Source organism: Chlorocebus sabaeus, chromosome 11 (genome assembly GCF_047675955.1).
Source record: "Chlorocebus sabaeus isolate Y175 chromosome 11, mChlSab1.0.hap1, whole genome shotgun sequence".
In the NCBI taxonomy this organism is placed as follows: Eukaryota; Metazoa; Chordata; class Mammalia; order Primates; family Cercopithecidae; genus Chlorocebus; species Chlorocebus sabaeus.
Genome location: NC_132914.1, coordinates 7,761,761 through 7,833,849, shown reverse-complemented (window position 1 = coordinate 7,833,849; position 72,089 = coordinate 7,761,761). Strand labels below are relative to the sequence as shown.

Here is a 72,089-nt window from a genome sequence, read left to right as displayed (position 1 = left end):
GGGCCAGAATTCAAACTCATGTTCATAGAGATTTCTTTTAATTTTCAGCAAAGAGCATTGGGTAAATCAATACATTCTTTCTTGTTTTTCACTGTTCCTTGAAACTATATACAGGTGTGCTGTGATTATGGAGGACTGAAATCAGCACAGGATGTAGGAACTCTTGTTGGTCTGCACTGCTGTTTTTCTCTGTTTGCTTTTCTGATGGTAGGTTATGTTAAAGTTATCTTTCTTGTCTTTAATTTCTGAGTTGACACAAAGTGAACAATCTGACATTCCTTTAAGAAACTTACTATTCCTCTTTCTGAAAACACTGACATTTGACTTTGATTTTAGGATAACTTTTACTGTGTCTGCTTTTGGGAACTGCAGTGAATGGTTAAGAGTACCAGAAGAATTTGTCATCTATAGCATTCCTGTTAGAATATTTCACAGGGACTAGAAATCTTCTCAGACAGTAAAGTGGAACAGAAAGAATGGGAAGTAGCTCTTTCTTGGCAGGGTTGCAGTATACTGTTTTCTGGAATTAATAAGAATGATGAACTGTTACACAATGATGGGGAAGTTGTGAGTGGGTGACCCAGAGAGACATCATAGCTAAATTTCACTGGGATCCTGTTTCTCATTCTGCTTTCCTCCTTTGGCTGTGACCACTGCTGGATAAAACAACGCAGCTCAGCAGATAGAACACACTTTAAATCACTCTCCCTATCCTCACCTGGGCCCTCAGTTCTGTCATTCAGCTCACTCTATCACAATCTGTACTACATCATTTATTCATATTTCACAAAAAGGAAAAATAGCTTCACTGAAACTCTTCTCACCAAGTTCATTATTGACCTGCACTCTACAAATCCAAAAGAGTCTTTTCAATCTTTATTTTATCTGATGTGTTAATATGATTTGATACATGGACAATTGTCTCTGTTTTGAATATTTCTTTTTTTTGGCTATGGGGTCTCACCTCCTCCTGGATTTTCTTACATAGATCTGGCCATTCCTTCTATGTTTCTTTTGAAAAGAAAGATCCTGGTAGGTGATCTCTTTGACATCTTTGATTTTCAACTGCCATTGAAGACCAGCTGTTGTGATTTTCCTCGAATTTTTGTTCCAGAAGAGGTTGCAGTGGGTGTTTACAGTGTGTCTTTCATGGGACACTTTTTTATCCTGGAAGGCAACTCATTGCCTAAATGTCTGCCCCTTCACCATGTGTTCCTCTCATAGGAAACTTTTTTAAGCTAGCAGATATTCTTGCACACTTCTCTCACCTGTGTCCAGTTTGTTCCTACCAGGATAGCCACTCTCTAAGAGAGCCCTGCCTGGGAGGAGTGTTCAGTTCAGGTATATTGGTCAGGTAAGAAACAGAGGAGCCGACACAACAAAACAAATGAAATAACAGAAGCAGTGTATTACTTACAGATCCCAGAGAGAAGAGAGCAGCAAGAAAAATTTTGAGGTCAAATGTTCATTATTTGAACTCTCTCAAGAAACAAAACAAAACAGACAACAAGCAAACTCTACAACTATGGAGCAAACATGTAAAACTTTCTAAGTTTTGTGTCTATCTCTACTTTTTTTCCTGCCTACTTTGAATCTGATAACTCTTCTATTGGTGTTGAGATAAAATGGATGGCTTACCGCGCTCCAGCCAAGACTTTTTAAAAAGTCTTAAAAAGCTTTCAACTTAATGGCTCTACAAATTACAACAGCTTCATTATAACTAACAACCTAAACACCTTTTGAAAATGTAAATATTTAGTTAGCCTTGTATGACCAATCTATGACAGGGTGATGGAACAGTTAGTTGAATAATTAATACTCTAAAAAAAAAAAGAACCAGACAAATGTTTACAAAAAGTTAGGCTCTCAGATTAAACAGATCAAAATCTTGAGCTCAGAGAAATAATGTAAACTGTATCCGTCTGCTACAAAAATTGCTTCGTCTGCCACACAGGGACCAACAGATAAAGCAAAACAAACAAACAGACAAACAAACATAACTTTTAAAGCGCTTCTCTATCTGTATTGACTAGTCAACCAAACATAAAGTACCTCCTTGCATATGATTTGCAGGATGGCTCACTGCCTTTTGGTCTTTTTCTTTCTCCCCTTGAAAAGGTGTTTGTTTTGATTAGCTGGGGTAATAAGTCTCCCCTCAACTTTTTTGTCAGTTCCTGCAACTATTTTTTTCCAGTTCTAACTCTGCTATTATGGACTGATGCTAAAATGTTTGTCTTTATATGAGCACTCATTTACCTAAGACAATCTGAGTAAAATTTCTTAAGATATTTCTGGCTGACTATATCAGATTTTACCATGTAAACACAATATATGACACAATACATGTACACATGGATAAACACACCTAAACACACATACATTCACGCAAATATATTACAGCTTTTATTTTAGAATTTTAGTCACAAGACAGTAAAACAAACTTACTGGTTTACGAAAGGCAGTTGGATAAAAAAACTGGATATAGGATATAGTGGCTCATGCTTGTAGTAGTCGGAAGCTGAGATGAGCGTCTCCCTTGAGCCCAGTAGTTTGAGTTGTCTGGCCAACATAGTGAGATCCTTTAAAAAAAAAAAAAAAGAAAGAAAAGAAAAGAAAAAAGAAAAGCAGTTGGATCCAAATTATATTTTTGACAAAATGGGGCCTGTTCACGTGGAAAACATCACTTGTCCTAATTAAGTTAATGGGCCAAAATTTGGGGTAAAGCAGATTCATAGCTGTTTGATTTTTAGCAGCCTATTTTTATGCTTTTTTTCAATTTTAAATAACTGTAGGGTTACATTTTTAATGTTTACATTTTAGCTAGAACTGGCTGAATTGTATAAAAAAGCCAAAATCTCAAAGTTTTTCCCCAATTTGATTCAGTACTAGTGGTTTTTTAAAAAAATGTTTAAATTTTTCCATGTATCCAGGATACTTCCCGTACTGTGCTGAAAATCCATGTATTCCCCTGCTCAAGAAAATAGTTTCCTTGTTTACATTCCTCTATAATACATGGTACACTCATAGCTTTGGACATCATTATTCCCACATCTGATTAAAATCAAGTGTCTTCTTTATCAGATTCAACCTCAAGGATATCTAAATGGGCTTCCCATAAGGAGAAGCAATCACAGTGAAGGAGTTTTTGTTTTAGTTTTTCAAATTCTTTTTTATTTTTTTTTAAACTTTTTTGGTAACCAGCCTAATAAAAAAAAAAAAATTACATTTTATCAGGATAATTTTCCAATGTCATCTTTATCAGTTTTTTAAATTAGAAAAACAGAACTTTGAGAGGTTTAAGGTTTTTTAAATGCATGTAACTTTCTTTAATGCTTTCGAAGTCTTTATTGTCACTATGGTTCAGTAAATGACTACTATTTCATAGTGACCTATTATTCTGTTTTGATCAAGTGTTCTGAAACTTTTGATATCTTTGGCAGTCTTTTCAAGGACCAGAATTCTAAATTAAGTCTTTTTGAACTAAAATTAACTTTGAAATTTTCAAGTTGAACCCCTAGAGAAACTCAAAGAACACATCTGTCATCCCGCAGATTTTAAATGATTAGGCTTATTTGGTAAATGATATAAAAAGCATAGTCAAATGATAAGTGATACTAGATCTTTTAGTTGTACTTATGGATAAATTATTGAGATGAATATTTCAAAAATTATATAAATTTATAAAAATCTAATATGTTAGTCATAATTTTGGTTATTAGGTTAAATCTTCTTTTAAGTTATATTTTTATGGATATGTTATTGGTCTAAGTATTCTAAAGATTAAGTGAAATTTATGAAAGTCTGGTGGACCTGTTATGGGCTCACAGTCATGATTCTGGTTGTTATCTTAAAATGTTGTAAAGAAATGACAAGAATACTAAATTTTCTTTTCAACTGTGAACTTTCGTCATATTTTAATCATAGCTATTCTAAGTCTTTGTCATTCATAGTTATTATTTTTATTTTTCTCTATAATTATTTATAATTGGCTATAGTCCAAAATTGCTTTTCATAAAAAAGACTCTAAAAAGTACTCTTAAACTCATATTTCTAATAATTTTAAAATTAATAGACTAAATAAAATTTTCCAGAATTCTGATGAAGAAACTGATGGGCTCAGGAAACTGCTAATCAAGGTCAAGCAAACAAAATTTTAATTACGAGAGATTTAACAATTGATGAAAATATTACTTTTATGACTTTTATGTAAAACATTATGAGACGGAGAAAGCAAGGGAAGAGAACGAGAGTCTCTGCCTAGTAATTTAGATAATTCTCACAGATCTGGTCCAATACCATCCATGTGACACATCTACAGGTTTGCAAGAAAACCACAGTATTACTGGGCTTGAGGTGCTCCCTAAAGCAAATACAGCTTAGATCACAACACCCAAGCCCTGTGGAATATCTGGAAAGCCTTCTCAAGAAGGATGGGTACAAAGAAGCCAAGACAGTGAAGACTACAGTAAATGCCTAACCTTCCATGCCCACAGACCAAAGAATGTCTATGAGTATCAACACCATCCATTAAAACATGACTTCACAAAGTGAACTAAATAAGACACAAGGGACAAATCCTGGAGAAACAGAGATATATGACCTTTCATATGGAGAATTCAAAATACTTGTGTTGAGAAAGCTCGAAGAAATTCAAGATAACACTGAGAAGGAATTCAGATTTCTGTCAGATAAATTTAACAAAGAAATTGAAACTATTAAAAAGAATCAAGCAGAAATTCTGGAGGAAAAAATTGCAGTTGTCATACTGAAGAACACAACATAATCTTTTAATAGCATAATTGATCAAACAGAAGAAAGAATTAGTGTTGGCCAGACACAGTGGCTCATGCCTGTAATCCCAGCACTTTGGGAGGCCAAGGTGGGTGGGTCACCTGAGGTCAGGAGTTCGAGACCAGACTGACTAACATGGAGAAACCCTGTCTATACTAAAAATACAAAATTAGCTGGACACGGTGGTGCATGCCTGTAATTCCAGCTACTCAGGAGGCTGAGGCAGGAGAATCGCTTGAACCTGAGAGGCAGAGGTTGCAGTGAGCCAAGATCATGCCATTGCACTCCAGTTTGGGCAACAAGAACGAAACTCCATCTAAACAAACAAACAAACAAACAAAAACAGTGAAGCACACCTACAGAATCTAGAAAATAGACTCAAAAGGGTAATTCTAAGAGTTATTGACCTTAAAGAGGAAGGAGAGAAAAACATAGGAATAGAAAGTTTATTTAAGGGCTAATAACAGAGAACTTCCTTATTGGAAGGGATAAGAACAGAGAACTTCTCTTCAGAACCTAGAGGAAGGTATCAATATTTGAGTTCAAGAAGGTTATACAACAAACAGATTTAACCCAAAGAAGACTACCTCAGGCATTTAATAATCAAACTTCCAAAGTTCAAGAATGAAGAAAAGATCTTAAAAGCAGCAAGAGAAAAGAAGCAAGTAACAAACAAGGGAGCTCCAGTACATCTGGCAGCAGACTTTTCAGTGGAAACCTTACAGGCCAAGAGAGAGTGGCATTACATATTTAAAGTGCTGAAGGAAACAACAACAACAACAACAACTTTTACTCTAGAATAGTATATCTGGTGAAAATATCCTTCAAACACAAAGGAGGAATAAACACTTTCCCAAACAAACAAAACTTGAGAGACTTTATCAACGATATACTTGTCTTATAAGAAATGCTAAAGACAGTACTTCAGTCAGAAAGAAAAAAAACGTAATGAGAAATAAGTAATCATATGAAGGTATAAAACTCACTGGTAATAGTAAATACACAGAAAAACACAGAATATTGTAACACTGCAGGTGTATTTTGTAAACTACTCTTATCCTAATTAGAAATACTAAACAATGAACCAATCAAAAATAATAACTATGACAACTTTTCCAGACATAGTCAAGACAAAAAGCTATTAATAGAAACAAGAAAAAGTTAAGTTGGGGGATGAAGTTAAGGCATAGAATTTTTTTTTTCTTTTTGCTTGTTTGTTTATGCAAACAGTAGTAAGTTATTATCAGGTTAAAATGATGGGTTATAAGAGAGTATTTGCAAGCCTCATGGTAACTTCAAACAAGAAAACACACAAGTAATACCAAAAAAAAAAAAAGAAAAAGAAAAAAAAAAGGAAAAGCAAGAGACTAAATCCTATCACCAGAGAAAATTATCTTCACTAAAGGAAAGAAAGAAGAAATAAGAAGAAAGAAAAGACCATAAATAACCAGAAAAAAACAAAATGGCAGGAGTAAGTTCTCACTTATTAATAATACCATTGAATGTAAATAGACTAAACTCTCCAATTGAAAGACATAGACTGGCTGAATAGATGAAAAAACAAGACCTATTGATCTGTTGTCTACAAGAAATGCACTTCACCTGTAAAGACACCAGAGGACTGAAAATAAAGAAATGGAAAATGATATTTCACGCCACTGGAAACCGGAAAGGAGCAGGAGTAGCTATACTTATATCAGACAAAATAGATTTCAAGGCAAAAACTGTATGAAGAGAAAAAGAAGGTCACTATATGATGACAAAGTGGTCAATTCAGCAAGAGGATGTAAAAATTTTAAATATATATGCACCCAACATGGGAGTAGTCAGATATATAAAGCAAATATTATTAGCACTAAAAGGAGAGATAAGCTCCAATACAATCATAGCTGGAGACCAAAAATCTCACTTTCAGCATTGGACAGATCGTCCAGACAGAAAATCAGCAAAGAAATGTCAGACTTAATCTGCACCATAGACCAAATGGATCTAAAATATATTTACAGAACTTTTCTTCCAACATAAGAATTTAAAAATTTTTTAAAAATTGAATTAATACCAAGCATCTTCACTGACAACAAAGGAATAAAACCAGAAATCAATAATGAAGAATTTTGGAAACTATATAAATACATGGAAATTAAGCCACATGTTCCTTAATGACTAGTGGGTCAATGGAAAAATTAAGAAAATGTAAAATTTTCTTGAAACATATGATAATGGAAACACAACACACCAAAACCTATGGGATACAGCAAAAGAAGTACTATGAGGGAAGTTTATAAGTGCCTACATTAAAAAACGAGAGGAAACTTCAGATAGACAATCTAATGGTCCACCATATAGAACTAGAAAAGCAAGGGCAAACCAACCTCAAAATTAGTAGAAAAAAGGTAATAAAAGGGGATGGAGCAAAGATGGCCAAATAAAGACATATCTGCTCTAAAGCTCCCACTGAGAAGGATGGTATATTAGTCTGTTTTCATGCTGCTGATAAAGACATACCCAAGACTGGAAAGAAAAAGAAGTTTAATTGGACTTACAGTACCACATGACTGGGGAGACCTCAGAATCATGGCAGGAGGGAAAACGTACTTCTTACACAGCAGTGTTAAGAGAAAACTGAGGAAAAAGCAAAAGCAGAAACCCCTGATAAACCCTTCATATCTAATGAAACTTACTCACTATCACGAGAATAGCACAGGAAAGACTGGCCTCCATGATACAATTACCTCTCCCTGGGTTCCTCCCACAACATGTGGGAATTCTGGGAGATACAATTTGAGTTGAGATTTATGTGGGGACACAGCCAAATCATATCTTCCCACCCCTGACCCTTCCAAATCTCATGTCATCATGTTTAAAAACCAATCATGTCTACCCAACAGTCCCCCAAAGTCTTAACTCATTTCAGCATTAACCCAAAAGTCCCCAGTTCAAAGTCTCATCTGAGACAAGGCAAGTCCCTTTTGCTGATAAGCCTGCAAAATCAAAAGGAAGCTAGTTACTTCCTAGATACCATGCAGATACAGGTATTGGGTAAATACAGCAATTCCAAATGGGGGAAATTGGCTGAAACAAAGGGGTTATAGGGCCCACACAAGTCCAAAATCCAGTGGGGGAGTCAACTTTTAAAGCTCCAAAATAATCTCCGTTGACTCCGGGTCTCATATCCAGGTCATGCTGATGCGAGAGGTGGATTCCCTTGGTCTTGGGCAGCTCTGCTCCTTTGGCTTTGCAGGTATAGCTTCCCTCCTGGCTGCTTTCATGGGCTGGGGTTGAGTGTCTGTGGATTTTTCAGGTGTACGGTGCAAGCTGTCAGTGGATCTACTATTCTGGGGTCTGGAGGATGGTGGCTCTCTTCTCACCATTTTACCAGGTGGTACCCTGTAGGATGGTACTATAGGACTATGTGTGGGAGTTCCAACCCCACATTTCCCTTCCACACTGTCCTAGCAGACATTCTCCATGAGGGCCCCACCCCTGCACCAAACTTTTACCTAGGCATCCAGGCATTTACACACATCTTCTGAAATCTAGGCAGAGCTTCCCAAACCTCAATTCTTGACTTCTCTGCACCCACTGGCTCAATACCACATGAAAAATGCCAAGGCTTGGGGCTTGCATCCTCTGAAGCCACAGCCTGGGCTCTACGTTGTCCCCTTTCAGCCATGGCTAGAGTGGCTGGGACATAGGGCACCAAGTCCCTAGGCTGCACACAGCATGGAGACCCTGTGCTTGACCCACAAAACCACTTTTTCCTCCTGGGCTTCCAGGCCTGTGATGGAGGGTCTATCATGAAGGCCTCTGACATGGCCTTGAGACATTTTCCCCAAGGTCTTCAGGATTAATATTAGGCTCCATGCTACTTATGCAAATTTCTGCAGCTGGCTTGAATATCTTCTCAAAAAATTGTTTTTTTCTGCAAATTTTTCAAACTTTTATGCTCTGCTTTCTTTATAAAACTGAATGCCTTTAACAGTACCCAGGTAACTTCTTGAATGCTTTGCTGCTTAGAATTTTTTTTTTTTATTATTGTACTTTAAGTTCTAGGGTACATATGCACAAAATGCAGATTTGTTAGATATGTATGCATGTGTCATGTAGGTGTGCTGCACCCATTAACTTGTCATTTACATTAAGTATATCTCCTAATGCTATCCATACCCCTCCCCCCAACTGACAGGCCCCAGTGTGTGATGTTCTCCACCCCATGTCCAAGTGTTCTCATTGTTCAATTCTCACCTACGAGTGAGAACATGCAGTGTTTGGTTTTCTGTCCTTGCAATAGTTTGCTCAGAATGATGGTTTCCAGCTTCATCCATGTCCCTACAAAGGACAGGAACTCATCCTTTTTTATGGCTGCATAGTGTTCCATGGTGTATATATGCCACATTTTCTTACTCCAGTCTATCATTGATGGACATTTGGATTGGTTCCAAGTCTTTGCTATTGTGAATAGTGCCACAATAAACATATCTGTGCATGTGTCTTTATAGCAGCATGATTTATAATCCTTTGGGTATATACCCAGTAATGGGATGGCTGGGTCAAATGGTATTTCTAGTTCTAGATCCTTGAGGAATCACCACACTGTTTTCCACAATGGTTGAACTAGTTTACAGTCCCATCAACAGTGTAAAAGTGTCCCTATTTCTCCACATCTGGTCCAGCACCTGTTGTTTCCTGACTTTTCAATGATCGTCATTCTAACTGGTGTGAGATGGTACCTCATTGTGGTTTTGATTTGCATTTCTGTGATGGCCAGTGATGATGAGCATTTTTTCATGTGTCTGTTGGCTGCATAAATGTCTTCTTTTGAGAAGTGTCTGTTCATATCCTTTGCCCACTTTTTGACGGGGTTGTTTGATTTTTTCTTGTAAATTTGTTTAAGTTGTTTATAGATTCTGAATATTAGTTCTTTGTCAGATGGGTAGATTGTAAAAATTTTCTCCCATTCTATAGGTTGCCTGTTCACTCTGATGGTAGTTTCTTTTGCTGTGCAGAAGCTCTTTAATTAGATCCCATTTGTCAATTTTGGCTTTTGTTGCTATTGCTTTTGGTGTTTTAGTCATGAAGTCCTTGTCCATGTCTATGTCCTGAATGATATTGCCTAGGTTTTCTTCTAGGATTTTTACGGTTTTAGGTCTAACATTTAAGTCTGTAATCCATCTTGAATTAACTTTTGTATAAGGTATAAGGAAGGGATCCAGTTTCAGCTTTCTATTTATGGATAGCCAGTTTTCCCAGCACGATTTATTAAATACGGGATTCTTTCCCCATTTCTTGTTTTTGTCAGGTTTGTCAAAGGTCAGATGGTTGTAGATGTGTGGTATTATTTCTGAGGGCTCTGCTCTGTTCCATTTGTCTGTATCTCTGTTTTGGTACCAGTACCATGCTGTTTTGGTTACAGTAGTTTTGTAGTATAGTTTGAAGTCAGGTAGTGTGATGCCTCCAGCTTTGTTCTTTTGGCTTAGGATTTTCTTGGCAATGTGGGCTGTTTTTGGTTCCATATGAACTTCAAAGTAGTTTTTTCCAATTCTGTGAAGAAAGTCATTGGTAGCTTAATGGGAATGGCATTGAATCTATAAATTACCTTGGGCAGTATGGCCATTTTCACAATATTGATTCTTCCTATCCATGAACATGGAATGTTCTTCCATTTGTTTTTGTCCTCTTTTATTTCATTGAGCAGTGTTTTGTAGTTCTCCTTGAAGAGGTCGTTCACATCCCTTGTAAGTTGGATTCCTAGGTATTTTATTCTCTTTGAAGCAATTGTGAATGGGAGTTCACTCATGATTTGGCTCTCTGCTTGTCTGTTACTGGTGTTTAAGAATGTTTGTGATTTTTACACGTTGATTTTTTATTCTGAGACTTTGCTGAAGTTGCTTATGAGCTTAAGGAGATTTTGGGCTGAGACAATGGGGTTTTTCTAAATATAAAATCATGTCACCTGCAAACAGGGACAATTTGACTTCCTCTTTTCCTAATTGAATGCCTTTTATTTCTTTCTCCTGCCTGATTGTCCTGCCCTGACCAGAACTTCCAACACTATGTTGAATAGGAGTGGTGAGAGAGGGCACCCTTTTCTTGTGCCAGTTTTCAAAGGGAATGCTTCCTGTTTTTGCCCATTCAGTGTGATATTGGCTGTGGGTTTGTCATAAAGAGCTCTTATTATTTTGAGATATGTTCCATCAATACCTAGTTTATTGAGAGTTTTTAGCATGAAGGGCTGTTGAATTTTGTCAAAGGCCTTTCCTGCATCTATTGAGACAATCATGTGGTGTTTGTCTTTGGTTCTGTTTATATGATGGATTACGTTTATTGATTTGCATATGTTGAACCAGCCTTGCATCCCAGAGATGAAGCCAACTTGATCATGGTGGATAAATTTTTTGATGGGCTGCTGGATTCGGTTTGCCAGTATTTTATTGGGGATTTTTGCATCGATGTCATCAGAGATGTTGCTTTAAAATTCTCTCTTTTTGTGTGTGTCTCTGCCAGGCTTTTGTATCAGGATGATACTGGCCTCATAAAATGAGTTAGGAAGAATTCCCTCTTTTTCTATTGATTGAAATAGTTTCAGAAGGAATGGTACCAGCTCCTCTTTGTACCTCTGGTAGAATTCCACTGTGAATCCGTCTAGTCCTGGACTTCTTTTGGTTGGTAGGCTATTAATTATTGCCTCTATTTCAGAGCCTGTTATTGGTCTATTCAGGGATTCACCTTCTTCCTGGTTTAGTTTTGGGAGGGTGTATGTGTCCAGGAATTTATCCATTTCTTCTAGATTTTCTAGTTTATTTGTGTAGAGGTGTTTATAGTATTCTCTGATGGCAGTTTGTATTTCTGTGGGATCTGTGGTGATAGCCCCTTTATCATTTTTTATCGCATCTATTTGATTCTTCTCTCTTTTCTTCTTTATAAGTATTTCCTAGCGGTCTGTCACTTTGTTGATCTTTTCAAAAATCCAGCTCCTGAATTCATTGATTTTTTGAAGGGTTTTTTTGTGTCTCTGTCTCCTTCAGTTCTGCTCTGATCTTAGTTATTTTTTGCCTTCTTCTAGCTTTTGAATGTGTTTGCTCTTGCTTCTCTAGTTCTTTTGATTGTGATGTTAGGGTGTCAAATTTCGATCTTTCCTGCTTTCTCTTGTGGGCATTTAGTGCTATAAATTTCCCTCTACACACTGCTTTAAATGTGTCCCAGAAATTCTGGTATGTTGTGTCTTTGTTCTCATTGGTTTCAAAGAACATCTTTATTTCTGCCTTCATTTTGTTATGCACCCAGTAGTCATTCACGAGCAGGTTGTTCAGTTTCCATGTAGTTGAGTGGTTTTGAGTGAGTTTCTTAATCCTGAGTTCTAATTTGATTGCACTGTGGTCTAAGACACAGTGTGTTATAATTTCTGTTCTTTTACATTTGCTGAGGAGTGCTTTACTTCCAAGTATGTGGTCAATTTTGGAATAAGTTCGATGTGGTGCAGAGAAGAATGTATATTCTGTTGATTTGGGGTGGAGAGTTCTGTTGGTGTCTATTAAGTTTGCTTGGTGCAGAGCTGAGTTCAATTCCTGGATATCCTTGTTAACTTTCTGTCTCATTGATCTGTCTAATGTTGACAGTAGGGTGTTAAAGTCTCCCATTATTATTGTGTGGCAGTCTAAGTCTCTTTGTAGGTCTCTAGGGACTTGTTTTATGAATCTGGGTACTCCTGTATTGGGTACATATATTTAGGATGGTTAGTGCTTCTTGTTGAATTGATCCCTTTACCATTATCAATGGCCTTCTTTTTCTCTTTTGATCTTTGTTGGTTTAATGTCTGTTTAATCAGAGACTAGGATTGCAACACCCTGTTTTTTGTTTTTTGTTTTGTTTTGTTTTGTTTTTTGCTTTTGATTTGCTTGGTAGATCTTCCTCTATCACTTTATTTTGAGCCTATGTGTGTCTCTGCACATGAGATGTGTCACCTGAATACAGCACACTGATGGGTCTTGACTCTTTGTCCAAGTTGCCAGTCTGTGTCTTTTAATTGGAGCATTTAGCCCATTTACATTTAAGGTTAATATTGTTATGTGTGAGTTTGATCCTGTTATTATGATGTTAGCTGGTTATTTTGCTCATTAGTTGATTCAGTTTCTTCCTAGCATTGATGGTCTTTACAATTTGGCATGTTTTTGCAGTGGCTGGTACTGGTTGTTCTTTTCCTTGTTTAGTGTTTCCTTCAGGAGCACTTGTAAAGCAAGCCTGGTGGTGACAAAATCTCTCTGCATTTGCTTGTCTGTAAAGGATTTTATTTCTCCTTCACTTTTGAAGCTTAATTTGGCTGGATATGAAATCCTGGGTTGAAAATTCTTTTCTTTAAGAATGTTGAAGGCCGGGCGCGGTGGCTCAAGCCTGTAATCCCAGCACTTTGGGAGGCCGAGACGGGTGGATCATGAGGTCAGGAGATCGAGACCATCCTGGCTAACACGGTGAAACCCTGTCTCTACTAAAAACACAAAAAACTAGCCGGGCGAGGTGGCGGGCGCCTGTAGTCCTCGCTACTCGGGAGGCTGAGGCAGGAGAATGGCGTAAACCCGGGAGGCGGAGCTTCCAGTGAGCTGAGATCTGGCCACTGCACTCCAGCCCGGGCGACAGAGCAAGACTCCGTCTCAAAAAAAAAAAAAAAAAAAAAAAAGAATGTTGAATATTGTCCCCCACTCTCTTCTGACTTGTAGAGTTTTGGCTGAGAAATCCACTCTTAGCCTGATGGGCTTCTCTTTGTTGGTAATCTGAGCTTTCTCTCTGGCTGCCCTTAACATTTTTTCCTTCATTTCAACTTTGGTGAGTCTGACAATTATGTGTCTTGGAGTTGCTCTTCTTGAGGAGTATCTTTGTGGCATTCTCTGTATTTCCTGAATTTGAATGTTGGCCTGCCTTGCTAGGTTGGGTATGTTCTCCTGGATAAAATCTTGAAGAGTGTTTTCCAACTTGGTTCCATTCTGCCCGTCACTTTCAGGTACACCAATCAGATGTAGATTTGGTCTTTTTACATAGTCCCATGTTTCCTGGAGGCTTTGTTCATTTCTTTTTACTCTTTTTTCTCTAAACTTCTCTTCTCACTTCATTTCATTCATTTGATCTTCAATTACTGATAGTCTTTCTTCAATTTGATTGAATTGGCTACTAAAACTTGTGCATGTATCACGTAGTCTTCATGCCATAATTTTTGGCTCTGTCAGGTCATTTGTCTTCTCTACACTGTTTATTATAGGTAGCCATTCGACTAATCTTTTTTCAAAGTTTTTAGCTTCTTTGCGATGGTTTCAAACATCCTCCTTTAGCTCAGAGAAGTTTCTTATTACCGATCATCTGAAGCCTTCTTCTCTCAACTTGTCAAAGTCATTCTCCATCCAGCTTTGTTCTATTGCTGGTGAGGAGCTGTGTTCCTTTGGAGGAGAAGAGGCGCTCTGATTTTTAGAATTTTCAGCTTTTCTCCTTGGTTTTTCCCCATCTTTGTGGTTTTATCTACCTTTGGTCTTTGATGATGGTGACATACAGATGGGGTTTTGTTGTGCATGTCCTTGCTGTTTGTTAATTTTCCTTCTAACCATCAGGACCCTCAGTTACAGGTCTGTTGGAGTTTGCTGAGGTCCACTCCAGACTCTGTTTGCCTGAGTATCACCAGTGGAGGCTGCAGAACAGCAAATATTGCAGAACGGTAGATGTTGCTGCCTCAACCTTCTTCTGGGAGCTTCATCTCAGAGGCACACCCAGCTGTATGAGGTGTCAGTCGGCCCCTACTGGGAGGTGTCTCCCAGTTAGGCTACTTGGGAGTCAGGGACCCACTTGAGGAGGCAGTCTGTCCGTTCTCAGATCTCAAACTCCATGCTGGGAGAACCACTACTCTTTTCAAAGCTGTCAGACAGGGACGTTTAAGTCTGCAGAAGTTTCTGCTGCCTTTTGTTCAGCTATGCCCTGCCCCTAGAGGTGGAGTCTACAGAGGCAGGCAGGCCTCCTTGAACTGCGGTGGGCTCCACCCAGTTCAAGCTTCCCAGCTGCTTTGTTTACGTACTCAAGCCTCAGCAATGGTGGGTGCCCCTCCCCCATCCTCACTGCCACCTTGCAGTTTGATCTCAGAGTGCTATGCTATCAGTGAGTGAGGCTCTGTGGACATTGGACCCTCCGAGCCAGGTGCGGGATGTTATCTCCTGGTGTGCCATTTGCTAAGACCGTTGGAAAAGTGCAGTATTGTGGGGGAGTATCCCTATTTTCCAGGTACCATCTGTCTTGTCTTCCCTTGGCTAGGAAAGGGAATTCCCTGACCCCTTGCACTTCCCAGGAGAGGGGATGCCCCACCCTGCTTTGGCTCACAATCCGTGGGCTGCACCCACTGTCCGACAAGCCCCAGTGAGATGAACCCCCTACCTCAGTTGGAAATGGAGAATTCACCCATCTTCTGTATCACTTACGCTGGGAGCTGTATACTGGAGCTATTCCTATTCAGCCATCTTGGAACTGGAACCCTGCTGCTTAGAAATTTCTTTCACAAGATACCCTAAATCATCTCTTAAGTTCAAAGTCCCACAAATCTCTAGGACAGGGGCAAAATGCCTCCAGTTTCTTTGCTAAAACATAACAAGAATCACCTTTACTCTAGTTTCCAACAAGTTCCTCATCTCCATCTGAGACCTCGGCCTAGACCTTATTGTCCATATTGCTATTGGCATTTTGGGAAAAACCATTCAAAAAGTCTCTAGGAGGTTCCAAACTTTCCCACATTTTTCTATCTTCTTCTGAGCCCTCCAAACATTTCCAACCTCTGCTGTTACCCGGTTCCAAACTCACTTCCACGCTTTTTGGTATCTTCTCAGCAATGCCACACTCCACCAGCAGAAATTTATTGTATTTGTCTGTTTTCATGCTACTGTTAAAGATACACCTGAGACTGGGAAGAAAAAGAGGTTTAATTGGACTTACAGTTCCACATGGCTAGGGAGGCCTCAGAATCATGGTGGGAGACAAAAGGCACTTCTTACATGGCAGTGGCAAAAGAAAAATGGGAAAAAGCAAAAGCAGAACCCCCTGATAAACCCATCAGATCTCATGAAACTTATTCACTATCTTGAGAATAGCATGGGAATGACTGGTCCCCATGATTCAATTACCTCCCCCTGGGTCCCTCCCACAACACGTGGGAATTCTGGGAGATACAATTCAAGTTGAGATTTGAGTTGGGGACACAGCCAAACCGTATAAGATGGAAACTGTGAGTGAACTCTGCATCTTGAATTGAGGTATTAAAGTTCTCTTATTGGGACTGGCTGGGTGGAGAGCAAGCAACAACAGATCCCACCCAGGAGCTGCACATGCAAAAGGAGTTCCCTCCCACTGCCAAGGGAGACAGTGAGGAACTGTGCTTTCCCTCACTGAAAACAAGGTTTTTCCTGCAGATCCTTGCAACCTGCAGATGAGGAAGTCCTCTCCTGAGCACATGCTACCAAAGCCTTGGATCCCAAGCACAAAGCTATGCAGAATCATGGCAGCTGCTCGGGTAGGTGGCCACTTTGAACAGGCACTGAGACACAGTAGTGTTAGCATACTCCAGCTCTCAGAAATCCCATGAGGAAGATATCTGTCCACTCTCATAAGGAGGGGACTGAGGCCAGGGAGCCAAGTGGCCTTGCTTCCATAGAAGCAAGCCAAAACCCGCTAGCTTGGAATCCTCCCTCAGCCAGCACTGCCAGCTAGAAACTGCCTAAGAAGACTGAGTTCCCCAGGGAGAGGGGCAGCTGCCACCATGTGGCTCCCGTCAGCTGCTTTCCCTCACCACTGGCACCAGTGAGATGGGGAAGATCCACTCCTCCTCACTGGGTGGGACCTCCTTGTGGGAATCTCAGCATCCCCAGCCAGTGATTTATGGACAGAACACTGGCAACTCTGAAGGGAGCCCCTAGGAAGAGAGGCAGCTGCAGTATCATGGATCAATGATCTTAGTCTTTTCTGCTTGCTGGGTCTGGAGAGTCAAGGCAGCCCAGATGAAGGTAATTTCTCCAAGTTCATTACACCCACCCTGTCAAGGGTCAGACACACTGCTTATTTAAGTGGGTCTCTGACCCTGCTCCTCCTCTCTGAGTGAGACTTCCCAACAGGAGTCTCCAGAACACCTCGTACAGGAGCGTTATGGCTGGCATCAGGCCAGTGCCCCTCTGGGACAGAGCTCCCACAGGAAGGAGCAGGCTGACAACTTTGCTGGTCTGCAGCCTTCACTGACAATATCTCCCGGGACAGGAAGGACCCAAGTGAATAGGGGCTGGAGTAGACCCCAAGAAAACTGCAGCAGCCCTAAAGAAGAGATGCCTGACTGCTAAAAGAAAAACAAAATGTAACAACATCAACAAAAAGATGCCACAAAAACCCCTTCCAAAAATCAGCAGCCTCAAAGATCAAAGGTAGGTAAACCCATGATGATGAAAAAGGATCATTGCAAAAATGATGAGAACTCAAAAAGCCAGAGTGCCTCTTCTCCTCCAAAAGGTAGTAACATGTCTCCAGCAAGAGTACAGAACTGGGCTGAGGCTGAGATGGATGAATTGACAGAAGTAGGACTCAGAAGATGGGTAATAATGAACTTTGCTGAGCTAAAGGATTATGTTTTAATGCACTGCAAAAAAGCTAAGAACCATGATAAACATTACAGGAGCTGTTAACCAGAATAACCAGTTTGGAGAGGAATATAAATCACCTGATGGAGCTGAAAAACACACCACGAGAACTTCATAATGCAAACACAAGTATCAATAGCTGAATAGACCAAGTGAAAGAAAGATATAAGAGCTTAAATACTATCTTGCTGAAATAAGGCAGACAGACAAGATTCAAGAAAAAAGTAGGAAAAGGAATGAGCAAAACCTCTGAGAACTATGGAACTATGTTAAAAGACTGAACCTACAAATGATAGGTGTACATGAAAGAGATGGGGATAATGGAACCAAGTTGGAAAACACACTTCAGGATATAATCCAGGAGAAATGCCCTAACCTAGCAACACAGGCTATCAATCAAATTCAGAATCCAGAGAACCTCAGTAAAATACTCCATGAGATCAACCCCAAGACACATAATCATCAGATTCTCCAAGATTGAAATGAAGGAAAAAATGTTAATGCTAGCCAGAGAGAATGGCCAGGTCACCTATAAGGTGAAGCTCATCAGACTAAGAGCAGACCTCTCAACAGAAAACTTACAAGCCGGAGGAGATTGGGGGCCAATTTTCAACATTCTTAAAGAAAGAATTTTCAACCTAGAACTTAATACCCTGCCAAACTAAGCTTCATAAATGAAAGAAAAATAAAATATATTTCAAACAAGCAAATGCTGAGGGAATTTTTCACCACCAGGCCTGCTTTGCAAGCACTCCTGAAGGAAGCATTAAATATGGAAAAGAAACACCATTACCAGCCACTACAAAAACACACTGAAATACACACAGATCAGTGACACCACGAAGCAAACATGTAAACAAGTCTGCAAAATAACCAACTAGCATCATGATGTCAGAATCAAATTTACACATAACAATATTAGCCTTAAATGTAAAATGGCTAAAAGCTCCAATTAAAAGACATAGAGTAGAAAGCTAAATAGAGTCAAAATCCATTGGTGTGCTGTATTCAAGAGACCCATTGCAAATGCAAGGACACACACAGACCCAAAATAAAAGGATGGAAGAAAATTTACCAAGCAATGGAAAACAGAAAAAGCAGGGGTTGCAATCCTAGTTTCTGACAGAATAGACTTTAAGCCAACAAAGATCAAAAAAGACAAAAAAGGGCATTATGCATTGGTAAAGGGGTCAGCTCAACAAGAAAATCTAACTTTCCTAAATGTATATGCACCCAATACAGGAGCACCCAGATTCATAAAGCAAGTTCTTAGTGACCTACAAAGAGACTTAGACTCCTACACAATAGTGATGGAAGACTTTAACACCACACTGTCAATATTAGGTCTTTGAGATAGAAAATTAACAAAGATATTCAGAACTTGAATTCAGCTCTGGACCAAGTTGACCTGATAGATACCTACAGATCTTTCCTTGCCAAAACAACAGAATACATATTCTTCTTGGTGTCACTTACTCTAAAATTAAACACATAATTGGAAGTAAATCACTCCTCAGCAAATGCAAAATAACTGAAATCATAACAAACAGTCTCTCAGACCACAGTGCAATCCAATTAAAACTCACGAGCAAGAAACTCACTCAAAATTATACAACTTCATGGAAATTGAACAACCTGCTCCTGAATGACTCCTGGATAAATCATGAAATTAATGCAGAAATTAAGAAGTTCTTTGAAACCAATGAAAACAAAGAGACAATGTACCAGTATCTCTAGGATGCAACTAAAGCAGTGTTAAAAGAGAAATTTATAGCACTAAATGCTCACATCAAAAAGCTAGAAAGATCTCAAATTGATACCCTAGCATCACAATTAAAAGAACTAGAGAACCAAGCGCAAGCAAACCTCAAAGCTAGCAGAAGACAAGAAATAACCAAGATCAGAGAGGAGCTGAAGGAGGCAGACCAAAAAAAAAAAAAAAAAAAGAAAACCTTTCAAAAAATCAATGAATCCAGAAGCTGATTTTTTTGAAAAAATTAATAAAATAGACTGCTAGCTAGACTAAGAAAGAAGAAAAGAGAGAAGAATCAAATAGACACAATAAAAAATGATAAAAGGGATATCGCCACTCACCCCACAGAAATACAACCATCATCAGAGAATACTTTAAACAGTTCTATGCAAACAAACTAGACAATCTAGAAGAAATGGATATATTCCTGGACATATACACCCTCCCAAGACTGAACCAGGAAGAATTTGAATCCCTGGATAGACCAATAACAAGTTCCCAAACTGAGGCAGTAACAAATAGCCTACCAACCAAAAAAAAAAAAAAGCCCAGGACCAGATGGATTTACAGCTGAATTCTACCAGAAATACAAAAAGGAGCTGATACCATTCCTTCTGAAACTATTCCAAACAATTAGAACCGAGGAATTGCTCCATAACTCATTCTGTGAGGCCAGAATCATCCTGATAGCAAAACCAGGCAGAGATACAACAAAAAGGAAAACTTCAGGCCAATATCCCTGATGAACGTCGATGCAAAAATTTTCAATAAAATACTGCAAACTGAATCCAGCAGCACATCAAAAAGCTTATCCACCACAATCAAGTAGGCTGCATTTCCAGGATGAAAGGCTGGTTCAACATACATAAATTAATAAATTTGATTTGTCACATAAACAGACCTAAAGACAAAAAACACATGATTATCTCAATAGACACAGAATAAGCCTTTGATAAAATTCAACATACTTTCATGTTAAAAATTCTCAACAAACTAGATATTGAAGGAACATACCTCCAAATAATAAGAGCCACTTATGGCAAACCCACAGCCAATATCATACTGAATGGGCAAAAGCTGGAAGCATTCCCCTTGAACACCATCACAGACAAGGATGCCCTCTCTCACCACTCCTATTCAACGTAGTTTTGGAAGTTCTGGCCAGGGCAATCAGGCAAGAGAAAGAAATAAAGAGTATTCAGATAGGAAGGGAGGACGTCAGAATTTCTTTGTGTGCAGATGACATGATCATATATCTAGAAAACCCTATTGTCTCAGCCTGAAAGCTTCTTAAGCTGATAAACAACTTCAGCAAAATCTCAGGATACAAAATCATTGTGCAGAAGTCACAAGCATTCCTATACACCAACAACAGGCAAGCAGAAAGCCAAATTATGAGTGAACTCCCATTTACAGTTGCTACAAAGATAACAAAATACCTAGGAGCACAGGTAACAAGGGAAATGAAGGACCTCTTCAAGGAGAACTACAAATCTCTGCTCAAGGAAACCAGAGAGAACACAAACAAATGAAAAAATATTCCACACTCATGGATAGGAAGAATCAATATTGTGAAAATGGCCATACTGCCCAAAGTAATTAATCAATTCAATGCTATTCCCATTAAAGTACCATTGATATTCTTCACAGAATTAGAAAAAACTACTTTAAATTTCGTATGGAACTGAAAAAGAGCCCGTATAGCCAAGATAATTCTAAGCAAAAAGAACAAAGCTGGAGGCATTACCATACAGGACTTCAAACAATACTATAAGGCTACAATAACCAAAACAGCATGGTACTGGTACAAAAACAGACACATAGACCAATGGAACAGAATAGAGAACTCAGAAATAAGATCACACATCTACAACCATCTAATGTTCGACAAACCTGACCAAAACAAGCAATGGAGAAAGGATTCCCTATTTAACAAATGGTGCTGGGAAAACTGGCTATCCATTTGCAGAAAATTGAAACGGACCCCTTCTTCACACCTTATACAAAAATTCACTTAAGATGGATTAAAGACTTAAATGTAAAACCCAAAACTATAAAAACCATAGAAGAAAATCTAGGCAATATAATTAAGGACATATGCATGAGCAAAGATTTCATGATGAAATCGCCAAAAGCAATTGCAACAAAAGCAAAAATTGACAAATGGGATCTCACTAAACTAAAGAGCTTCTGTAGAGCAAAACAGATTATCATCAGAGTGAACAGGCCACCTGCAGAGTGGGACAAATCTGCAATTTAGCCATCTGACAAAGGTCTAATATCCAGAATCTACAAGGAACTCAAACAAAATTTACAAGGAAAAAAAAAACTCCATTAAAAAGTGGGCAAGGGACATTAACAGACCCTTCTCAAAAGAATACATTCATGCAGCCAACAAACATATGAAAAAAAGCTCAACATCACTGATCATTAGACAAATGCAAATCAAAACCACGAGATACTGTCTCACACCAGTCAGAATGGCCATTATTAGAAAGTCAAGAAACAACAGATGCTAGTGAGGTTGTGGAGTAATAGGAACACTTTTACACTGTTGGTGGGAATGCAAATTAGTTCAACCATTGTGGAAGATGATGTGGTGATTCCTCAAAGATCTAGAACCAGAAATACTATTTGACCCAGCAGTCCCATTACTGAGTATATACCCAGAGGAATATAAATTATTCTATTACAAAGATACATGCACATGTATGTTCATTACAGCACTATTCACAATAATAAGAACATGGGCTCAACCCAAATGCCCATTAACGATAGACTGGATGAAGAAAATGTGGTATATATACACCATGGAATACTATGCGGCCATAAAAAGGAATGAGGTCATGTCCTTTGCAGGGATATGGATGAAGCTGGAAGCCATTATCTTCAGCAAACTAATGCAAGAACAGAAAACCAAACATCGCATGTTCTCACTTATAAGTGGGAGCTGAACAACGAGATCACATGGACACAGTGAAGGGAGTAACATACACTGGGGCCTGTCAGGCAGTGGGGTGGCGGCAGGGAGAGTATTAGGAAAAACAGCTAATGCATGCTGGGCTTAATACCTAGGTGATGGGTTGTTAGGTGCGCAAACCACTATGGCACATGTCTACCTATGTAACAAACCTGCACATCCTGCACATATACCCCAGAACTAAAAATAATAATTTGAGGTAAAAAAAAGGAAAGTGATAATAAAGATTAGAGCAGGAATAAATGAAATTGAAATAAAGAAAACAACACAAAAGATTAATGAAACAAAAAGTTGCTGTTTTGAAAATTTAAACAAAATTCATAAACCTTTAAACAGACTAAGGAAAAAAGAGAGAAGATCAAAATAAATAAAATAAGAAACGAAAAAGCAGACATTACAACTGATACTGCAAGAATTCAAAGGATCATTAGTGGCTAATATATGCAACTGAATGCAAAAGGATGGAAAATCTAGAAGAAATGGACAAATTCCTGCACACATACAATCTAGCAATATTGTACCAGGAAGGAATCCAAAATCTGAACAGTCCAGTAATAAGTAATGGGATTGAAGCCATAATAAAAAGTCTTCCACTAAAGAGAAGCCCAGAATCTGATGGCTTCACTGCTGAATTGTACCAAATCTTTGAAGAACTAATACCAATTCTACTCAAACTATTCTGAAAAATAGAGGAGGAGGGAATACTTCCAAACTAATTATATGAGGCCAGTATTACCCTGATACCAAAACCAGACAAAGGCATATCAAAAAAAGAAAGCTACAGGCCAATATCACTGATGAATATTGATGGAACAGTTCTCAACAAAATACTAGCAAATGGAATTTAACAATATGTTAGAAAGATCATTCATCATGACCACATGGGTTTTATCTCTAGGATGAAAGGATGGTTAGGCATATGCAAATCAATGTGATACACTATATCAACAGAAAAAGGATAAAAACCATATGACCATTTCAATTGATGCTGAAAAAGCATTAGATAAAATTCAACATCCCTTCATGACAAAATCTCTCAAAAACCTGGTTACAGAAGAAACATAACATAATGAAAGCCATATTTGACAGACCCACAGCTAGTATCATACTGAATGGTGAAAAACTGAAAGCCTTTCATCTGTAATCTGGAAGATGACAAAGACTCCCACTGTCACCCCTATTATTTGACATAGTACGGAAAGTCCTAGCTAGAGCAATCAAACAAGAGAAAGATACAAAGGGTATCCAAATTGGAAAGAGGAAGTCAAATCATTCTTGTTTGCAGGTGATATAATCTTATATTTGGAAATACCTATAGACTCCACCAAAAATATTAGAACTGATGAACAAATTCAGTAAAGTTGCAGGATATGAAATCAACCTATAAAAATCAGTAATATTTCTACATGCCAACAGTAAACAATCCAAAAAAGACATAAGAAAGTAATCTCATTTACAATAGCCACAAATAAAATAAAATACCTAGGAACTAACTTAACCAAAGGAGTGAAAGATCTTTATAATGAAAACTATAAAAGTGATGAAAGAAATTGAAGAGGACACCAAAAAATGGGAAGATACTTCAGGTTTATGGATTGGAAGAATCAATATTGCTAAAATTCCACACTACCCAAAGCAATCTACATATTCAATGCAATCCACATCAAGATAACAATGGCATTCTTTACAGAAATAGAAAAATATTCTAAAATTTATATGGAACCGCAAAAGAGCCAGAATAGCTAAAGCTAGCCTAAGCAAAAAGAATAAAACCGGAGGAATCACTTTACCTGACTTCAAATTGTATTACAGAGCTATAGTAACCCAAACAGCATCATACTGGCGTGAAAATGAGCACGAGGACCGATAGAACAGAACAGAGAACTCAGAAACAAATCCAAACACCTATAGTGAACTCATTTTTGACAAAGGCACCAAGAACATACACTGAGGAAAAGACAGTCTTTTCAATAAATGGTGCTAAGAAAGCTGGATATTCGTATGCAGAAGAATGAAACTAGCCCCCCCCCATCTCTCACCGTATACAAAAATTAAATAAAAATGCACTAAAGACTTAAATCTAAGACCTCAAACTATAAAACTGCCATAAGAAAACAGGGAAAATCTTCAGGACATTGGTCTGGGCAAAACTTTATTGAGCAATACTCCACAAGCACAGTCAACCAAAGGATAAATGGACAAATGGGATCACATCAAGTTAAAAAGCTTCTGTACAGCAAAGAAAACAGTCAACAAAGTGAAGAGACAACCCACAAAATGGGAGAATATATTTGCAAACTACCTATCTGACAGGGCATTATTACCAGAATATATAAGGAGTTTAAACAGCTGTATAGGAAAAAATCTAGTAATCTGATCAAAAAATGGGCAAAATATTTGAATAGATATTTCTCAGAAAACACACACATGGCAAACAGGCATATGAAAAGGTGCTCAACATCATTGATCATAAAAGAAAGCAAATCAAAACTACAATGAGATATTTCACACCAGTTAAAATGGCTTATGTTAAAAAAAAACAGGCAATAAATGCTGATAAGAAAGTGGAGAAAAGGGAACACTCCTACACTGTTGGTGGGAATGTACATTAGTACAACCACTATGGAGAACAGTTTGGAGGTTTCTCACAAAATGAAAAATTGCACTACCATATGATCCAGCAATCCCACTGCTTTTGGGTATACACCCAAAAGAAAGAAAATCAGTATATCGAAGAGGTATTTGCACTCCCATTTTTGTTGCAGTACTGTCCACAATAGCTAAGATTTGAAAGCAACTTAAGTGGCCCTCAACAGATTAGTGGATAGAGACAATGTGGTACATATACATAATTGAGTACTATTCTGCCACGATTCTGTACTTTGCAACAACATGGATGAAACTGAAGATCATTATGTTAAGTGAAATAACCCAGGCACAGAAAAAACAAACATGTTCTCACTTATTTGTAGAATCTAAGAGTGAAAGCAATTGAAATCATGGACATAGAGAGTAGAAGGATGGACATAGAGAATAGAGAGAGTAGTGGGAAGAGTAGTGGGGAGCTGGGGGTGAGGTGGGAATGGTTAATAGGTACAAAAAAAGTTAGAAAGAATGAATGAGACATACTATTTGACAGCATAAAAGGGTGCTGATAGTCAATAATAACTTAATTGTACATTTAAAAATAACTAAAAGTGTGTAATTGGATTGCTTGCAATACAAAATATAAATGTTTGAGGGGATGAATACTGCATTCTCCAGGATATGATTATTACACATTGCATGCCTGTATTAAAACATGTCAGGTACCTCACAAACATATGCGCCTACTATGTACCCACAAAAATTTTAAAAAATTAAAAAAAAATCTTATATAAAAATAAAAAATAAAGCATTATTGATTATTTGCTTAAATATTTTGTTTTCCATATTTAAGGAAATTTTCTCTTTTAAGCTGTGTATAGTTTACAATATAAACAAAGCAATTTGGTAAAGTATACTTTATGAACAAAGATGAAAGCATTTGCTTTTTCTCCCTACCTGATCTCTCTAAAATTTGGAAACTATTCATAAATGTTTTTATTTTTATAACAATTTGGTTATTTGAATAAGTCCAATAATAATCTGCTTTCTCTTTATAGCAGGATACAATTGGAAACATTGATTATATTACCAAGGATTTGACTAAAATATCATATTTGAAAATGTGCATAGAATGCCTGACTTCAATGATTCTCAGCCTTACAGTGAGTGAGTAAAAATTGTCACTTCCTGCAAGGGCCAGGAACCTTAAAATTGTAGGCAAAATGTAAAGTCAGCCTTGGTTTACCTTCCTAGCCTAAAGAGTTATTTAAATCTGAGATTCCTATATGGTATTAGGGAAAGTTACGTTTCTAAAGAAAAGCTATAATATACTTATTATTAGATTGTAGCTCTGTGCATTGTTTTTGAGTTCTTATTTAACTATAGACTAGACTAGATCCTGAATTCTTTTAGATTCCTCCAATCCAGCCTTTCTTTCTTTCTTTTCTTTCTTTTTCTTTCTCTCTCTTCTTTCCTTTCTTTCTTTGTTTCTCTCTCTCTTTCTTTCTTTCTTTTCTTTCCTTCTTTCTTTCTTTCTCTCTTTCTCTCTCTTCTTTCTCTCTCTCCTTCTCTCTCTCTTTCTCTCTCTTTTTCTCTCTCTCTTTCTCTCTTTCTCTTTCTTTCTCTCTTTTTCTTTCTCTCTTTCTCTCTCTCTCTTTCTTTCTTTCTTTCTTTCTCTCTCTCTTTCTCTTTCTTTCTTTCTTTCTTTCTTTCTTTCTTTCTTTCTTTCTTTCTTTATTTCTTTTCTTTCTTTTCTTTCTTTTCTTTCTTTTCTTTCTTCTTTCTTGACAGAGTTTTGCTCTTGTTGTCCCGGCTGGAGTGCAAGGGCGCCATATCAGCTCACTGCAACCTCTGCCTCCCAGGTTCAAGTCATTCTCCTGCCTCTGCATCCCAAATAGCTGGGATTACAGGCGTGTGCCACCATCCAGCTAATTTTGTATTTTCAGTAGAGGCAGAGTTCCACCATGTTGGTCAGACTGGTCTTGAACTCCTGACCTCAAGTGATCCACCCGCTTCTGCCTCCTAAAGTGCTAGGATCACAGGTGTGAGCCACCACTTCCAGCCCAATCCAGCTTTCTTCCATGGTATTATTAAAAACAACAGTTGCTCTGTTCCTGAACTCCTATAAGCTGAAACTAGATGAATTTTAAGGAATAAGTCTCATGCTTGATCCTTTGGTCACAAGAAAGTTACCAAACCACCCAATTCCATAATTCCATCTATAAACCAGGATGAGAAGTTGATGTTTCCATGCTGTAAAGAGCTTTTCTGAAGGTTTCACAATAAGACTTTATGTCATAATGAGACTCCTATCCCTCTTAATGCCCACTTTTTTACTTGAGAAGATAATGGTTACTTGATTTATTCAATTCGTTGTTTTTAGCTTGAGTTCACGGCTCAAAACCATCATGCAAACTTGGATTGTCATATTAGTATGAATTTCACTTTGTATTTTCCCTTTTAAAACTTGTTATCTGTCACTTGTTAATTTTTTTTCAGAAGTACAATTCCTGGAAAAATAATACTGGCCTAACACTTTGGGATGTTAACAAAAAGCTATGGAATAGACAAAATTAAACTTTATAATGGGCACCATCCAGGTAGACAGCCTGAGAGTCACTTCCTTCAAAACTCCCTTCTTGCTCAAATGTTACTAAAAGGGTTTTGACACTGACTGTTAGCCTCCATTTACTCCTTCCAGTGTGAGATTAGACCAGCATCCTAGAACAGGTTCATCCCAGCACTGAGGGATGTCAAAACCTAACTACAAGTTGATTGATCAATTATGATTTTGGAGAAAGATCTTGATCAAAAGGGGAAAATGAGAAAGTTCTCAGAATCAAGATGGAGTCACTAGTGTTTTGTTTCTTTTCTTTTCTTTTTTTTTTTTTTTAAAAAAAGCAAAAACCAAACCAAAACAGAACAGACTCTGACAAATAGAGCTGGGGAAGGCTGTGACTAGAGGGTTCTCATACACAAATGCCTGATAACAAAAATTATCACAAAAAACTGCAAAAAATACAAGGCCATCGCATCCATACACACACAAAAATGCTTCTGCAAGGACATCTGTCCAGCAATTTCCTGTCTAACCTTGAATTGGTATCACCCCTGTGATTCTTTGTAGCCAAGAATAATTATATCAAAATATCAGGTAATCCTCTTCATTTTTTCTTTAAAAAACTTTGTCTTTCTTCTCTGAATATGCACATAGTTTACGATGGCATGTGTTTTCTCATTGTAATGCCATATTCCTGAATAAATATCCTTTTCTTCTAGAAAGCCTCTGTTTGTTATTTAGTTTGACACACATATCCATTTATTTTCTGTTTCTTCTACTTTTGGATTTCAAGCGGACATAATTGAATCAATGATAATCCTTGGGAAATGGAATATTGTTATTGGTACATGTATATACTTTATTTGGTATATACTTTATTTAGTACATGTATATACTTTATTTGGCAGTCATTTACTCCAGTAGTAATTAAACACTGGTGAGCCCACCTCTACATCCCATCATTTCTACCACACTATATGACCCTTCTATAAGGCATTCTTACATCTACTGTTGCCCTTTTGCAAGCTCTCTTTTATACTATAGTCAGAGTCATTGTTGAAAACAGAAATTTGATTATATCACTATTCTGCTTGCCAACCTTCAGGGTCTTCCTTATTACCCTATGTTCTATTTCCATAAATATTTTTTGGAAAGCAAGACTCATTTAGACTGAGTTTCCAAATGCATAGCTTAAATTTGTATTCAACATACAGGAATAGTAAGGGGGAAATAATCTGAGATAAAGAACAAAATTGAGTTAATTAAAGAGTAAGAGGAGTCAGGGCTGGGTGCGGTGGCTCACGCCTGTAATCCCAGCACTTTGGGAGGTTGAGGCGGGCAGATCGCGAGGTCAGGAGATCGAGACCATCCTGACTAACATGGTGAAACCCTGTCTCTACCAAAAATACAAAAAATAGCCGGGCGTGGTGGCGGGCGCCTGTAGTCCCAGCTACTCGGAAGGCTGAGGCAGGAGAACGACGTGAACCCGGGAGGCGGAGCTTTCAGTGAGCCGAGATCCCAACACTGCACTCCAGCCTGGGCGACAGAGTGAGACTCCGTCTCAAAAAAAAAAAAAAAAAAAAAAAAAGTAAGAGGAGTCAGAAGACACTGTGCTATGGGGTTTTGATGGGGGAAAAAATCTGATATGAGCAATTAAGAACTTTCAAAAATGGCTGAAAAGGATAGCTGAAGAAATTGAAACCATAGTTCTAACACTCTAGCAGAAAGGGTAATTAAGTCTAGATGGCCATTCTACCTGAACTGCAACAGATGGCTGGACAATTAATTTTATTCAGTGATTAGGCCGGGCACAGTGGCTGAGGCCTATAATCCCAGCACTTTGGGAGGCCGAGGCAAGTGGATCACCTGAGGTCAGGAGTTTGAGACCAGCCTGGCCAGCATGGTGAAACCTCCTCTCTACTAAAAATACAAAAGTTAGGTGGGTGTGTTGGCACATGCCTGTAATCCCAGCTACTCAGAGGCTGAGGCAGGAGAATCACTTGAACCCGGGAAGCAGAGGTTGTAGTGAGCCAAGATCATGCCACTGCACTCCAGCCTGGGCGACAGAGCGAGACTCCGTCTCAAATAATAATAATAAAAATAAAATACATAAAGAAATGCAGCCTTGAAAAATATTTTTTGTATCTTGCAAATTTACTGAGTTCATTTATTAGTTCTAACAGCTTTTTTTTGCGGGGGGGGGGGCGGGTAAAGTCTCTAGAGTTGACAGTATATAAGAAAAAAGGAAAATAATGTTATTCAGTGATTGAACCTAAGAAAAAGAAGAAGTTGAACTTGAGTTTGCTCAGCATTCTAAAGAGGCTATATATTGGACAAATTAAGAAGAGAGCACAGATTCTGTCTTGTTGGGTGGTAGAAAACTGAGTAAGAAAAAGGCATAGGCTTGTTCTAGAATTTACATAATAATACCATACACCTGCAATTTATATGCAGAGCTTTTCAATGCAGCAATACAGAAACTTATTTCACTGTTAAAAACCTATCAGAGCCAAACTCCGTCTCAAAAAAACAAAAAACAAAAAAAAAAAAAAACCTATCTGACTGACAAAATTAGTGACTTTATGCCAAAAAGGGACACAATGAGATTACTAACAAGCCTCAAATCTATTCCAAAATTCAGAACAAGTTTCAAAATCTGATACCACTCCCTTTATTTATTCCTCTTCTTTTTCTAATTCTGCATAAATATGCCCACACAAAAATGTCACAGATTTCTGAGTAAATCATCTGCTAACTTCCAGGTCCACTCAACATTTTGGTATCTTCAGCTACCCCCAAGCCTGGCCCTTTTTGGAGGGTTTGACCTGTACCATTATTGTTGTAAACCTTAAAGACTGAGCTGCTACTGGACTTCTCTCTTTCTTTTGTCCTCCACCAGTGATAGCTCACAGAGATTTTTAAAAACAGCTCTATTGGAGCATAGTTAATATACACTAAGTTGCCCATATTTAAAGTGTTCAATTTGTTTAGTTTTGATGTATGTGTATACCTGTGAAATTACCAACACAATCAAGACAATGAACATATCAATTACTCCAAAAAACTTCATCATGATTATCCCTTATTGTGATTCTTCCCTTGAACTCCTTCCCATCCCTCTCTAAGCAACCACTGCTTCTAGTCACAATTGATTAATTTTCACTTTCCAGAATTCTATGTAAATAGAATCACGCAGTATAAGATTTGTAAGAATATACTCTCCAACACCGCTATTGAAATTAACCTATTTTCTGCTTTTACAGCACCAATAACAATTAGCTTTTAAACTTTATCTTTTGCCATTAACTAGCCTTGCACAGTTAATCACATTTTACAAGAGTAAAATTTCACAGATCTCTTTCACTGTGTCATAAAATACAGTAAGAAGGAATCAATTTAGTTTCCCCAATACCAAATCTTTCAGAGAGGCGGATCCAGTAGGATATATATATAGACATTGAGAGTGAATTTATTAGGGGAATTGGCTTGCATAATTTTGGTGGCTGAGAAGTCCCATGATAGGCCGTCTGTAAGCTGAAGACCATGGGATGACTGTAGCATGACTCAGCCCAAGTCCAAAGGCCTCAGCACCAGGGAAGCCCATGGTGTAACTCTCAGTCTGAGGCTAAAAGTCTTAGCATTCTGGAGCCACTCCAGATATAATTGCTGTAGTTGAAAGGCCAGTGAGCCTGCAGTTCTGCTGTCCAAAGTAGCACAAGTCTATCCCAGCTCTCAGAGAGAGATCAATTTTCCTTCTGCATTTGTTCTCTCTGGTTCCCTGACGCAGGCCAGCACTGAGGGAAGATCTTCCCCACCTAGTCCACTCAGACTCACACACTAATCTTATCCATTATTTTGGATGTGTCTGGAAGCACTCTTACAGACCCATGGAAAATAATGCTTTATCAAGTGTCTAGATAGTCCTTAATCCAATCAAGTTGACACCTAAAATTATGTCTATAAATGCACCCCTTGTCAACTTGGCACCCATACTTAATTGCATCTCCTTAAACTATACTTAATTTCCAAATAAAGGCAATACTAAGGGAATAGTTCTGTCTAACATGTTGTAATTAACAGAATGCAACTATCCTGTATGCAACCAAAAATGTGCCGATGTCTTCCCCAGAATTCAACTTTCAGAATTTCAACATTCTGAATTGTAATTTCTGCAGTTTTTGATGTTAGGAATTTTTAGATTTCAGAGATGTTAATCTTTAGGGATGTTGAACTTTGGGATTTTAACATTTAGGATTATGGCATTTCTAATTGCATGTCTTGAGATTATAATCAGCACTCCTCCCGACTCCCCAAAAAAGAAACTATACAACATGGACTCAGAGATTTGTAAACAGCAATTTATTTCTTTGTTTTGGAGGCTGGGAAGTTCAAGATCAAGATCCTGTCAGATTCAGTGTCTGGTGAGAGTCCACTTCCATGGTTATAGATTACCATTTTTAAGCTGTACTTCACATGGCAAAAGGGATCAGTCGTCTCTCAGGGATCTCTTTCATGAGGGCAGTAACCCCATTCATGAAGGCGGAGCCCTCATGACCTAGTTATCTCCCAAAGGCCCTACCTACTAATACCTTGGAGGTTAGGGTCTCAACATATGAATTTTGAGGAGACACAAACATTTAGACCATAGCACTAAGTAATATTTTGTTTAATTCCAGACATCGTAAACTAAACTTTGCTGAGTTTTAAATTATTTTTATTGCTTTAGATATTTCAAGGTTTAGTCTAGAACACTGTTATGTTCTTGGAAACAATTTGATTCTTTGGGTCTTGTCTTTAAAATTTGTTAGGTGGGATCCAAACAGCAAGTAGCTAGGGCTAATTATTTCCCACCACTGTAGTAAGACTCATCTGTAAACTCTACCAAATACCCCATGAATTGTAAGTTTTCCATGTGAACGGTCACTTTTCCTGGCCCTGTGTGTAACTCTAATCCTTTCATTATTCTTTCCCCAGACTCAGGTAATTTGCTCACATGCATGCACTTAACAATACTCAGCTGAATACTCAAAGGGGACACTACAGATATTCAGCTCTCTCTCCTTGCCTCCTCCCTACTCCCGCTCTCTCTCTCTCTCTCTCTCTCCCTGCAACTTTCTCCTCTATGAGACTATTTCCTGTGAATTCTAGCCACCTTAGTCTCCCAGATTCTCAGCTGCTTCTCCCCAACTCTGGTACTCCTCTGATCATTCTCTGGGTTTCCTACTCCGTGGTAGCCTGGAAACTATCTCAAGGTAGTAAACTCAGCTTAGCTTCTCATCACTCATGGATCACAATCCTTGAGATCCAGGCAACAACTATTCTTGTTGCCTCATTTTCAGTGTCTTGAAAATCACTGCTACACATATTTGGTTTGGCTTTTAGTTGTTTCAGGTGGGATGGTAAACACACTTCCTGTTTCTTCATTTTGAATAAAAGCAAAAATATCTTGTTCACCTAGCTTTTTAATTTTGCACCAATCTATTTCTTCCATTTTTCTACTAAATCTTTTCAAGTAGGCTCTTATTCCTCTAGGTTTTTGCTATAATATTCACTTTCACTGCATTTAGTCTTGCTCTTATTTCCATTTTTACCCTGGCCACCAATCATCCTCAAAGTTGCTAGCAAGATGAAATATGTAAAAGACAAAGCACTTTAATATTCATGTTTCAAACTATTTAATGTCATTACTTGCCTGTAGTGTAAAATTATAATTCTTTACCTTGGTATATAAAACTCCTCTTCATGTAGTCCTTGTTTACCTCAGCAATGATAACATTATCAACAACAACAACAACAACAAAAAGGTAATATTGAACCTACCATCTGGCAGGGACTGGTAGATGTCTTTTTTTAAAAAAGGCAGTTCCTATCCTGGTATCTTAAGACTAGCAAGTAAGATAAACAATAAATATAAAAACATAATCAACAGTCCTCGTAAGTACAGGGTATCTTGAGTGTTTATTTTCTGGGGTCATTCAGGGTTGGAGTTATTTCTCCTAATGAAGGGATGATTAACTGAGAAATAAAGTATACGTGAGTAAGAATTATCTTAGAGAAAGGTACTGGTAGGGAGGCAGTAAACACAGAAGGAACAATATGTATGACATACCATGAGGCAGGGAGAGATTTGGCATGCCCAAGAAATGGAAGAAAGCAGGGTGCCTTTGTTGACTGGGTTCTAGTGAATGTTTCTTTGGAAGGCTGGAGGTGCTACTTTAATTCCCCATTTCAGGCCCATCACTAACACCTGACAGTATGATGAACTGTTAGTAGTTATTTCGAGCTGATATGTTTTTATATATAAATATTCATTTGTATGTGCTATTTCTTATGCCTTAAACTCCTTTATCATTTGTCCCTTTGGCAATGTTTTTCTCATCTTTTAGGACACAATTTAAGCCTTTCCTCAGAGAAAAGAGTTTTCTGACTGTTCATTCCTTTCTCTCAATAGATAGGACTACTTCATCCATTATTTTTACCCCCGCACTTTAACTTTATGTTCGTTGTCGTTATCATATGTGTTTCTCTTACTTGAATCTGAGTTATATAGAGCTAAAAGCATGTTTTGCTAATTTTTGTTTCACCATTTGTAATATCAGTAATAGTCATGGCTAATTCTCTTGGTGTACTTCATCCCATTAGAAAAGAAATGACAAATGCTGTGTCTCAACAACTTACACAAAATTACTCATTAGACACATTTGATTATGGAAATAAAATTAAAAGTGGATATAATAAAACATTAATTATTTAATTATGTTTTACCTGTTTTGCTTTAGTTTTTTTTACATAATTTTTCTACATGACAGTACCTTTTTGTGTCTCATATATTTGTCCAAAATGAAGTTCAAAAATGTAAAATATTTAATTCAGCAACAGCAGCATATGAGTTAGTATTTCCTCTAATTTTTCGAAATCTGTGGGAAGTGTTTCCCAATTTCCTTTGGTTGTTTCATGTCCCATATTGAAGAAAACATGAGTATGAAATGGAACCTCAGCTCTTTCAATGACTTCCCTTTTTGGGTTGACTCCGCCTCCGTATGTAGCCTTTTCATTTTCATGAGAGTGAAGTGATTTTTAGAATTCTTAGTCCTTTTCTTTAGAAGAACATTTCTACGGAATAATACAAGAAGATTTAAGAATCATTGAAGTTATAAAACTTTGGAATGAACAAACTCAGAATGGTGCTACTTGAAGACTCTGGATCTGCTGGTAAAAGCTTCTCATTTATTCTACATTTCCCCTTTAATAGGGTATATTATTATGACAGTCAATGGATGTGATTTAAAAGTGATTGGCATGAGGAGAGTAAGCAGTGGAAAAACGACATAGGCTTATATGGCAGCATCTTTGATCTGCCATAGATTCAAAATTGAAGATGTGATATAGGAATCAGAGTTGGCATTAATTTTGTAAAACTGCTGAGGTGAAATTAAGTCAGGAACTAAAGTTAACTGAAATGTATTGAGTATGAAAAAATAGTTGTTAGAAAAGATGGAATACGCAGAAATGAATATGGATAGAGAGTTAATTACATAAAGAAGATTATCTACTCTGATAAGTGAGTTATCTATTTCAAGAGTTATTTGGACATGTTAAAATCATTTAGCAGTTTTAGTTTTAAATTAGTGTTGGGTTAGAGTAATGAGAAGATATGAGAGTAATAACAGCATTAAAGAGTGTATTATGTGATAATGATATGGGTAAAGATGACAAGATTTAATATTTGAGCTTTTCAGATATGAATATCGTCACTTTATTCCATCAAGGTATTGTTCAGCTAGCTACTATTTGGCAAGCATCAAGCCAGGTACTGGTGAAATTATGGTGAACATAATAGATATAATTCATTTACTCATGGAACTTATCCTCTATCAGTGCGGCTCAGGTAGTCTTGAAGATGGGAGCATCTGTAATTGAATATCGAGGTGATTAGGGAATAGAGAAATCTCAGGATACCTTCCCTGTGCCTGCTGGGAGAATTGTCTACTATAAGTTTCATTGATGTTCTCATTTTCCAGGTTTTAAGGGTTGCCCTTGCAATTCTCATTTCTACCACCAACCTTCTTCTATTCCCTCACCTCTAGGTTGCCTATAAACATGAACATTTTCAAAGCTATTTCACTGAAACTATATGAGCCTGGGTATGAATGTTTCCTGCTCCCCTTGCAATTTAAAAGGAAGGGTTTTCTGTCTTGGTTTGACCTTCTTTGTTAATTAACCTCTGAAACCGTCTATCTTCTCCAAAGTCTTTTTTTGGGAAGATGCTACTTTTGCCCTCTTTTTTTTTTTCACAGACGTCAGAAGACATTTTGTCAACTTGAGTCCCTTCACTATTGCTGTGGTCTTACTTCTCCGTGCCTGTTTTGTCACCAGTTCTCTTGGTGAGTACTCTGTCAAATTTACTTACAGCCTTCACCCACTCTGACAAGAACAGTTAAAAAGCAAACAATTTTTCTGAAGGCTGAGTAGCATCTAAAAACTAGGTGACATGCTCCATGTATTCAAAGGATCAGATATTATTAAAAGCACACAATAAAAATCTAATCATGCGACACCAAAATATTAGCATGGTTCCTCACCAAATAAAATAAACTCACAGCAGAAAGATGAATTTTACTTAAAGATTAGAAATAATGTTGAGCTAAAAAATAGGAAAGAATACAAAGGAGGAGAAACTTCAGAATCATTAGAACAAAAGTGAATTTGGGAAACACATTAGTAAATTCAAATGCCAAAATTTATCTAAAAATGTATTGAGAGATGCCTGGTTGGTGGGACCACTGGATTCCTAAATAAAGCTAAAATAATGCCAAGGAGGCAGCTGAGATCATCTATCATCTGGGGGTGGGAAGAGAGTACAAACAGGTTTATTTTATGGTAGAAAATAGCAGGAAAATATATCCATCTTAATTTTTATTTAAGTAGATAAGTTTCAGTCTAGTGTTTTTAAGATTTATGCTATTTTACATATTTGTATGAAATAAGGGTTAAATTTCTTACAACTAGTCTTTTCATCTTCATAAATTTTCTATTAGCCTTCTTTCTATCGACCTTACGGTTTTGGAGAAATGTAAAAAGTTCATTCCCATAACGTTTTGTAGAATCTTATTTAACTTGAAAACGCTTCATGGAAATTATATAAATTGCCACTATTAAGACTCTTCAACCATAAAATAAAGCTATTAAACATTATTGTGTTACTTGCCTTTACTGGTTATATAGCACTGCTTAATTTGAAACCAGTGATACTGATACTTATATTTGAATGACTGTGAAATAACGTTCTTCTATTTTACTATGTATAGAACTGGGATGGTTCTCAAATCTGAGTTTGAAGGATAAATAATTTATGTAAAAAATAATTTTTTACCTGCTTTTTGTGACCTTGGCCAGTGACTGTCTTAATCCATTGTTGCAGGAGGAACAACCAAGGAGCTGAGGCTAGTGGATGGTGAAAACAAGTGTAGTGGGAGAGTGGAAGTGAAAATCCAGGAGGAGTGGGGAACGGTGTGTAATAATGGCTGGAGCATGGAAGCAGTCTCTGTGATTTGTAACCAGCTGGGATGTCCAACTGCTATCAAAGCCACTGGATGGGCTAATTCCAGTGCAGGTTCTGGACGCATTTGGATGGATCATGTTTCTTGTCGTGGGAATGAGTCAGCTCTTTGGGACTGCAAACATGATGGATGGGGAAAGCATAGTAACTGTACTCACCAACAAGATGCTGGAGTGACTTGCTCAGGTAAGACTTGCATTAGTCAAAGCCTCAACACAAAATCCTTGGTGGGGAAGAAATATGCAGATGGGTTAAAACCTAGAATAAGCCACTTTCCTGTAAGCAATCTAGTTCCTCCTACATAAAAGTACTCAATCCATTGCTAGAAAACCACAAAACACAAGGGCATTTTTTTTTTTAAATGAAAATAATTCTGAACACTGTGATTAATGAGGAAGTGACTGGCTTCAATTTTATACGTGATCTTAGCCAAAAAGCCAAAAAGTGGTGGCTTAAATTTTATATTCAGTAAGCTTAATGTAACCTACTATTCCTATATCATAAAAATATCATGACATCTAAGTTATTTCCTTTTTCTCTTTCCCAGTGACTTGTTTTGATGTGTTGACCCACAAATTATTACCCTTTTGTCCATTAACTGATAATCAACTTAGTGAACAAAAATCAACTATTTCTAGCTTTAATATATCATTTCTTGTTGTAGGAAGGATTCTTTGAAAGTATAATTGCTTGATCCAGTGTGCAGTGCTATTCATTTCATTTACGTTGTGGTTTTAATTTACAAAACATCTTCATATGTTTTATTGCAATTGGCCCCACAATAACTGAGAAAGCCATGTGTCAGGACATTCTGCTGGCAAATCCCAAGGGCACATTTCTGACCCAATTCAGATTCCTGGGCTCCCCATTTCTCCTTGTTTGTTTCATTCTTTTTTTTGGAAACGAAGTCTCACTCTTGTCCCCCAGCCTGGAGTGCAATGGTACAATCTCGGCTCACCGTAACCTCCACCTCCCAGGTTCAAGTGATTCTCCTGCCTTAGCCTCCCGAGTAGCTGGGATTATAGGCACCTGCCACCACACCTGGCTAATTTTTGTATTTTTAGTAGAGACGGTGTTTCACCATGTTGGCCCAGCTGGTCTCCAACTCGTGACCTCAGGTGATCTGCCTGACTTGGCCTTCCAAAATGCTGGAATTACAGGCGTGAGCCACTATGATTGGCCTGTTTCATTAATTTTTTATGCAACCCTCTCACCTCCCAGCCTCTCTCTCTCCCAGAGGACCGACTATAGAAAGGACTTATCTCTGTCCAGGCATCGTGATGTGATAAGAGAAAAACACAGTAGCATCTAGAAAAATGCTGAAATAAATTTTCCATAGCTAATATCCTATGATTTTGTGCAAGTTGTCAAATCTCTTTAAACTTCAGTTTCTGAGGACTCAATGATACAATACATGTAAAACTACTGGCATACTGTTTGGTAAGTAACAGGTGCTGAAGATCCTCATGGTTCTTTTGGTGACTCAGTTCTCTTTCTTCTTTCTCCTCTTCCTCTTCTGTCTCCTCCTTCTTTCCTCTTATTTTTAACTACTATGGGAGGTGTGAAATGGAGAATAACAAAAGTAACATCTACTGCAAAGTTTAAAATTATCATAAATTTTAGCAGGCTCTTATCATAATTATTGCTGTCTATAGAACGGGCTGTTTAGCTAAAACATCAGTGTAGTACTTTTAGCCCTTATTTTCTGTTGTTTTATAACTACCAGTGGAGTTAATCAATTTGCTTTTTGAAATTTATACACCTAAAGCTTTAGCTGGAGTCAAATTTAAATAAGTTGAGTCGAATTTATCTATTTCTATATAAAAAGAGTATTTACATCTATCCTAGTAATGGAAGGAAACAAAACAAAACAGAAAGTTTAAAAACTTTAATCTGTAAATATTTTCCTTTGTAAGTAGATACAGATAAAAATCCTAATTGCTTCCTAGATTTTAACATACTAAAATTCTCCACTGTGTGGAGCTGGGCAACATCCAAAATCAGGCACCATTTTAAGGACAACATCAAATCCCAAGTGTCCAGAGGAAACTTATTTTCTAAAATCACTTCTAAATGAATGTAACTTCTGAACTCTGGTCTTTTCTCTGCTCCAGATGGATCCGATTTGGAAATGAGGCTGACGAATGGAGGGAATATGTGTTCTGGAAGAATAGAGATCAAATTCCAAGGACAGTGGGGAACAGTGTGTGATGATAACTTCAACATCAATCATGCATCTGTGGTTTGTAAACAACTTGAATGTGGAAGTGCTGTCAGTTTCTCTGGTTCAGCTAATTTTGGAGAAGGCTCTGGACCAATCTGGTTTGATGATCTTATATGCAACGGAAATGAGTCAGCTCTCTGGAACTGCAAACATCAAGGATGGGGAAAGCATAACTGTGATCATGCTGAGGATGCTGGAGTGATTTGCTCAAGTAAGGACTGATCTTGGCTCATTCTATTCTCCAGGAGAGGACAAAAGAAAGGGGTAATAAATCTTAAAAGCCTGAACTCTTAAGAACATAATGAAGTCTGCTTCTTTTGTCACCACATTTTAACCTAACTTCAGGTTTCAGTTCTGATACCTGTGGACTTTTTACCTTACCTGAAATTAGGAGAAATAGGTTAGGGAAGAAGGGTGTGTAGTGAAACTGAGATCCAGGTCATAAGAAAAGAAGACAGTGTTTAGGAAAAGCCCATAAAGAAAGGGAGAGACCGAAAAGAAAAAGGGGAAAAAGGAAGGAAGGAAGGGCTTTACTAGGAAATTTTGCACTATGAAGTTTTAAGACGAAACCACTCCAGTTATCATCTAATCCACAAAAGCCTCCTCATTAGCCTCATTAACCCACTCCTTCCCAAATCATTTTTCAAATTCACAGAAGCAAATCACTTTTTAAAAATCAATATTGGTTTCCCATTAAAATTTTATTTATACTAGATATACATTGTATCTGTCTAGAGACTTTCACGTTGATACTCAGACTGGGGGCAGGTACAATGGTTTGTGTATGCAGAGAACCACTCTTCGTTTTTCTGTTGAATTCTTAGTATAAAAGGAGATTGAGTGTGTCTTGAACCCCAGAGAACACTTAGGAAAATAAGAGTAAAAAATCCCTATCTTCACCAGGTCTCTTTCTCTTTCTCTCTTTCTCTCTCTCTCTCTTTCTCTCTCTCTCTGTGCAAATAAATGAACTTCCATTCAAACTCATTTAAAACGAACAGAATACTGGCTCACAAAACTGGGAAATTCAGAGGGTATAGTTAGCCTCATGCATGGTTGGATTCAGGTTCTTGAACAATGTCATCTGGGTTCTATCTGTTTCTGCATGTCTTGAACAGGCTTTTTCTTGTTGAACAACGTGATCAACTGTAGCCTGAACCACAGTGAATGGAACTCCTACAAGAAAGATAGGTTTTGTTAGCTGAAGAATGTGAAGAATTTGGAGTAGAAAAATCACAGACTATACCTTCCATTCTCTTATACCCATCAAAATTTCTCTAGGCCCCCAGTTAGCACATGCTGAGGAATCACAATAAATAATATTGTGAGAATGAAAATGGAAACTGCCAGAGGAAAAAACCAGTTTAATTTATTACAGAATATTCTTCAGAATCAACATCTATTCTTTGAAGAATATTGATTTGGGGAAGGTGAAAATTGTAGTACTGAAGCCTCCTTTCTCTTTGCTCTGCTTTTAAACTAAGGAAGTGGACACAACAGGTTCAGGTATACAACACAGGCTAGGTAGTATCAATGGAGAATGCAGTCAGAGGCAAAAGGGATTGCTAAGTATGGAGGCAAACTGAAGGATGCAGGTGCCAGTTAAACACGTGCAAATATATATTAACCAGAAAAAGTAAACAGTTCTAACAAGAACTCTGTGGTGGTCAAATAGCAGGTCTCTAGATGAAATTCAGTCCCTGGATCTCCTGTTAGAAACACTTCCTGTAATATATGCTGTCTATACTGAGATGTCCATCTTCTTGCCTGATCCACTCCTCCTTCCATCTTGAATGATTTCCAGTGCTAGTACAGTACATCACAGTTTTCTCTGTCTCCACTTACATCTCTCCCGTTTTCCTTAACTCATCTTAGGTACAGCTATTTATAGTCTCATGTTCTTACTTCCTTATCGCAGACCTGTTGTGTATCTCTGTTACAGAGGGAGCAGATCTGAGCCTGAGACTGGTAGATGGAGTCACTGAATGTTCAGGAAGATTAGAAGTGAGATTCCAAGGAGAATGGGGGACAATATGTGATGACGGCTGGGACAGTCATGATGCTGCTGTGGCATGCAAGCAACTGGGATGTCCAACTGCTATCACCGCCATTGGTCGAGTTAACGCCAGTGAGGGATTTGGACACATCTGGCTTGACAGTGTTTCTTGCCAGGGACATGAACCTGCGGTCTGGCAATGTAAACACCATGAATGGGGAAAGCATTATTGCAATCACAATGAAGATGCTGGCGTAACATGTTCTGGTATGTTAAAACCAAAATCAAAACACTAAACAAAAAGAAAAGCAGAAAGAGAAAGTCCTATGCTCCTTAGGAGTAGGAATAGATGTAAGAAGTAGAAATGCCTAGTAGATTCCTTGCTGGGAATTCCTTTATACTTGTAATCTTTGACATGTTCTTTATTCAACTAGTTTGGAGAGTTGTCTGACGTCATTCTCTGTAGTAATTACTCAGACTACTGTTATGGAGCACACTTCAAACTCAGAATCTACCTGGAGCTCAGAGAGACAAAATTTCATAGGAATCTCTTTGTAAAATTTTAAATTTACTTATTTTTTAAACTTTAAGTTCTGGGATACATGTGTTTAATGTGCAGGTTTGTTACATGGGTATACATGTGCCATGGTGGTCTGCTTCGCGTATCAACCTGTCATCTAGGTTTTAACCCCCCATGCATTAGGTACTTGTCCTAATGCTCTCCCTCCCCTTTCCCCCCACCCCCTGACAGGCCCCAGTGTGTGATGTTCCTTTTCCTGTGTCCATGTGTTCTCATTGTTCAGTTCCCAGTTATGAGTGAGAACATGAGGTGTTTGGTTTTCTGTTCTTGTGTTAGTTTGCTGAGGATGATGGTTTGTAGCTTCATCCGTGTCCCTTCAAGGGACATAAACTCATTCTTTTTTATGGCTGCGTAGTATTCCATGGTGTATGTGTACCACATGTTCTTTATCCAGTCTATTATTGATGGGCATTTGGGTTGGTTCCAAGTCTTTGCTATTGTGAATAGTGCTGCAATAAACATACATGTGCATGTGTCTTTATAGTAGAAAGATTTATAATCCTTTGGGTGTATACCCAGTAATGGGATCGCTGGGTCAAATGGTATTTCTAGTTCTAGATCCTTAAGGAATCACCACACTGTCTTCCATAATGGTTGAACTAATTTACACTCCCACCAAACAGTATAAAAGCATTCCTATTTCTCCACATCCTTGCCAACATCTGTTTCCACACTTTTTAATGATCGCGATTCTAACTGTGATGAGATGGTATCTCATTGTGGTTTTGATTTGCATTTCTCTAATGACCAGTGATGATGAGCTATTTTTCATATGTTTGTTGTCCACATAAATGCCTTCTTTTCAGAAGTATCTGTTCATATCCTTCACCCACTTTTTGAGAAATCTCTTTTAAAGCAAAATTGCTCATATCTTTCTGCCACTGACAATTTTTATCAACCCTTGAAACTACAGTCCCATTTCTAACAAAAATTTGTGGTCTATCTTATTGTTTCTTAAAAAGTCAGGAAATAAGTAAGCTGTAATTTCCAGTGTATCAGTATCAGAGAAGAAAAAAGATAAAAAAAAATCCTCTGGAAGCTAACCTCCATATGTATCGATGGTTTAAGTTTGTGTTTCTTTTGCAGATGGATCAGATCTGGAGCTAAGACTTAGAGGTGGAGGCAGCCGCTGTGCTGGGACAGTTGAGGTGGAGATTCAGAGACTGTTAGGGAAGGTGTGTGACAGAGGCTGGGGACTGAAAGAAGCTGATGTGGTTTGCAGGCAGCTGGGATGTGGATCTGCACTCAAAACATCCTATCAAGTATACTCCAAAATCCAGGCAACAAACATGTGGCTGTTTCTAAGTAGCTGTAACGGAAATGAAACTTCTCTTTGGGACTGCAAGAACTGGCAATGGGGTGGACTTACCTGTGATCACTATGAAGAAGCCAAAATTACCTGCTCAGGTATGACTTTCAATCAACTTGTTAAGAAGAAGGGTGTAAATTTCCAGTACTGCCTTTGACATTGAAAAGAAACATTGGTCCTTATGACTAAATCATTCTCAAGAAACCAGAAAATATCTACACAAATTCCACTGGGAGAGACAGATAAGTTTACAATTCACATTGCACTTTAGATAGAAGTGTTTGGGTTTTGCTCACTTTGGTTTTTGAGTAATTTTTAAATCAATAGAAGTATAAGAGATTAAGGAGGATTAAAATTTAAAAAAGAGAATTCAATATTTCTTTCACAGGATGTCACCAAAAGATTTAAAAATAACCATGTTGGATAAACTGACATAACCTTCAGCTCCCTCTATTGTACTGTGAAAGAATTGTCTTTTTTTTGAAAACCTGTGGATATTTCACTGCAACCTCTTTAAAAAGCTCAAAAATGAGTTGTAAACTGGTTGGGTTTGTGGATAATCTTTAGTATTTTATGCTAATTATATTTATACAAATGCTAACTTTGTTGAAAAGTGATGCTTTTAAAATAATTCTAAAGTAAATGTAACTTTTAATCTGCAACGGAAAGACTTTAGAAAACACAGTGTACAAGAAAACCATTAAACATGTAGAGACCTCACAGAATGGAAACTTGTATGTGTTGCATGTCCTCTAACCAACAGTATGGCTCCAGATACCTCCCAACCTAGGCATGCAGCGAGGGGCATTTCCCTGATGTTACAAATGGTGCTTACCTCTAGTTAAGTGGAAATTATCCTCCAATTGAAAAAAAGGCAATCATTTAAGATGTAAATTTGAATTGCTATATTACTTTTTAGAAAATATTCTTGACCTGGCAATATAATCACATGGTTTAAACTTCAAAAGAAAAAAGTGTAAACTCTTCCCCCACTACTATCCAATTCTTTTCCTCACAGTCAACTTATGTGGTTGGAATATTTATATATTATTTGAGATATTTCAGGTAAATACAAGAAAATACAAACAAATCTATATATAACTATCATTTGCTTTCATTAGCCAAAGGGTGACATGTTGTATAAATTGTTTTGTACCTTAAGTATTCACTTAGTAAAATTTCTTGATCAAATTTCACATCGGTATTTAAAGAGCTGTCTGAAATTACTTCCATGTCTATAACATTTCTTAGTATTTATTACCGTGTATATTCATTTATTCTTTTAATTTATTTTACCTGACAAGATTAGCCATTTTCTTAGCTAAATTTTTTTAGAAAATCATTATTTGGATTTTAAAAAATTAATATTACCTTTATTTGCTTTCAAATTCATTAAAATTTACTTTTCTTTCTAATAATTCTCTTCAGATTTCCTAAAGTTTGATTTCATTTTGGCCCCTAACTTCTTGAGTTGAGTCTTAAGTTTTATTTCTTCTGTTTTACTAATATAAATATTTTAGGTTGTAGGTTTTTCTTCTAAATTTATAATGGTTTGTATATTTTCTTATTAATTGTATTTTACATTGATTAGCATTCAGTTCTGCTGTATGTAAAAGAGAAACAAATAATAGTGGCTAAAGAAAGACAGTGTTTACTTTTTCTCATTTAAAGTTAGTCAAATAGGTAAGCAGTTTAAGGCTGTTTTGGTGTCTCTGTTGTCACCAAGAAACATCCAGAATAGATTTGCTGAAGTGATTATCAAATGCTACTGGACAGGAAGGATGAGCCACCCCACAGCTCAGAGAGTTCCTTGGAAAGCCAATCTAGTAGACGACGTGTGGGCCTCTGAGAAGGTGTCTTCTGTCCACTCTCTTTCATGGGCCCCCATGTTGCTCTCAGGGTAGTTCTTCCTGGCACATTATTCTTCACAGTTACCTCCAAGTTTGGTTTGGAGAGTATCTCTATCTAAGGACAGCACACCTTTCACAATCCACTTTCTGCTAATACTGGTTTAGGGACCTTTGGATTACTTTCAAGATTGACTAATCAAGGGCTGATGTCAGCTACTCTCAAATTCAACAAAAAAGTTCTTTACAAGGTTACTAAGCTTCTAGTCTACTTGCTTTATAACCCAATGCCATCTGAAAGGAACTATAGTCCAAGAGCATATAAATATACTTTGATCTATGCTATGACCAGCCCTTCTCTTTAATTATTGACCACTGTCTTAAGGCCATTTGGAACTGTGGGTTTGGGAGGAAGGACAAGACCTAAATTCCATCTTTGCCAGTGGACTCATTGCCTTTGTATCTGGAGCATCAGTTTTATCTTCTGATAAGGCTATAGTTTTACCACCATCTCAATTTGGGGGACAGGATACTTAGAGTTTTATCTTCAATTTTTCAATTCCAAATTATGGGACTCTTGATTAACTATGTACAACACCTGCAGGCAGACCATACCACCTTATAAAATTGATATTTCTCCTCCCATTTCTGCTTGCATTCTGACTACTGTAGTCTGAATTCATCTTTCTTGTAAATGCTAAAAGTGGCAAGAAGAATCCACGTCATGCAAATATTCTGTTTTTTTGTAGTTTTGTTTCTTGTACTTTGCCCAATAAATTCTGCATTTTTTAAGCATCAGTGAGCACACGGTTTTGTTTTCAAAGTGAGGTTTGCCCAAACATTTTACCATGTGTAAGACTCATTAGCTTTTTAGGCTCTCATACCTGAGTCATTAATCCATTCTGCCCATCGACTCCATTCAACCACACCCATATTTTAGGTTGCATTACTAGAATCCCTTACTTACGGTAACATGTTCTAAATTATTCAGGATTCTATTCAGATGTGTATAATAGAAATCATAAATAATATAAATTTGCAACTTAAGATGGGCTCCGTACTTTACAGAGCTGTATTTTTGTTTGCTGTTTGCCATGTGCACTTTTTATTTCCTTTTGCAAACTCCTTTGTTATATTTCTTTAGGTTTTGGAAGTTCTTCTACTTATGTTGGGGGCCTTGGTTTTTAGCTTTTTACATGTTTTGTTAGTAATATAGTTTATACTTTTATTTCTTGATTTACTTGATACTTTCAATGATGACATACTGATACTGTCTCTGATGACTTGCTGTCTCTTTCAATAATGGACATGCTTTCTCTGTGCCTGCCAAATTCAAGCTACAAATTTGATAATCTGTTTAAATTCTTTAACTTTTATATAACACAGGGCTATATAGCTGAAAAGAACCAGAAGAATTCAACTAAGCAGGAGAATTGGAAACAATTTAAGATAAATTGTTGACAGAAAAAGGTCTAGGAAATTTTGGTCATAAAATTACTTTGAATCTCAGACATTTTGTTTGTGATGTCTGTATATGTACTAGAGAGGACATCTGACCTTAAGAAACAGTTCATCTGAGCTATGCTGTATTTCAACTTAGGATTGAGAAATAATTCTGAGATTATTATGATCTATACTTCTTCAGAGTCTGAAAAGCATTGGATGTTGAAAATACATTAATGCTTCTTTAAATCATAATTGTATATTTTATTTATCACTAAACAAAAGGAAGCAATTCTAGTTAATTATATCTCTAATTATGTTAAAGCTCTTTGTAGATCTATTCATCTTTCTAGAGAAAGAAAGGAAAACAGATTCAGTTACCTATGTCAGGGGAAAAGTTGTTGATAATGGCACTAAATCCAGGTGCAAACATTTACTTAATGGCTTTTATGTAAAAACACAGTCAGAGATTTAGCAGAAAAAAAATCAATTAAAGGGATAAATTTCCAATATTCTAACCATGTCTAAAGAGTAATGATACAAGCAGAGTGACCCATAGGATAGATTAGCATGTTACTAGCAGATTCACGAAATAAAGGCTGAGGATGGAGTCTCCAAGTCACTTTCTGAGTAGGAGAATTTGTCCTCTGCCCTGACTCAAATATGTTAGGACAAAGAAGACAAGAGGATATTTATAGAAGGGACTTTTTTTTCAATTGCTTAATGAGTTTTCACAATAGAAAACAAAATATTTGTTTTTTTGTTTGTTTCTTTTTAACTGGTTTTCTTTTGATTTATTTTGTTCAAGATGGATCCAAACAAAAGAGTAAGAAGTTACAACAAACCAGAATTTGACTTGATCTAGGAAATTGCTTTTACTTAAAGATTTAGGGCTGTCCAAAAGGGGTTGGGATCATATGAATACTAGTTAATGATATCTTAGAGAAATTTCATGCTTGAATAAAGATTCAAAAAGAAGAAATGAAAGACCATCCCACTCAAGGGTCATAAATTATTTGTGTTGTAGAGGTGTTGTTTGCTTTAAACTCTGACCTATGTTTAGAAAGTAACATGTTTTTCATCTCAAATTTGGATAGGAATTTGCTTTGTGCAGATTTAATGGATAATTGGTGAAATTTTGACATGCTGAGGTATTCTATATTGCTGTAGTACAGAATATGGTCATATTCAAAACATTTTCTAAGACATTTTAGTATCAGGTGAAAGGTTTATGAGAGATGAAAGTAAATCAGAGTATGTAGATTGGCATGGGCTGACAGTGTTTCTATATCATGGTGATAGTAACATCAAGAGATTACAAAAATTGTTGATATTTGATAGCAGATATCTATAAAGGACTTAAGACCTTTAGAAGGCCTCATTTTCAACTGAATTTTATTTATTTTTTATACTTTAAGTTCTAGGGTACATGTGCACAATGTGCAGGTTTGTTACATATGTATACATGTGCCATGTTGGTGTGCTGCACCCATTAACTCGTCATTTACATTAGGTATTTCTCCTAATGCTATCCCTCACCCCTCCCCCGACCCCACGACAGGCCCCAGTGTGTGATGTTTCTCTTCCTGTGTCCAAGTGATCTCATTGTTCAATTCCCACCTATGAGTGAGAACATGCAGTGTTTGGTTTTCTGTTCTTGCGATAGTTTGCTGAGAATGATGGTTTGCAGCTGAATCCATGTCCCTACAAAGGACATGAACTCATCCTTTTTTATGGCTGCATGGTACTCCATGGTGTATATGTCACATTTTCTTAATCTAGTCTGTCATTGATGGACATTTGGGTTGGTTCCAAGTCTTTGCTATTGTGAATAGTACTGCAATAAACATACGTGTGCATGTGTCTTTATAGCAGCATGATTTATAATCCTTTGGGTATATACCCAGTAATGGGATGGCTGGGTCAAATGGTATTTCTAGTTCTAGATCCTTGAGGAATCACCACACTGTCTTCCACAATGGTTGAACTGTTTACAGTCCCAAGAGTGTAAAAGTGTTCCTGTTTCTCCACATCCTCTCCAGCACCTATTGTTTCCTGACTTTTTAATGATCACCATTCTAACTGGTGAGAGATGGTATCTCATTGTGGTTTTGATTTGCATTTCTGTGATGGCTAGTGATGATGAGCACTTTTTCATGTGTCTGTTGGCTGCATAAATGTCTTCTTTTGAGAAGTGTCTGTTCATATCCTTTGCCCACTTTTTGATGGGCTTATTTCTTGTAAATTTGTTTGAGTTCTTTGTAGGTTCTGCACATTAGCCCTTTGTCAGATGAGTAGATTGCAAAAATTTTCTCCCATTCTGTAGGTTGACTGTTCAATCTGATGACAGTTTCTTTCGCTGTGCAGAAGCTCTTTAGTTTAATTAGATCCCATTTGTCAATTTTGACTTTTGTTGCCATTGCTTTTGGTGTTTTAGACATGAAGTCCTTGCCCATGCCTATGTCCTGAATGGTATTGCCCAGGTTTTCTTTTAGAGTTTTTATGGTTTTAGGTCTAACATTTAAGTCTCTAATCCATCTAGAATTAATTTTTGTATAAGGTGTAAGGAAGGGATCCAGTTTCAGCTTTCTACTTATGGCTAGCCAGTTTTCCTAGCACCATTTACTAAATAGGGAATCCTTTCTCCATTTCTTGTTTTTGTCAGGTTTGTTAAAGATCAGATGGTTGTAGATGTGTAGTATTATTTCTGAGGGCTCTGCACTGTTCCATTGGTCTATATCTCTGTTTCGGTACCAGTACCATGCTGGTTTGGTTACTGTAGCCCTCTAGTATAGTTTGAAGTCAGTAGTGTGCTACTTCCAGCTTTGTTCTTTTGGCTTAGGATTGTCTTGGCAATGCGGACTCTTTTTTAGTTCCATATGAAGTTTAAAGTAGTTTTTTCCAATTCTGTGAAGGAAAGTCTTTGGTAGCTTGATGGGGATGGCATTGAATCTATAAATTACCTTGGGCAGTATGGCCATTTTCACGATATTGATTCTTCCTATCCATGAGCATGGAATTTTCTTCCATTTGTTTGGTCCTCTTTTATTTCATTGAGCAGTGGTTTGTAGTTCTCCTTGAGGAGGTCGTTCACATCCCTTATAAGTTGGATTCCTAAGTATTTTATTCTCTTTGAAGCAATTGTGAATGGGAGTTCACTCATGATTTGTCTCTCTGTTTGTCTGTTATTGGTGTATAGGAATGCTTGTGATTTTTGCACATTCATTTTGTATCCTGAGACTTTGCTGAAGTTGCTTATGAGCTTAAGGAGATTTTGGACTGAGACGATGGGGTTTTCTCAATATACAATCATGTCACCTGCAAACAGGGACAATTTGACTTCCTCTTTTCCTAATTGAATACCCTTTATTTCTTTCTCTTGCTTGATTGCCGTGGCCAGAACTTCTAAAACTATGTTGAATAAGAGTGGTGAGAGAGGGCATCCCTGTCTTGTGCCAGTTTTCAAGGGGAATGCTTCCAGTTCCTTTATTTCTTTTAAAGAATGAGTTAAAAGAAATAGTTTGTATTTCTTAAGTACTTTATATTGTGTCTGAGTATTTTCAAAGAAACTCACTTATGTTGATGGTTGTGTTCCTTAACTTGACAAAGAGCATCTTCATAATATAAATCCCATTTGTTATTTCTGGTGTGTCTTTTCTTTATATTTTAAGTTTCAGCTACAGTAAGTTACTTATAATTCTTCAGTGACACCGTGCTATTTAATGAGTATATTCCTTAAAGGTTGTTTCACCCACTCTGTATTTGGCAAACTCCTCACCTTTTTTCAAGATCCAGTTTAGATCTATGGTATTCTCTCCTACATAGTCTAAAACAGAGCAGATGACTCCTTTATTTGTTAGTTTTATGTCTAATATATATTTCTATTTTTGGATTCGTCACTATTAAAATATGTATATCTTGTAGTGAACTGTGTTCGTGGAGAAGAAGGCTGTTACTGAGAAATTGAATAGCTGTGAAAAGAAGTAGCTTTTTCCTAGGTACATAAGGTAGGGAAATACATTTTAAGTAGAGAGAAAAGTTTCTACAGAGGCACAGAAGTATGAAAATTATGGCATGCCCAAGCATCTTTAGGCTGGAGCATCAAATTTGGTTGATAAAATAATAGATATTAAAGCTTTTAAGGTAACAGCATACTATTTTAAAGTGTACTAAAGAAATAGTGTTTATCACCTCTCCTTAATTTTAATAGCTGGATGAAATTAGGGAATTTGTATAAGCTGTTTGTGCTGCAGTTTGCTCAGAAGAAAAATGGGAGTGGTAATAGGGCCTACCTCACAGGAATTACACAGTGAGCTATAAGTACATGTTAGCTAATATGATGATGATGATGATTTTTAGTATTATCTGTCTTCACTGACAGACTGAACTCTGTGGCAGCCTTTTTAACCCACCCATCATCAGATGCCTAAAATAGTCAGACAACGTTATAGGTTGTTATGTCATAGGTCGTTACACTGATGCTTTTGGATTAATTACTGCATGCAAGATTATTACAGAAATCGTAAGAAAGTATGCAAGGGATCATTGCATAAATTTTAAGGAAACATTAAGTTAGCTAAAGAAAAAACATCACATGAAAATATTTGAAATTTATTAATATATTTATAATCATGGCATAAATTTCTTGGAAAAAAGACTTAGAAGCAAGGAAACAATTTAGGAAGCTATTGTAGAGGTCTGCATGACAGATGATGACAAATCACTTTACGGCAATAGCAATAAATATGCAGAAGAAGAAATATGCTGGAGGACCAAGAGATATGGTGGTTTTCTACATGTGTAATGTTTCATGAGGGTCAGCACTTTAGGCTCTGGAATATACTGTCTGGCTTCAAATTATGTCCTCTTACTAACTCTGTAGTAATTTGTTGTGTTACCTTAGCAAATTACTACATCTCACCTCTCTATGTTTCAGATTCCTTGTCTGTAAAATCAGAATGATATTAACAATTGTCTCCTAAGGCAATCTTAAGGATTAAATGAAATAATGTTTGTTAAATGCTTATTGGAATGCCAGATATATAATATAATAGATGCTCACTTAATATTCACTGCTATCATTATTACCATTATTTGTGGTAAGATAAAGTAGTGGTTCAATTTTAGGTGATTCTAATTTGGTCTGCATATCATTAATTAAATAAAGCATATAGTGGGCTTGTCATACAATAATTCATTCAACTTTGAATATTTTAAGTTCCACATGTCTAAGCAGATACGTTTGTGGATCTAAAATTAAAGAAAAAGGTATAGATGAAAATATATTTATTGGCAGTTGAGACATGTCCATTGAGCAGATGAGAAGGTTACGGACAGAACCTTGACTCAAGGAATACATGAAATGTTTTGATAAAGCAGTGTCAGAAAGAATGGAGGAGAAAATGGTACAAAGAAGGGTCACGTATACCAAACGTAACAGATGTCAAAAGGAAGAAGTCTGATGTTCATTTTGAAAATGAGAAGTATATTGAAAAGCTTTACATAGAACAATTCAAAAAGGTTGAGCAGACCCCAGATTGCAGTGCATGCAGGAATGAGTGCAAGACTAAGAGATAGCGATAGTAGATACACATTGTTTGTGGTCTCTGATGTTGTTATGAATAAAGTAAGCAAAATGTTGGAAGAACAGAGTTATCATCGCCTCTGGGGATGGTTGGCTGCGCAAGGTGAAGTCCCAGAATTCTCTCAGATGGATGAGTTCAGCTAGGAATAGAGAGGACTAGAATTATCCATACCCAACTCAAGGCAGAAAAGCCAAGACAAACAAGTGTAGGAAATCACTGAGCACCCTGGTCTCCATTTCCCACTTCACACCACCTTCCTCACCCTCATCATGAATGGAAACCTGGGAATCATATTATCTGTCACTGAAATAATATTTATTTTTCAGCCCACAGGGAACCCAGACTGGTTGGAGGAGACATTCCCTGTTCTGGACGCGTTGAAGTGAAGCATGGTGACACATGGGGCTCCGTCTGTGATTCGGATTTCTCTCTGGAAGCTGCCAGCGTTCTATGCAGGGAATTACAGTGTGGCACAGTCGTCTCTATCCTGGGGGGAGCTCACTTTGGAGAGGGAAATGGACAGATCTGGACTGAAGAATTCCAGTGTGAGGGACATGAGTCCCATCTTTCACTCTGCCCAGTAGCACCCCGCCCAGAAGGAACTTGTAGCCACAGCAGGGATGTTGGAGTAGTCTGCTCAAGTAAGACCCAGAAAACATCTTTAATTGGTTCTCATACTGTGAAAGGGATGGGGTTAGGGAATCATAGCTGTCTTTTTCTAAAGCCCTGTCTCCTTCCAGGATACACAGAAATTCGCTTGGTGAATGGCAAGACCCCATGTGAGGGCAGAGTGGAGCTCAAAACGCTTAATGCCTGGGGATCCCTCTGCAACTCTCACTGGGACATAGAAGATGCCCACGTTCTTTGCCAACAACTTAAATGTGGAGTTGCCCTTTCTACCCCAGGAGGAGCACATTTTGGAAAAGGAAATGGTCAGGTCTGGAGGCATATGTTTCACTGCACTGGGACTGAGCAGCACATGGGAGATTGTCCTGTAACTGCTCTGGGTGCTTCACTATGTCCTTCAGGGCAAGTGGCCTCTGTAATTTGCTCAGGTAAGAGGATGAGGGGCAGCCAGTGATGAGTCTTAAGAGAAGGTGTACATAGGGTTGAAGAACAAAAGTGAAATGCAATGATCCATTTTGAAGGGTCATGAAAGGAATGAATACTAATTCATGCTTCAGAGTATTAACCTCATTTGTCTTTCAGAGAGTGAACAAACCTAATTTTGATGGACTTTATAGTTATCCAGTGCTTACTATGTGCCAAGCCCATCTCAAAGCACCTGATTTATTCCAAACTTGTTGACCATCCACCTTCCCCTCTCTCTAAGCTATGTTTGTCCTCAACTCATTCATATAACATTTCGTCTGACTCCCCTAACCTTTTGTATCTTGTATGACTGAGTACTTTGGTGTTTGCAGGAAACCAGTCCCAAACACTGTCCTCGTGCAATTCATCATCTCTGGGCCCAACAAGGCCTACCATTCCAGAAGAAAGTGCTGTGGCCTGCATAGGTGAGACTCTGTGACAAATCTATGAAAATATTAATAACAAGCGGAATGCTTGTTATTAATATTTTCATTTCTCTTTGCAGAGAGTGGTCAACTTCGCTTGGTAAATGGAGGAGGTCGCTGTGCTGGGAGAGTAGAGATTTATCATGAGGGCTCCTGGGGCACCATCTGTGATGACAGCTGGGACCTGAGCGATGCCCACGTGGTGTGCAGACAGCTGGGCTGTGGAGAGGCCATTAATGCCACTGGTTCTGCTCATTTTGGAGAAGGAACAGGGCCCATCTGGCTGGATGAGATGAAATGCAATGGAAAAGAATCCCGCATTTGGCAGTGCCATTCACATGGCTGGGGGCAGCAAAACTGCAGGCACAAGGAGGATGCAGGAGTTATCTGCTCAGGTAAATTATGCATATTACCTCTGGTCACAATTACATAGAGAAAGGACTGAGAGAGGGTAGTGAGGGGTATTAATCTTAAAGATTTTCCTGAAAAGTAGGTCCAAAAGGAACTATTGTGGGAGTCAGGACAACAGAAGTCTGGGTTTGATGTGCTGGTGGTACTTCATGAGCAAGGTAGTGTAACATTGTAAAGAGAAAAGACCAGAAATGGTCTTGTATATCATGAAAATGACAACAAAGTTCATAATGAAGGTTTTTAATAAATATATTTTGGGCTGGATATTAGATAGTGATCCAATGGCAACCCTTGATAATTACAGTATTAATAAACAAGTAGATTTAAAGGGATAAGAAGAAATACGTATGTTGCATCATTCTACAGAAAAAAAGATAATTATCATGCCCAAGCAATTTTTCATGGCAGATAAATGAGACTTACTTGTCATAGAAACAAAAATTAGCGTGAGGTTACTGCCCTTGCTTTGTATACACGGTGAGTTTTAGAAAACATTCTGAAATTTTAAAATGTACTATTTCATAATATATTGGGGGAAACAGAACTATGATTCAGTAACAAGGAAGTGAAAAACTCTGTATCCCAGAAGTGATTTATTCCTATTTTAATGACATAAATCTGGTAGAAGACATGCATAGCAAAACTGTGAAGTGTCAGCAAACGAACTATGTCATTTTGAGAGATGTACACAGAACACTGATTTTAGTGCCTGAGTGTCTAACAATTTTAACTATCAAAGACAGCTGCAAAAAAAAAAAAAAAAAAAAAAAAAAGAATATTTTTGGGAAAAAATCCAAACTATGTAATTGAAAAAGGCTCTGAGCCTTTGAGTTCTGGCAAGTCTGTTAGAATCATTGAGGGCAATCTGAAGAGGTCTCTGAGTCCAAAACCTAAGACTAAAACACCTATAATGCATTTATAGAATAAATAAAATATTTTAATAATATCTATGAAATCATCTAGAAGCTACTAACGAATTATTAGTAACTGACATATTGTACTATTGTACCAATTTTTAAAGCCATTCTTACATCAAGGTAAAGGGAAGGAGTCTCTGAATCTTCAGAAAAGATGCAAAACTACTAATTCTGTGTTTCACTGCAGAGTTCATGTCTCTGAGACTGACCAGTGAAGCCAGCAGAGAGGCCTGTGCAGGGCGTCTAGAAGTTTTTTACAACGGAGCTTGGGGCAGTGTTGGCAGGAGTAACATGTCTGAAACCACTGTGGGTGTAGTGTGCAGGCAGCTGGGCTGTGCAGACAAAGGGAAAATCAACTCTGCATCTTTAGACAAGGCCATGTCCATTCCCATGTGGGTGGACAATGTTCAGTGTCCAAAAGGACCTGACACGCTGTGGCAGTGCCCATCATCTCCATGGGAGAAGAGACTGGCCAGGCCCTCGGAGGAGACCTGGATCACATGTGACAGTGAGTATCCATTGACCCATATGAAAATTCCATTCTGCAGTCCCACTATCATCTTCTGATAAGGGACATTGGATTTTATTTTCCTATTCTCACACTGGCTTAAGTTGTTAGATCAAATTAAGCAAGAATGGGTAACTTGTGGGTAATATCTGTTCTACCTGGATGGTGTAATTGGTTTTATTTAATTTGGCCTGTAGATATTCAGGATCAGCTTTTATTATTCTAAAGAATATCATACTCCTCATGGTTGGCTTGAAAGATTTATTCAGTTGCTTTCTCTGAGGAGGAGAGAATATGTGATTTAATATTTGACTGTTGAATGGTTTACCTTACCTTTCCATTTTTCTTTCAAATATTATCTTGTTACACTAATATAAGGAGAAAAGCAGTCAGAAATCAGAAAGATCAATTCTGAGGTATTTCCACATTCTACAGATTTTTTTTGTTTTTGTTTTTGTTTTTTTTTTTTTTGAGACTGAGTTTTGCTCTTGTTCCCCAGGCTGGAATGCAATGGTGTGATCTTGGCTCACTGCAACCTCTGCCTTCCAGGTTCAAGCGATTCTCCTGCCTCAGCCTCCCGAGTAGCTGGCTGGGATTACAGGCATGAGCCACCACGCCCAGCTAATTTTGTATTTTTAGTTGAGCCGGGGTTTCCCCATGTTGGTCAGGCTGGTCTCAAACTTTTGACCTCAGGTGATCTGCCTGCCTTGGCATCCCAAAGTGCTGGGATTACGGGCGTGAGCCACTGTGCCTGGCCTCTACATCTTCTTAAACTGTGAGATTTCTGTCAACCTGCCAATCTCCCAAGATCCTGCCTATTTGAAAGAACTTGACATCACATATTTATAATGTTAACTTTAATCATTTAACATTTACTGGGTCACATTATGTATATCATGTGCAGGATGAAATATACCTAGTTGGCTGTAATGACAAGTCCTCTTATAAAAGATAAATTTTGTAAAAATTAAATTTTAAAATGCACATTCAGTAAAATTTTAAATAGTTTTTTTTTTTTTTTTTAAGTTTCAAATCTTTTTTTTTCACCTATGAACTCTTGGGAACTTTTAGAAGTCTTAGAAATAGGCTACATGTCTCTGATTTTTCAGACAAGATGAGACTACAAGAAGGACCCACTTCCTGTTCTGGACGTGTGGAGATCTGGCACGGAGGTTCCTGGGGGACAGTGTGTGATGACTCCTGGGACTTGAACGATGCTCAGGTGGTGTGTCAACAACTTGGCTGTGGTCCAGCTTTGAAAGCATTCAAAGAAGCAGAGTTTGGTCAGGGGACTGGACCCATATGGCTCAATGAAGTGAAGTGCAAAGGGAATGAGTCTTCCTTGTGGGATTGTCCTGCCAGACGCTGGGGCCACAGTGAGTGTGGACACAAGGAAGACGCTGCAGTGAATTGCACAGGTAAGTGCCAGAAGCCTGGATTGAGCTTGGAATCTCTGGCAGCAAAGAGGGGTTGGGCAGTGACATGTGTTGTGTAAAAACCGGACTTATCAACACAGGGATCTGGTGGGGATTGTCATTAGAGAATCATAATGTCTCTACTGAACGAATGATTAAAACAGTTGTTATACGTTGGCCTTCACCAAGGAGACACATACAACCTATATCCCCTGTGCAGAGGAAGAAAGACTAGACGACTCTAGTTTTAGGTGGGAAAGGGTCATTTACTTGGTTGAGAGGTACTAAGGGATCAGACAAGGAAATCAAAATGTTTGTTCTATATATCATGCAAAGAATTAAACCTCTCTCTCTCTCTTTCCTCCTACAGATATTTCAACGCGCAAAACCCCACAAAAAGCCACAACAGGTATGTCATGGAGTTTGTGATGATAAGACCAATTATCTGCATACATAGAATTTTTCTTGTTTAGAAATTTTAGGTAGAAGTTCTGAGGATTTGATATTTACCTCAGGGATCCTGTATTTGACCTAAGAGAGAGTCAGTAACTAGCAACCTTGGTCTTTTTGATCAGACATGATCATATCTCTTGATATTTACTTTTACTTAGGTCAGTCATCCCTTATTGCAGTCGGAATCCTTGGAGTTGTTCTCTTGGCCATTTTCGTCGCATTATTCTTGTCTCAAAAGCGAAGACAGAGACAGCGGCTTACAGGTTTGAGCCAAATTAGGGTTTATCTAGTATGTCTGCAGAATAAGGGGGTTCTTGGGAAGAAAAAAGATTAGACTCAAGTCTAATGGCCAGAAAGATGGAATCTAAAAGAGATTTGAGCAGTTTCTCAAAATAGAGGGAAGGGCCAGGACGGTGGCTCACACCTGTAATCCCTGCACTTTGGGAGGCTGAGGCAGGAGGATCGCTTGAGTCCAGGACTTCAAGACCAGTCTGGGCAACAGAGGGAGCTCCAATTTCTACATATTTTTTCTTTTTTTAAATAGAGAGAATAAGATTTCAGAGGAGAAAAGGGACTTTAGGTTGCATTGATGATTCCTGTGTTCTATCTACATGCTTAATTGGAACATTATAGAATTGAAAGTTCAGAATGAATATGTTAGACATTATTTAGGATGACTTTTTTACTTAAACATTTATTTTCTCTTACTATAATCAATCTCCTTATTACAAATTTTACTGTTCCGTTGGGCAATGTATTAGGCTCTGAAGATACAGACATGGACAATAAATCTTGGTGGAACTTCAAGTCCAGTGGAAGAGATATATATGTGAACAAATATACTACAATGTAGCCATTGTACATTAATAGAAAAAAGGAACAAAAGTGGCATAGAGAAGGGCGTAATTAACTGAAAGGGGAGGGGGATTACTGGAGGCTTCAAAGAGGCTTGGGGGACATATTTCAAACATAGAGGCTCAGAGAATTGGGTGAGGAACATTCTAGAGAAGAGTATATACAAGTGTAGAGAAGCCTAAAGGATGAAGCGTTTCTTGTTTTTTTTCTGAGGGGCAGGGGGAGAAAAAGTTGAGTGCAAGGGAGGCTGCTAAGTCTGAAGAAGAGAAAAGGCACAAATTATGAAGTTCTTGTGTTTCACATGAGATTCATAGTCATTAGAGTATTATGTAGGGGAGTGAAATGGTCAAGATATCTTTTAGGAAGATCTTTTGGCAACAGGATCTATGAAGATTAAAGGAGGACCACATGACTGACAGGAATGGCATTTTGTAACAGTTGAGGTGAAAAATGAAAAGTACTACAACTACAGTGAGAATGGAGGGGAGAAGAAAGACTTTTAAAGATACTTAAGAAAAGCTCCAGTGAGTTATGGAAGACTGCTTGCCCAAATTATGATCCTTGGGTAAAAATAGTGGGTTTTTACATTAATACAATGGCAGTGGGGAAGATTTAACCTCATGCCTATTTCCTTTGAGTGTGGGGCGTTATAAGGGAAGAGCTTGGAAGTAGAATGGGATAGAAACAATAGCATGGATAAGGACGAGGTATGTTTGCAGCGCTGGGAAAAAGCACACATACAGGAAGGGAAATTTTATTATGATAGCTGATCCCTAACCTAGGATCTCTGTTTTCAGTTTCCTCAAGAGGAGAGAACTTAGTCCACCAAATTCAATACCGGGAGATGAATTCTTGCCTGAATGCAGATGATCTGGACCTAATGAATTCCTCAGGTCTGTGGGGTTCTTGGAGGGTCTATTGCCCAGGGGTTCAGATCAGGAGCTGCAATTGAGGCATAGACATTTTACTTTGATAAACAGCTAAAAAATTCTAAAAATGTAATAGGAAGATTAGATGCATATAATGGACAAGAATGACTGAAAATGATTCCTGGAGAACATCAAAATTGCAATCATAGGGAGGCCTTCAGCTTAAGAGGTCTGTGATTATTCCTGATAGAGGTAGGAAAAGAACCATGCAGTGGAATATTATGACTTGGACCTCATTTTATTAAAACAGAAATTAATCTTATGAAAGACTGTCATAAGTGACAGTTTAACTTTTTTCTTTAAATAAATTTTGTTGTGTACATTTAAGGCATACAACATGATTTTATGGGATGTATATAGATAGTAGAAAGCATACTAAAGCAAAGCAAATTAACACATCCATCATCTGACATAGTAACCCTTTTTTGTGTTGTTCTTGTGGCAAGAGCAGCTAAAACCTACTCACTTAACATGAATCCTATATACGGTACAATTTTATTACCTGTAATCCTATTGTTGTAAATTAGACCTCTAGACTCGTTCATCCTACATAGATGCTACTTTGTATCTTCTGACCTACGTGTCTTTCTCAGTTTCTTCCATTCCCATTTCCTGTCATTTTTTTCTCTAGCTTGATATTTATTATATTTTTCCCTAAAAGTCAAAAACCTTAAACTTTCCATATCTTTACTGCATGAGAAGCCATCAGAATCCACAGGACTAGCCTTATTTCTCATCACATCATGCTGTTGTGTCCTTGAACTTCTGTTTAGCACCAATGCACTAATTGTGCCTCTGGGGCAGGATAACTTTACTGGGTTGGAAGAAATATCCCAAAAACCATTGTCTTTATCCATGAAGGGTCCCTGACCTTCTGAGAAGGGCCTGCTTCACTTCTTCAATCCAAAGAATTATGCATCTGCCACTGTGTCCGGGAATATATTTAAGGTATAAGAAACATGTACTGTGTCAGGAAACATATTTAAGGAATAGGAAAGACTTCTCTGCCCCATGAATCACCCATGCTTGCCTTCCTAGTTGTGGGTAGTGTTTTCAGCTGCTCAAAGAGCCTCACAGTTACATGAGGAGAGGTCTGGTTTATTTCCCAGTAATTATTTTCTTCCTTTCAGAAAATTCCAATGAGTCAGCTGATTTCAATGCTGCTGAACTAATTTCTGTGTCTAAATTTCTTCCTATTTCTGGAATGGAAAAGGAGGCCATTCTGAGGCACACTGAAAAGGAAAATGGGAATTTATAACCCAGTGAGGTGAGTGATGAGAATTTATTAGTCATTGTTCAAAACAGCTACATTCCTTTTGAGGATTGAGAGCTCTTCTGGCATTAGAAAGAAAGAATGTAATATACATATTTTATATGCTTATGTGCATATGTTTGTATATGTATTTATCTATATTGAGAATATGTAAAAGCTTATAAATATGACTGATTCATCTCTTAATTATATACATACATATATAGTAAGAAATAATAACATCCATGGAGCTAAGGAGAAACTGAGTAAATAAATATAAATTAATATTTTGAAGATATTACAGGTATCATTTCAGGAAAAAGATAAGATATATTGTACATCCGCATTGTATAATACATGCTATGGTAAAGACTGTACAAGACACTACAAGAATACAGAAAGTTTGCCCAAGAAACTTTGGGGTTGTTGTAAGGTGATGTGATATTGAAGGCAAACTTTAAAAGTGACTGAAAAATAGTTCCAAAGAAAGTTCACAATACGTGCAAACTAGAGGCAGAAAAAAGAACCATGCTTTTACGGAACTATTAGAAGTTTTTTATTCAAAAACATATATTGAACATATTTATGGTAACAAGTAGTACCTCAAGCACTGAAGATACAGAGATGAAAGATACTATTGGCAAAGACATGAATGTTTAATAAAAGATATCATAGTCTACAGGTAGTAATATGAAGAGGCCATATAGGGAGAAGCGAGGTGGTTAGAATCTAAGCTGAAAAGGCTGCAGAGGGCCCTGTAATGAATGGTCTTACCTGCTATACTTTATGTTCATCTTCCATTTGGGGGTCTGTTGAAGAGGTGATGATGAGCTTTGAAAGTTTCAGATGAGACAAGATAATTAGAATTGCATTTTCACAACTTGCTTTCATGAGAAAAACATTAAAAAAATTTCAAATGTGAACAAGATGCATAGTTAAGCTACACATCAAGAGAAAAAGTTTGTGAAATGAGTTACTAGATACATTTTCTGTTTCTAAAATAATTTGGGGAAGACTATATCTAGAAATGAAATGTAGAAAAAGTTTTTTATAGAAATATTATATATTGTATATACGAAATATAGATTGAGACAAAGGATAAGAGTTGGAATTCTTAAAGCAAATGAAATGTAAATTGTGAATATCTATAAAATGCACAGCTGATTTTACATACCATATATATACACACATAGATACATGGAGTTCTTATAAACTGTACAGAGCACAAAAGGGTTAATATATGTGAATGTAAATTGTGTGTATGTATGTGTATGTGTAACGTCCAATAGATAATTGGGCAAAGCTGTGAAAAGATAATTCAGACAAAATGAATTTCAAATGACGGACATTTTTAAATGTCTGGAGGATTGAAATTATAATTAACAATGAGGTATCACTTTATACAAATCAAACTAACAAAAATTTGAAATACCATCAATATTTATTACTGGCTGGAATACAGAGAAAAAGGCCATTTCAAACACTGGTCTTGGAAGTGTGAGATATGGTAGGTAGCCTTTGGAGAAAGCAATCTAGCAACTTCTATTAAAAATTATTTTCAAAGATTCACAGAGCCTTTGACCCAGCAATTCTATCCCTGAGAATTTCTTCCATACCAATAAAGTCACTAGTGTGTAATGAGAAATACACAAAGATTCCTTTTTGCAATGTTGTTGAAAGCGGCAAAAAACTAGAAACAAAGTGAATGCCAGTTGACGGAGCAGTGGCTGGAAATACTATGGTTTAGGCAACTATTTTTTTTTTTTTTTCTATTTTTTAGTAGAGACGGGGTTTCACCATGGTCTCGATCTCCTGACCTTGTGATCCGCCCGCCTCGGCCTCCCAAAGTGCTGGGATTACAGGCGTGAGCCACCGCGCCCTATAAAAGAAAAAATCATCTATAAAATATAATAATATGATTCCATTTATGTATTGGCTATAATGAAACGTAATGTTTACATCTATAAAATTATGCATTTGTATGTGCATAAAGAAGCTAAAAATTCTAGTGTTGTAAACTGAGAACCATGAATAATATTTGATTTATAATCTGAAGCATATGAATGTTTTCTGATGTGATAAATAATAATTGAACTACTTTTCCCTTAAAGAGTAATCACCGCTGAATAACTGCTTCAGAATCACATGAGGGTGCTTTTAAAAAATGGCGATTCTTTTTTTTTTTTTTTTTTTTTAAATCTTTACGTTCTGGGATACATGTGTTGAACATGCAGGTTTGTTACATAGGTATACATGTGTCATGGTGGTTTGTTGCACCTATCAACCCACCATCTAGGTTTTAAGCCCTGCATGCATTAGGGGCTTAAATTTGTCTTAATGCTCTCCCTCCCTTTGCCCCCTACCCCCCGGCAGGCCCTGGTGTGTGATGTTCCCCTCCCTATGTCCACGTGTTCTCATTGTTCAACTCCAACTTATGAATGAGAACATGCTGTTTTGGTTTTCTGTTCCTGTGTTAGTTTGCTGAGAATGATGGTTTCCAGCTTCATCCATATCCCTGCAAAGGACATGAACTCATTCTTTTTTTATGGCTGCATAGTATTCCATGGTGTATATGTACCACGTTTTCTTTATCCAGTCTATCATTGATGGGCATTTAAGTTGGTTCCATGTCTTTGCTATTGCAAATTGTGCTGCAATAAACATACGTGTGCTTGTGTCTTTATAGTAGAATGATTTATAATCCTTTGGGTGTATACCCAGTAATGGGATTGCTGGGTCAAATGGTATTTCTGGTTCTAGATCCTTGAGGAATTGCTACATTGTCTTCCACAATAGTTGAACTAATTTACACTCCTACCAACACTGTAAAAGCATTTCTATTTCTCCACATCCTCTCCAGCATCTGTTGTTTCCTGACTTTTTAATGATCACCATTCTAACTGGCATGAGATGGTATCTCATTGTGGTTTTGGTTTGCATTTCTCTAATGACCAGTGATGATGAGCTTTTTGTCATGTTTATTGGCCACATAAATGTCTTCTTTTGAGAAATGTCTGTTCATATCCTTTGCCCACTTTTTGATGGGGTTGTTTGTGTTTTTCTTGTAGATTTGTTAAAGTTCCTTGTAGATTCTGGATATTAGCTCTTTGTCAGATGCATAGATTGCAAAAGTTTTCTCCCATTCTGTAGGTTGCCTGTTCACCCTAAATGATAGTTTCTTTTGCTGTGTAGAAGCTCTTTAGTTTAATTAGATCCCATTTGTCAATTCTTGGCTTTTGTTGCAATTGCTTTTGGTGTTTTAGTTATGAAGTCTTTGCCCATGCCTATGTACTGAATGTTACTGCCTAGGTTTTCTTCTAGGGTTTTTATGGTTTTAGGTCTTATGTTTAAGTCTTTAATCCATTTTGAGTTAATTTTTGTAAAAAGTGTAAGGAAGTAGTCCAATTTCTGTTTTCTGCATATGGTTAGCCAATTTTCTCAGCACCATTTATTAAATAGGGAATCCTTTCCCCATTGCTTGTTTTTGGCAGGTTTATTGAAGATCAGATGGTTGTAGAGGTGTGGTGTTACTTCTGAGGCCTCTATTCTTTTCCATTGGTCTATATATCTGTTTTGGTACCAGTACTATGCTGTTCTCATAACTGTAGCCTTGTAGTATAGTTTGAAGTCAGATAGCTTGATGCTTCCAACTTTGTTCTTTTTGCTTAGGATTGTCTTGGCTATACAGGCTCTATTTTGGTTCCATATCAAATTTAAAGTAGTTTTTTCCAATTCTGTAAAGAAAGTCGATGGTAGCTTGATGGGAATAGCATTGAATCTATAAATAACTTTGGGCAGTATGGCCATTTTCACAATATTGATTCTTCCTATCTATGAGCATGGAATGTTTTTCCATTTGTGTCCTCTTTTCTTTCCTTGAGCTCTGGTTTGTAGTTCTCCTTGAAGAGGTCCTTCACATCCCTTGTAAGTTGTATTCCTAGGTATTTTATTCTCTTTGTAGGAATTGTGAATGGGAGTTCACTAATGATTTGGCTCTCTGCTGGTCTATTGTTGGTGTATAGGAATGCTTGTGATTTTTGCACATTGATTTTGTATCCTGAGACTTTGCTGAAGTTGCTTATCTGCTTAAGGAGTTTTTCAGCTGAGATGATGCAGTTTTCTAAATATACACTTGTGTCGTCTGCAACAAGAGATCATTTGAGTTCTTCTTCCTGTTTGAATATGCTTTATTTCTTTCTCTTGCCTGATTGCCCTGGCCGGAACTTCCAATACTCTGTTAAATAGGAGTGGTGAGAGAAGACATCCTTGTCTTGTGCTGGTTTTCAAAAGGAAAGCTTCTAGGTTTTGCCCATTCAGTATGATATTGGCTGTGGGTTTGTCATAAATAGCTTATTATTTTGAGATACGTTTCATCAATACCGAGTGTATTGAGAGTTTTTAGCATGAAGCATGTTGAATTTTATCGAAGGCCTTTTCTGCATCTATTGAGATAATCATTTAGTTTTTGTGATTGGTTCTGTTTATATGATGGATTACATTTATTGATTTGCATATGTTGAACCAGCATTATATCCAGGGATGAAGCCAACTTGATTGTGGTAGATAAACTTTTTAATGTACTGCTGGATTTGGTTTGCCAGCATTTGATTGAGGATTTTTGCATCAATGTTCATCAGGGATATTGGCCTGGTATTTTCTTTTCTATGTTGTGTCTCTGCCAGGTTTTGGTATTAGGATGATGTTGACCTCATAAAATGAGTTAGGGAGGAGTCTCTCTTTTTCTATTGTTTGGGATAGTTTCAGAAGGAATGGTATTAGTTCTTAGCTCATCTTTGTACCTCTGGTAGAATTCAGCTTTGAATTCATCTGGTCATTTTTTTTTTGGTTGGTAAGCTATTAATTACTGCCTCAATTTCATGACTTGTTATTGGTTTATTCAGATTCGACTTCTTCCTCGTTTAGTCTTGGGAGGATGTAAGTGTCCAGGAATGTATCCATTTCTTTTAGATTTTCTAGTTTATTTGTTTAGAGGTGTTTATAGCATTCTCTGATGGTAGTTTGCATTTCTGTGGGATCAGCGGTGATATCTCCTCTATCATTTTTTATTATATTTATTTGATTCTTCTCTCTTCTTTATTAGTCTGGCTAGTGATCTGTCTATTCTGTTGATCTTTTCAAAACACCAGTTCCTGGATTGATTGATTTTTGCAGGGTTTTTCATCTCTCTATCCTTCAGTTTTGTTCTGATCTTAGTTATTTCTTGTCTTCTGCTAGCTTTTGAATTTGTTTGCTCTTACTTCTCTAGTTCTTTTAGTTGTGATGTTAGGGTATTGATTCTAGATATTTCCCACTTTTGGATGTGGGCATTTAGTGCTATACATTTCCCTCTTAACACTGCTTTAGCTGTGTCCCAGAAATTTTTGTATGTTGTGTCTTTATTCTCATTGGTTTCAAAGAACTTCATTATTTCTGCTGTAATTTCGTTACTTATTCAGTAGTCATTCAGGAGCAGGTTGTTCAGTTTCCATGTAGTTGTAAGGTTTTGAGTGAGTTTCTTAATCTTGAGTTCTAATTTGATTGTACTGTGGTTTGTGAGACTTTGTTATGATTTACATTCTTTTGTGCTTGCTGAGGAGTGTTTTATTTCCAATTATGAGGTCAATTTTAGAACAAGTGCTATGTGGTGCTGAGAAGAATGTATATTCTGTTGATTTGGAGTGGAGAGTTCTGTCAATGTCTATTAGGTCCATTGGTTCAGAGCTGTGTTCAAGTTCTGAATATCCTTGTTAATTTTCTGTCTCATTGATCTGTCTAATATTAGACAATGGGGTGTTAAAGTCTCCCACTACTGTTGTGGGGGAGTCTAAGTCTATTTATAGGTCTCTAAGAACTTGTTTTATGAGCCTGGGTACTCCTGTATTGGGTGCATATATATTTAATATTTAGCTCTTCTTGTTGCATTGATTCCTTTACTATTATGTAATGCCCTTCTGTGTCTTTTTTTAACTTTATTGGCTTAAAGTCAGTTTTATCACAGACTAGAATCGCAACCCTTTTTTCTTTTTGTCTTTTTTTTTTGCTTTCCATTTGCTTGTTATGTTTTCCTCCATCCCTTTATTTTGAGCCTATGTGTGTCTTGCACATGAGGTGGGTCTCCTGAATACAGCAAACCAATGGATCTTGACTCTGTATCCAATTTGTCAGTCTGTGTGTTTTAATTGGGGGCATTTCACCCACTTACATTTAAGGTTAATATTGTTATGTGTGAATTTGATCCTGTCATCATGATGCTAACTGGTTATTTTGCACATTAATTGATGTGGTTTCTTCATAGTGTCATTGGTCTTTATATTTTGGTGTGTTTTTACAATGGCTGGTACTGGTTTTTCCTTTCCATATTTAGTGCTTCCTTCAGGAGCTCTTGTAAGGCAGGCCTGGTGGTGACAAAATCCCTCAGTATTTGCTTTTCTGTAAAGGATCGTATTTATCCTTCACTCATGAAGCTTAGCTTGGCTGAATATGAAATTCTGGGTAAAATTATTTCCTTTATGAATGTTAAATATTGGCCCCCACTCTCTTCTGGCTTGTATGGTGTCTGGAGAAAGATCCACTGTTAGTCTGATGAGCTGCCCTTTGTAGGTAACCTGACCTTTCTCTCTGGTGTCCTTAACATTTTTTCATTCATTTCAACCTTGGAGAAACTGAATATTATGTGTCTTGGGGTTGCTCCTCTCAAGGAGTATTTTAGTGGTGTTCCCTGTATTTCCTGAATTTGAATGTTGGCCTGTCTTGCTAGGTTGGGGAAGTTCTCCTGGATAATATCCTGAAGAGTGTTTTCCAACTTGTTTCCATTCTCCTCATCACTTTCAGGTGCACCAATCAATCTTAGGTTTGGTCTTTTCACATAGTCCCATATTTCTTGGAGGCCTTGTTTGTTCCTTTTCATTCTTTTTTCCTCCAATCTTGTCTTCATTCCTTTTTTCAGTAAGTTGATCTTCAATTACTATTATCCTTTCTTCCACTTGATCAATCTGGCTATTGATACTTCTGTATGCTTCATGAAGTACTCATGCTGTGTTTTTCACCTCCATCAGGTCATTTATGTTCTCTAAACTGGTTATTCTAGTTAGCAGTTCCTGTAACCTTTTATCAAGGTTCTTAGCTTCCTTGCACTGGGTTAGAACATTCTCCTTTAGTTCAGACAAGTCTGTTAGTATCCACCTTCTGAAGCCTACTTCTGTCAGTTCATCAAACTCATTATCTGTCCAGTTTTGTGCCCTTGCTGGAAAGGAGTTGTGATCATTTAAAGGAGAAGAGCCATTCTGGTTTTTGGAATTTTCAGCATTTATGCACTGGTTTTTCCTTCTTCATTGATTTATCTACCTTTGATACTTGAGGCTGATGACCTTTGTTGGGGTTTTTGTGTGGGGGTCCTTTTGGATGATGTTGATGTTACTGATTTCTGTTTGTTAATTTTTCTTATGACAGAGTCAGGCCCCCTTCTGTAGTTCTACTGCAGTTTGCTGGAGGTCCACTCCAGACCCTGTTTGCCTGGATATTACCAGTGAAGGCTGCAAAACAGCAAAGATTGCTGCTTTCTCCTTCCTTTGGAAGTTTTGTCCCAGAGGGGTACTGGCCTCATGCCAGCCAGAGCTCTCCTGTATGAGGTATCTGTTGACCCCTGCTCAGAGGTCTCTCCCAGTCAGGAGGCATGGGGGTCAGGGACCCACTTGAGGAGGCAGTCTGTCCCTTAGCAGAGCTCGTGTGCTGTGCTGGCAGAATTCTCCTTGTCAGGATTTGCTGCTCTCTTCAGAGCCAGAAGACAGGAATGTTTAAGTCCGCTGAAGCTGCACCCACAGCCACCCCTTCCTCCAGGTGCTCTGTCCCAGGGAGATGGAAGTTTTAGCTATAAGCCCCTGACTGGGGCTGCTGCCTTTCTTTCAGAGATGCCCTGCCCAGAGAGGAGGAATCTAGAGAGGCGTTCTGGCCATGGCCTCTTTGGCCTCCTTAGCACTGTCAGGGGAAAACTGCCTTCTCAAGTCTCAGTAATGACAGATGTCCCTCCCCTGACCAAGCTTGATTGTCTGAGGTCTACTTCAGACTGCAGTGCTGGCATCGAGAATTTCAAGCCAGTGGTTCATGGCTTGCTGCGCTCTGTAGGAGTGGGACCCGCTGAGTGAGACCACTTGGCTCCCTTGCTTCAGCCCCCTTTCCAGGGGAGCGAACGGTTCTGTCTCCCTGGGGTTCCAGGCACCACTCAGTTGGAATGGTAGAAACCACCCGACTTCTGCGTTGGTCTCACTGGGAGCTGCAGTCTGGAGCTGTTCCTATTCAGCCATCTTGCCAGCTTCTAAAAATGGCATTTCTTAATTTTACTGTATTTCCATGGAATAAAAGTAATTCTTACACATACTGAAGTTAAAAAAAAATAGCATTTAAAATTTCTGCTCAGGAAAGTAGTATAATTTTTAACACAAGTCAGTTTGTCTCTGTGTTATAATATAATGAATTCTTATATGCATATGAAGAGGAAAATGACAATTTTCTATTTATGGTTTTGGTTCAGCCTTGAAGATACCTTGATGAAGACCTGGACTATCGAATGGAGCAGAAATTCACCTCCCTCACTGACTATTACAGTTGCATTTTTATGGAGTTCTTCTTCTCCTAGTATTCCTAAGACTGCTGCTGACTTTATAAAAATTAAGTTTGTGAATGTGACTACTTAATAGTGTATATGAGACTTTCAAGGGAATTAAATAAGTAAATAAATAAGAATATTACTGATTTGAGTTTGCTTTAATTACTTGTCCTTAATTCTATTAATTTCTAAATAAGCTTCCTAATTTTTTGTAGAGTTTCCTAGGCGTATTATAATGTGTTTTATTTGATAGTGTTTCCATTTTCATATAGAGTACTATATATAGTTTTTCTTATTTGGTTTGTATAATTTTTCTATTACCAAATAAAAATAAGTTTATTTTTACTTTAGTTTTTCTAAGAAAGGGAAGGTTAATGGTGTTGAAGGGTCTGTAAATAATATATGGTTAATTTTATAAGGCATGACTCACAACAGCGCTTTAACTGCTTTTTGTTACTGTAATTCTGTTCACTGGAATGAAATGCATAGCCACACCTGGTAAAGGCACAAAGACTCAGTGGTTTCGTTTCTCATTCCTCAGGACATTATAACTAAAGCTGAAATAAATACATAAGCTGTGTCTTTTCTATATAAATATAATGGTCATAAAGTAAGTTTGTATATTACTAAAAGTTACTTATGATACATATTCACATAAAGAAAAGTTGGCATTTAAAGTAGTACAACACTAAACTTAGGGTCCACTAACTTGCTAACTATCATAGTTTTCTATGCAATTAATTTTTTTAAAATTTCAGTGGGTCCACCATAAGTGTATATATTTATGGGATATATGAGATATTTTGATAAAGGCACACAAAGTGTAATTGTCACATCAGGGTAAATTAGGTATTCATCACCTCAAGCATATATCCTTCGTGTTATTTTTTAAGTGACAAAATTTTACATATTTATGTTCAATATAATATTTTGAAATATGTATACATTGTGGAATGACTAGATCAAGCTAATTGACATATGCATTACTTAACATACTTACTTTTTTCTGGTGGAGAACACTTAAAACCTACTCCTCTGAGTGATTTTCGAGAATACAATACCGGGATATGAACTGTAGTCACCAGTTGTGACTACAGTTGTGCAATAGATCTCTTGAACTTTCTCCTCCTACCCAACTGAAATTTTGTACCCTTTGACCAAACATCCTCCCGACACCTTCCCCCAGCTACTGGTAACCACCACTCTACTCTCTGTTTCTGTAAGTTCAACTTTTTCACATTCCACATATAAATGAAATAATACAGCATTTGTCTTTCTGTGCCTGGCTTATTTCACTTAACATAATGTCCTCTAGGATCGTTTGTGTTGTTGCAAAGCACAGGATTTCCCTCTTTTTAAAGGCTAAATAGTATTCCATTGTGTATATATACCACATTTTCTTCATTCATCCATCAGTGGACACTTAGGTTGATTCCATATATGGGTTATTGTGAATAGTGCTGCAATAAACATGAGCATGCAGATGTCTCTTCAACATACTGATTGCCTTTACTTTGGAAATGTACACAGAAGTGGAATTGCTGAATCACATGGTAATTCTATTTTTAATTTTTAAGGCTGTCCTAATTTGCATTCTAACCACTAGTTTACAAGGGATCCCTTTTCCTCACAACCTCATCAATCCTCGTCTTTCATCTTTTTGATTATAGCTATCTAATAGGTATAAGGTGAGGTGATATCTCATTGTGGTTTTAATTTGCCTTTTCCTGATGATTAGTGATGTTGAGCATTTTTTTTTTCATATACCTGTTGGTCATTTGTATGTCTTCTTTTGAGAAATATCTGTTGTTTTGACCATTTTTAATCAGGTTGTTTTCTCAATATTGGGTTGAGTTCTCTCTGTATTTTGGATATTAACCCCATTATCAGTATGATGTAAACTCATTTGTTTACGTTCATCTTTGTTGTCTGTGTTTTATTTCCAAAAAATCATTGTCATGAAATTTCCCCATGCCCCACCCTTTATTATTATTATTACTATTATTATTATTATTATTATACTGGGACACATGTGCAGAACATGCAGTTTTGTTACATAGGTATACATGTGCCATGGTGGTTTGCTGCACCTATCAACCTGTCATCCAGGTTTTAAGCCCTGCAGGTTTTAAGGTATTTGTCCTAATGCTCTCTGTCTCCTTGCACCCAACTCCCTGACAGGCCCCTGCGTGTGACATTGCTCTCCTGTGTCCATGTGGTCTCATTGTTCAACTCCCACTTAGGAGTGAGAACATGCGGTGTTTGGTTTTCTGTTCCTGTGTTAGTTTGCTAATAATGTTGGTTTCCAGCTTCATCCATGTCGCTGCAAAGAACATGATCTCATTCTTTTTAATGGCTGCATAGTGTTCCATGGTGTATATCTGCCACATTGTCTTTATCCATTCTATCATTGATGGACATTTGGGTTGGTTCCAAGTCTTTGCTATTGTGAATAATGCCACAATAAAGATACGTGTGCATGTGTCTTTATAGTGGAATGATTTATAATCCTTTGGGTATATACCCAGTAATGAGATTGCTGGGTCAAATGGTATTTCTAGTTCTAGATCCTTGAGGAACTGCCACACTGTCTTCCACAATGGTTGAATTAACTTCCACTCCTGCCAACAGTGTAAAAGTGTTTCTATTTGTCCACATCCTCTCCAGCATCTGTTGTTTCCAGACATTTTAAAGATCACCATTCTAACTGGTGTGAGATGGTATCTCATTGTGGTTCTGATTTGCATTTCTCTAATGACCAATGATGACAAGCTTTTCTTCATATGATTGTTGGCTGCACATATAAATGTCTTCTTTTGAGAAGTGTCTGTTCATATCCTTTGCCCACTTTTTGATGGGGTTGCTTTTTTCTTGTAAATTTGTTTAAGTTCTTTATAGATTCTGGATATTAGCAGTTTGTCAGATGGGTAGATTGCAAAAATTTTCTCCCATTCTGTAGGTTGCCTGTTTACTCTGATGATAGTTTCTTTTGCTGTGCAGAAGCTATTTAGTTTAATTAGATCCCACTTGTCAATTTTAGTTTTTGTTGCCATTGCTTTTGGTGTTTTAGACACAAAGTCTTTGCCCATGTCTATGTCCTGAATAGTATTGCCCAGGTTTTCTTCTAGGATGTTTATGGTTTTAGGTCTTATTTTTAAGTCGTTAACCCATCTTGACTTAATTTTTGCATAAGGTGTAAGGAAGGGGTTCAGTTTCTGTTTTCTGTGTATGGCTAGCCAGTTTTCTTAACACCATTTATTAAATAGGGAATCCTTTCCCCATTGCTTGTTTTTGGCAGTTTTGTCAAAGATCAGATGGTTGTAGAGGTGTGGTGATATTTCTGAGGCCTCTGTTGTGTTCCATTGGTTTATGTATCTGTTTT

General features: G+C 37.5%; 1 protein-coding gene across 5 annotated transcripts; it reads left to right on the top strand.

Moving 5' to 3' along the window:
• The first annotated feature begins 34,211 nt into the window (after positions 1 to 34,211).
• On the top strand, positions 34,212 to 68,853 carry CD163 (CD163 molecule). 5 transcript variants are annotated; one of them, XM_073020446.1, is made up of 17 exons: positions 34,216 to 34,520; positions 35,606 to 35,692; positions 36,730 to 37,053; positions 38,982 to 39,302; positions 41,031 to 41,351; positions 42,751 to 43,071; positions 52,175 to 52,489; positions 52,589 to 52,903; positions 53,273 to 53,365; positions 53,446 to 53,760; positions 54,881 to 55,201; positions 56,311 to 56,619; positions 56,987 to 57,025; positions 57,228 to 57,332; positions 58,722 to 58,817; positions 60,067 to 60,120; positions 68,633 to 68,853. In XM_073020446.1, exons 1-16 carry the CDS (start codon positions 34,475 to 34,477, stop codon positions 60,087 to 60,089), a joined length of 3,351 nt encoding a protein of 1,116 aa, XP_072876547.1. In that variant the 5' UTR covers positions 34,216 to 34,474; the 3' UTR covers positions 60,090 to 60,120; positions 68,633 to 68,853. The 5 variants fall into 5 exon arrangements, with proteins under 5 accessions (XP_072876548.1, XP_072876549.1, XP_072876546.1 ...); XM_073020448.1 differs by lacking the exon at positions 57,228 to 57,332 and having other exon boundaries at positions 34,214 to 34,520; XM_073020445.1 differs by having other exon boundaries at positions 34,214 to 34,520; positions 52,175 to 52,903.
• Positions 68,854 to 72,089: the final 3,236 nt, after the last annotated feature.

Coding starts and splice junctions, on each gene's coding strand:
- CD163 (XM_073020449.1), top strand. CDS start 34,475: ATGAACAAACTCAGAATGGTGCTACTTGAAGACTCTGGATCTGCTG. Junction 37,054..38,981: donor TGCTGGAGTGACTTGCTCAG/GTAAGACTTGCA, acceptor TCTCTGCTCCAG/ATGGATCCGATTTGGAAATG. Junction 55,202..56,310: donor GACCTGGATCACATGTGACA/GTGAGTATCCAT, acceptor CTGATTTTTCAG/ACAAGATGAGACTACAAGAA.